This window comes from Halichoerus grypus, chromosome 4, assembly GCF_964656455.1.
Source record: "Halichoerus grypus chromosome 4, mHalGry1.hap1.1, whole genome shotgun sequence".
In the NCBI taxonomy this organism is placed as follows: domain Eukaryota; kingdom Metazoa; phylum Chordata; class Mammalia; order Carnivora; family Phocidae; genus Halichoerus; species Halichoerus grypus.
This window is the reverse complement of record NC_135715.1, coordinates 29,335,019-29,407,107: the sequence shown is the minus strand read 5'-3', so window position 1 is coordinate 29,407,107 and position 72,089 is coordinate 29,335,019. Positions and strand designations below refer to the sequence as shown.

At 39.1% G+C, this 72,089-nt stretch overlaps 1 protein-coding gene across 1 annotated transcript; it reads right to left on the bottom strand.

Moving 5' to 3' along the window:
- Positions 1–32,584: 32,584 nt before the first annotated feature.
- On the bottom strand, positions 32,585–54,904 carry EDNRB (endothelin receptor type B). Its single transcript, XM_036066933.2, has 8 exons — positions 54,435–54,904; positions 53,100–53,635; positions 37,965–38,077; positions 37,626–37,830; positions 36,097–36,246; positions 35,596–35,729; positions 34,954–35,062; positions 32,585–33,472 (listed from the first exon to the last, which is right to left on the bottom strand). Exons 2-8 carry the CDS (start codon positions 53,583–53,585, stop codon positions 33,338–33,340), a joined length of 1,332 nt encoding a protein of 443 aa, XP_035922826.2. The 5' UTR covers positions 53,586–53,635; positions 54,435–54,904; the 3' UTR covers positions 32,585–33,337.
- Positions 54,905–72,089: the final 17,185 nt, after the last annotated feature.

Below are 72,089 nucleotides of genomic sequence, written 5' to 3'. Positions count from 1 at the left end.
AGTAATCTATGATAGGTGCTAGAGACAAAGTGGTTCCTATCCCTATAGAGCTGACATTCTAGGTGGGAAGGCATATGAAACTGATGTAGTAGGTCTGATACAGTTGCATGACTAATAATGCAGAACATGAAAAAAATTAAGCAAGGAATACTGTAGTTGAACTATTGACTGCCAGTTTTATGACTTGTGAAAATCTCAAATTATTTCTTACGTTTCTTTGTGACAAGGAAAATATAAATTTTTGGTCATATAGCTATAATGAGAACAGATACTAATTCTCCTGTGGGAAGGATAGAAAAATGTACTTACTTTTGGCTTCACAAAGGCCATTTCTCTTCACATTCTTGGTATTATAGTATCAAAGTATTGGGGATTTTCAGGCAGGTCTAAGAAACTTCATGGAAGAAAAAGGGTCAGGAACCTCAGCCTTTCTCTTCTGAGAATCACTCCAGAACCTCTCTAATGAATCAAGATGGTCCTAGAGGGAATTGTGTCCAGAATGTCAGTATGAGGAACTTCATAGGCTTGTTCCCTGGGATACAACTATAACTGGTGAAACTTACTAGAAAACAAATTTTTAAAAGAAAAAAAGAAAGGAAGTCTGGACATCATCTTAAAATCATACAGAAAATGAAGAAAGGTTTATTTAAGAAACTGCTATCTCAGGAAAAACAGTGAAAGTCTGTGTCACTTAAGCTATGACTTGTTCCCTCTCTCCCTTCCCCTTTAGCTCACAATGACAGGAGCTCCACTCTGGTTGGGTGTGGCCAGAAAGACAGGGCTTCTTCACTCCCCATAGCTTCTAGTCAAGGGCTAAAATATCTCCCTCAAGAGAGGGAGGTCTTAGCCTTTTCCATTACCCCCAGCTTTGGGCTACAGGTAGGTGTGGCTGAGAGGCTGGAGGCTCACCTTCCTCCACCCAGCGTCCTCTGGGGCTGGAGGCTCTGCACTGGGCATGACAACCTGAGAGCGCAGGGTCTCTCATCACCCTGGCCTCAGCTTGCTCATAGGGTGGAGGACTCACACCTGGAATGAGAAGCTGAGAAGACCAGAGACTACGGTCATCTTTGCCTGTTGTGCTGGTCATAAAACAGAACTGTCACTCTGAGAGTAGCAGGACTCTTCTGACTCCCAGATCTGGGGCAGTGGCTCAAGGATTTTGCCTAGGATGAAGAAGCAGGATGGCAAACAGGGCACTGACAATCTCCTTGAAAGAACTGATTTATTTGTAACAGAATATGGGGAGTGTAGCTACCTTATCAGAGAGAGAAAGAGAAAGATAAAAAGGGCTCTCTTGAGGCCGGAACAAACCTCAAAGACTAGACTCAAAAACTACCTTTGCAAAGGGGCCTTAATTTAATTGGAGCAGGCTATGGGGAATATATAGTTATGCCCCAAGGCAGAGTCTAAACAATAGCGCGATCAGTCAGCAATTAGTGGAGCGAACAGATAGTTGTGATACTCCCAGAGGCAGACAGTTTAACAAAGAGATCGGGAAAAAGACAGTAAAAAAGAGCCGCGCTAAAACTACTGTCATCCCGGGGTGGCTATGCCATGCCCAGGGCCTTGCCCTCTGAGGGGCAACATCGGAGGCTTCAGACTGTGGGGGAAAGAGACTTCACTTAAGTAGTACAGCCACATCATTAAACAAATAAATAAGCAAAAAACAACAATAGTACTTCCTGGGGGAGATCAGTGCCTACCTTTGTTATAATTGTTATTATTATGCAATTATGATTATCTAAAATGCCCACAGTATATTATCTAAAATGTCCATACACAGGGAAAAAGGCAGGCAACAGACATAGCCAGTGAGAGGCTCAGATATTGGACTTAAGAGACAAAAACTTCGAGGCAGCCATTATATAAATGGCCCAAGAACAAAAGGAAACCATGCTTAAAGATGTGAAGAAAGATATGATGACTGTGGCTCATATTCAAACAGAGAACACATAGAAAGAGATAGAAATTATTACTTAAAAGAAGGACCAAATGGAAATTTTGGAGTTGAAAAGTATAACTGAAACAAAAACTTCATTATAGTGGCTCAACAGTAGATTTGAAGTTGGTTTTTTGAAGAAAAACCAGTAGAGATTATGCAAGCTGAACAACACAGATTTTAAAAATGAAGAAAGATGATTGGGGTCTCAGAGAAATGTGAGACACTGTTAAGCATATGAACATGTAATGGAAGTACCAAAAGGAGAGGAGAGGGAAAAAGGAGCAGGGGGAATAAATATATACACATAAATATATATATATATATATATATATATATATATATATATATATATATAAACTAATGACTGAGCTATGAGGACTAGAATTTATTTTGAGGGAGTCATAGGTCTTCATTGACATTCTGGACCCCACACCAGGCTCTTTGTTGTCTTGAGAAGGCTAGCTGTAGGCCCTGTGTAGTTAATGCTGGCAAACCTTCTGACTTAGTTACCCATGGTATGGGGAAATGACTCACTTCTTTGAGTAAATGACATTGGAAGGGAGATCTGAATCATAACATGATAACATGAGAGTCAGAGAGGGTAGTGCATTTGTGCTCCCATTTGGGACAGAGGGAACATGTGCAATGTCTTCGAGACAGAATGGTGTCTTCAAAGACATTGTATGCATTGTGAAGGAAAACAGTAGCCCAGGTGAGGCTGGGGGTAAGCTGGTATTAGTCAGTGAGATTTGTAAGCCATATGAATGACTTTTAAAAATTTTCGGTTTGAGATAATTATGGATTCACATGCATTTGTGGGAAATAATATGAAGAGAATTTATGTATCCTTTACCCAGTTTCCCCCAATGATAACATCTTGCAAAACTGCAGTACAACATTGCAATCAGATGTTGACATTGATAAAATCAAGGTACAGAACATTTCCGTCAACAAAGAAATCTCCTCCATTGCTCTTTAATAGACCTATCCACTTTTCTCTTGCTTCTACCACCTTCTTATTCCCAGGCAAACACTAATCTGTGCTCCATTTCTGTAAGATCCATGACAAATAACTGCATAGGGAGATGGTAGAGGTTGAAGAGCAATTAATTGTTCAAGACAGATGTTTTGCAGTGCTTAAAAATTTCAAAAAAATATTATGCAATTGGGTCAATACTAGTCTTGGAATGTCAAACAATATTGGTAATCTTAATATGAATTTGATATTCAGTTACAAATAAATTAGGAATTTTGAGTAAAGAAGTCAACAAATGAATTAAAAAGCAAAATTGATCAGCCAGTGAAAGCTCAGTTAGCTGGAAGACAGGTCCAAGAACCTCTCCCAAAATGTTTCAGGAAGGGTTACAATGGGGAAAAAATAAAAGGAAATTGAAAAGAAAGGGAAGATGGAATACTTTGTTGTTTTTTATTTGTTAGAAAATGCAGGGTTTCTCTGTATGTGGACATCCTTGCACTGAGCTAGTTGGATATTGACAGACTCAAGGCACAGTTTCTGTTTGGAACACACTCAATGAGAAAGAAGGAGATTCAGGGTGAGGTAAGCAAGTGTCCATGAGGAGCAGGCTTCAAGTGCATCAGGAAACAAGATGCAGGTGCTAGATGACTAGGAAAGAGGAAGGCCAAAAAAGCTGAGGTTGGAAACAAAACATAAACCTGATTTGTTTAATAATTTTGTCCACAAATGAAGCATGTTTTAAAACACAGATAAGCGTGAAGAGAGAGTATGAATCTAGTATCTTCAAACTTTATGCACAGTGGAATCACCTGAGGAGTTTTAAAAATGATCAGTGACTCAGTACCATAGTCAGAGATTATGTTTTTATTGGTTTGGGGTATGGTCTGGGCACCAGGATTTTTAGCAGCTTCCTAAGTGATACCAGTGGACAGCTAAGGTTGAGAGACTGGTAGTTGTAGACCTGTTCAGTATGGTAAAATTGATGGTTTATGTATTTATGTATGATGATTCTTTTCTTCCAAAAGAACTTGAGTTAGGGTAAATAAGTGAGTTACAAGCAAGACAATTGGAATTAAAACAACAATAGCCCCAACAAATTTAGAGCATCTGTAGAAATGGTCCTGAACGCTCCCTTCAACATGTGAATCATCTCAGAGCACATTCTGGTACTTGACCCCCACCCTTAGATCTGGGCTGGCCTCTGTCCTGAACATACAGTATTTTTGAAACAGAAGATCCTAATGTGCAGCAAGGCTTGAGAACGCTCAAGCAAACTGCAATATCAAATTAGATGCTACCAAGCACCTGAAATAAATGTTTTACCTCATTAAATCATTAAGTTGAGTTCAAAGTTCCTGGCAACTGATTCAAAGGGGAGACATGTTACAGAGCTTCCATTTTCTGGATGAATTATACAAAGCTCTTCTTTAAAGATGACATATTTTTGGAATAGAATTTAAAATAGATTTTTCCTGGATTGATCCTCATGTAAGGTCTTGAGTAGTGACTTAGGGCTCCAATCAAATCCCCACAAGAGACACTGGGATGTTGCTTAAACGAATACTTCTTGTAGAGAGCTGTTACGTACAGAAGATGTATCTTTAAAATGGGTCTGTGAAGAAAGTTTTGGTTAACTAAAGAAGCAAGGAAACCTGAGAGAAGGTCTTTTATTATTTACCTAATTTAGATATTATCCAGCTATCCCATTAGAATTAAGTTGCTTATCTAGCTTGGGGAATCATAGACTGCCCATGAATATCCCTGAGACCTGTTGTGTACAAGTACCTCAGTGTTCCATGAAGAGATAATATAAAGGTCTATCTCATGTTTGGCCAAGTTCCTTATCAAGTTCATCCATTGCCTTTGGGAGGTAGGGAGAGTGGGCTGATGAAAGTAGATCAGGTACTTAAGGGGAAAATGTTACCTCTAGGACACAAAAGAGGTGGGATCTGATGGGACCTGAGTCCTGCCTTAGGACATAAGTAAGAGGGAGCTGAGGCTGAGTGGCCATCCAGAAGTGTGACACTAAAGCTTACCATCACATGTGCCTCAGAGCGTCTGGCTCTTATTGTAGCCACCATAGATTATCTACTCCACAGCTACCAGAAAGAGAATTCATTCATGAAATAACTTCCAATCATCACTTGATAAGGGTTCAAAATATGTGAGAGTTGAAAAAGAATCTAACAGACAATTTTATTTTGGCATTATTTAGTTCCTCGAGTTCTGTCCCTAAGTAGTCCTCTTTGTAATGTTGGTTGCCTCGTTACTGTTGGGTTGTCTCTGTTAAATGGTTTGAGTCCTCCTTGAATGTCTGGGTACCTGGCCCCACTGGGATTCATGGTAGTCAACTCTTAGTCCCTCTTCTTAGTGAAGAATAAGAAAAATAAATCAATAATTTTCACTACTGTGAGAGCTCATATTGTAAAACCTCAACTTTCTAGGTAAAAGTTTGTTAAGTGGCTAGTTAACTCCTTTGTGCCTTGTCTGACTTATTTACAAAATGAGGATAATAATTGTACTAACTGGTAAAGTTGTAAGAATTAAATGAGATAATTCTGGCCAAGGCACTCCACAATTCCTGACACACAGTGATCTCTCAGTAAAAACTAGCTATTTCTGTGGTCATCATAGATGTCTTCATCCTCATCATCATCATCAACATCCCTGGAGTGGAATGCAAAGTTTTCCCAAGGTAGGCAAGACGATAAAATAGGATGCTTATTTCTGGAGTATCAGTTTTCCTAGAAGAATGAGGAAAGGGTGAGAAACACTTTTCATTAAAAGAAACATAAATGTATTATGAAGTAAGTTTCAAAAATCCCATGGATTTTTAGGCTAGAATGAGACATCAAAGAAATTTATACTCGCAAAATTTCATAAATCTGTGCAACTTCATATTAAGCCTCAAAACCTCAGAGGTCACACATCCTCTCTCTTCTGCCGTCAGTGGAATTTTTCTGGAAATTTTGGGAAATGATGGCTAAAAGAACTCTAGGATTAGCACATCTGAAAGAGTTCCTTTCTCGAGAAGAGATGTGTGCCACTGAAATTCCCACTGGAATGGATGCTGCACTCTGAGTTCCCAGTAATTGTGGTATTGACATGGTACTTGAGGAATCAACTCAAGACAGCTGAACAAGCGAGGCACACACACAAAACCTGTGTGCTGGGGAGAACTGCTGCAGGGAGACAGCTGCTGAAACTCTGTCTTCCTATGAACAGCTGGGAGGAGGAAGAAATCACCAAGCCCTGGTGCTCACTTCGAGGGCAGCAGCTGTGGACCTGTTGACCAGAACGGCCACGGGAAGCAGTAGATGGAGTTAATCCTGAGAGATGGTCCTTCCAGGATTCCCCCAAACTCTCCATTACCTCAGTATGAATCACTTGAAGGGAAAAGTGTGTGTGTGTGTATGTGTGCGTGTGCATGCACACGTGCAAGGGAGAGGACTGGGGAAAAGTTAAAATTAGATTGAGATTTGTGGGAACTAATGTTTTTTCTTAATTATCATTGAGGAGAGGGACTAACAGTTTCTGTGGTGCATTCCAATGGGACTGGCTGCCTGGGAATTCAGAGGGGACCCTTGAACCAAATGAAAGCAAGCCAGTAGTGAGTAGGCAACCAGAGCGTTGGTGTCCAAGGCAACAGAGCTTAAGGAAGAACTTGAAGGAGCTAAGCGATGCCAGAATTAGCTGTCTCTTGGATTCTTGCTCAACTCTCAGATATATGGAACATTTTTCGGACACTTGATAAAATTGAATTCTCTTTTTGATTTTTAGAGCAGGTGTTGTGTGGACTTAAAAGAGTGCCACATTGGGTGGGTGCCAAATTTAATCCTGTAGTTGTAACCCATAGGAGAATCTCTCATTTCTGCTGTATTTGGGTGGAAGTAGAACCTACCAGTGGAGCAGAGGTTTGTACTTCTTGAGTACTTGAACTCATGCGTAACGTGGTCTACTAAGAATACTGACATAGCTGGAGACTGCCCTCAGGATTTGTGCACTTCTTTTGAGCCCTGTGATTCTAACCAATTTACCTGTTAGTTGCCTAAGGCCATCAGTATATGAATTATACAAACATCTGTTATAAGCACATAATGTACATATATAACACACATATATGTATAAGTACACATATTGAATATACATTGAATATACACACATATATTTATAAGTATTCAAGTTACATTTTCTACTTATATTTGCAATAAAGAGTCTAGTAACAAAGAGGTTAAAAACATGTTTTTCTTAAATGAAAATAAACTGGATTAAAGTTTTATAATTTTTCTAAAATTGAATAGAAAGGAAATTGAAGTCCACAAAATACCGTGGAAATGAATTCTGATTTTCATTGAGCTTTTCTGTTTTGGCTCAAAATAATCTGAATAATATCCTGTTATAAGAGGGGATTGAAATGAATGTCTAAAATGAAACAGGTAAATGATTTTGGCTCAAGTGCACTTATGGTGGCTAGACAAAATATGAACTTCTATAGCCTAAAGGTTTTATAAAGCGTGGTCCTCTCAATACTAAACATATAACTCTATTAATTTCATCCAAAATCAGAATATAGTAAAACTTGACAGGAAAAAGATAAAAATCATTTAATAGTGAAGGGGAAATCATAAGGAAACTTGCTTTTTACCTCATTTTCAGCAACGTTGCTCACAGTCACTGCCGTGAGCAGATTGTTGATGAGTTTTTCTGACATCATTCTTCTTTTTAGATTTTATTTTGATAGAGATGAGTCAAAGAGATTGCAGTTTTATTTCTTTGAATGAGGCTGCTATGACAGCATAATAGCACTAAGTAATAGAGTATGAATCCTTAAACCAATGACATGATACTTCTCATTGCATATGACAAATTTCCATTCTTTACTGGGTGAAGGATGGACTTAAAGTCATGATGCTGTAAAAGCAACTCATGTAAAATTTGTATGTAGTCAAAATACTTAAAACATTTTTTGAAAATAGGATTTGAAGACATTTCCATGTGAGTTTACATATTTCTTCTCTTTTTTTAGGGGGGCTATATGTGATAGTTACCCTGTTTGTCTTTTTATTCAGAATAGTATAGTTCTTTGTGGGAATTGTTCTTTTACAAATATTGGAGAGTCATAATCTTTTTTTTGTTATGTATGTATGTATGTATGTATGTTATGTTAGTCACCATATAGTACATCATTAGTTTTTGATGTAGTGTTCCATGATTCATTGTTTGTGTATAACACCCAGTGCTCATGCAATACGTGCCCTCCTTAATACCCATCACCAGGCTAACCCATACCCCCACCCCTTCCCCTCTAGAAGCCTCAGTTTGTTTCCCAGTGTCCATAGTCTCTCATGGTTCGTCTCCCCCTCCGATTCCCCCCCCTTCATTTTTCCCTTCCGTCTCCTAACGTCCTCCATGCTAGTCCTTATGTTCCACAAATAAGTGAAACCGTATGATAATAGACTTTCTCTGCTTGACTTATTTCACTTAGCATAATCTCCTCCAGTCCCATCCATGTTGATGCAAAAGTTGGGTATTCATCCTTTCTGATGGCTGAGTAATATTCCATTGTATATATCTTAAAGATCCACACATGAAATTTATTTATGAGCCCCCATTATGCCCTTACTTTTAGATTATTTGTCCCCTATGTTAATCAATGTCTCCTGAATACGTGCCGTATGAAAAATTGCCTGTAATTTAGGATCCATGAAGACTTTCTTCCCTGATAAAACCTTTTGCTCCCTGATATTGAAAAATGATAGATCAGCATTTTAACTAGTGTTTAACCAATTACACCCATTTACTGAAAAGATAAAAATCTAGATTTATTTTTTGTTCATACTTTATAGATTTTTTTTCTTTGATATATTCTTACTTCTAAATTATCACCTTTTTAAACTTACTTTCTTTGTTGTGGACTGACTTAAATCTCATGCAGAAATGAAGTTGGTGTAAGTAGAATATCCATGACTTTTTCAGGATCTATGCCAAGGCATAGCTGGGTCATCCCAAATTTTTGATTTAGCTGGCCAAGTCATAGTAAAGCTCTAAGGTTTGTACAAATAAATGAGTATAAGCACCAACAAGGCCTTTTAATGTTTGCTGTCCTCAAAGAAGTTTTTAGGATAACAAGGCTGGCTGGGGCCTTGGTCTTTCAAAACTTGGTCTCTGTCGCAAAGAAATTCAATTAATCCATGTATGCTAATTATTATATTCTTTCCATCCGACTGCAGTGTCTTATTTCAAGGAATTTGTGGAGACAATATTATACCCAAAGTATGATGCCAGCATAAAAATCTCTAGCAATTTGCAGATTAATAAGGGGGGTATTTTAGGATTCAGGGACTTTGTTTTACTTCTCAAGTTATCTCCATAGGTAGTTTTCTCACAGATCCTTTATTTAATGACTTAATTAAATGGGTCTTCAGAAGTCCATAACAATGCATATGATTCTTGTTTGTGGCAACACAAGTGAATTTTGTGTGGTGGAGGAAATAAATCTAAGTCTAATTCTCATCGGAATGGGTTTTAATGTCTTTAACTTCTACTGCTTCCTCTTTGCTATTTGAAAGGCCTTCTATCCAATCTCAGCCCACAACTCCTGGAATCAATGTGAATGTTTGGATAGCTAGTCTGAAAGTGGGTAAGAACAGCTCCAACTCCACTGGGGGAGATTGGAAGGCATGATCAGTGGAGGAAGAGACAAACTTCTGAGACACATCTTATTGCCTATATGCTGCATCTGTTCAGTCTCCTGCGACAGTGAGCACTCTGAAGAGCTAGCTTCTGAAAAAGGAGGGTGATGTTATCTCCCAGGCAAACTTGAAAAGAGAATAAACAATGCATTCCTCTCTGTTGATGTACGTCACACTGCTGATTTCTTGCATGTAAGAGTTTACCAAAGAAAATCTGGAACCACTAAATGCTACTTGCTCAACCAGTATCCTGTAACCATAACATTCAGCTCCTTGAAAGAAAGAAAGAAGCAAGATGAGGAATATTTTAAATTATCCGAAGTCCCTCTAAATAGCAGATGCACCAGTCAGTCATGAAGGAAGTCAATGATGTTTGTCAGTCCTTGTCTATAACTCAGTTTTAAATTTTATAAGCATGATAATGCTGTTTTTCCAGTTGTAGGAGAGAGGAGTTAAACTGGACTGCCTTAATATCATGATATTTTATCAAAGTCTCCTAGGATATAACAAAAACCCTGGGAAAGTGGGGATTATATTAAAAAAAAAATCAATGCATTGTTAGGCTTTTCGTCAAAATCTGTTTAGTGATTACATTTCTGTTTTAGAATAAGAAAACAATTAAAAAAATAAAATAAAACAATCAAAAAATACTTTTGAGAGAACTGTTAGATACATAACCTTCAAGATTTCCAGGAAAATCAAAGGTAGATATTTCCAGGCTAGTTAGTTTGACCTCATGAAGTGTTTAGCAAATAAGAAGTTTTAGGGAAAGTGTACTCAAAAGTCCTGCTGATACATGGTTCCATGTGGATATCTTCTTCCCCAGTAAATCATCAAGCATTTGCTCTGTTGTTTCAGGATTTTAAAGATCCTTTTGATGGCAGGACACAACACACTGACACTTAAAAGAAAGGCAGAATTCCGTTGCTTACAGTTCCAAAGAACAGGCTGCTAGGCAGGACTGTACAAGGGGTTACACCTGGGGACGGAGTACCAGCTAGCTGGAACTGTAGAGGGGAGCTAATTGTGGCAATGGGGGGGGGGTTATCTAGGTTTCTGGGCTCCCTGTGGATTGGCTAATTGGAATGGTTTCAGGTCCAGGATTATAGGGATTGTTCCTAGTTGGTGAGTACCTACCTGGCCTTGGGGTAATTAGGGCTTATAGGAGCCCAGAGTCTGAGAGCTCAACAAGGGGAATAGTTAGGGTATGAACTTAATCAGCTGTTCAAGAAGGGGAACTGATTGGCCTCTAACTAGTTAGAACCTCAAAACTAGGTCAAGACAGCATCTAAAAAATAAAGAAACTATATGACATCTGTGTCCAGCATTGTATACAGGATAGAGCAGGTGTGTGAGAAGATGTGCTATTATTAAAGAAACTGATTTCTGGCAGGACCAAATGCCCATTTATACACAAGTGTTCTGCAAGGTGCACAATAAAGAGAAAATAAGGTATCGAAATTACTTCAGATTCTGGTTCAAAAAGTCTGCGTGCCTTCCTGCAGGCTGAATCTCTCTGTAGACTTTACTAATTCCCTGAGAATGTCTACTTCTTTCTTTAAAAACAACTGTATTGAGATATAATTATGTAGCACAATTTTTATCTGATTTAAGTGTATGATTTAATGATTTTTTAATAAATTTTTTTTTTTTTTAAAGATTTTATTTATTTATTTTAGAGAGAGAGAATGAGAGACAGAGAGCATGAGAGGGAGGAGGGTCAGAGGGAGAAGCAGACTCCCTGCTGAGCAGGGAGCCCGATGCGGGACTCGATCCCGGGACTCCAGGATCATGACCTGAGCCGAAGGCAGTTGCTTAACCAACTGAGCCACCCAGGTGCCCGATTTTTTAATAAATTTACAGAATTTTGTAACTGTTGCCACAATCCATTTTTAGAACATTCCCATGATCCCAGAGAGATTCCTGAGGCCACTTGTGATCAGTTTTCTTCTCCAACCCCCATCCTAGACCACCATTAATCTCTTTTTGTCTGTATAGATTTGCCTTTTCTGGACATTTAATATAAATGAAATAATACAATAAGTGGATTTTACATCTGGATTTTGTGTGTAGCTTTGATTTAGCATAATGTTTTTGAGGTTCATCCATGGTGTAGCGTGTATCAGTACTTTCTTCCCTTTTCATTGATGAGTAGAATTCCATTGTATGGATATACCACATTTTGTTTATTCATTCATCAGTTGGTGGACTTTTGGGTTATTTCCAGTGAGAAGATATTGTGAACAAGACAGCTATGAACATTTGTATAGAAATCTTTATGTGAACATATGTGTTCATTTCTTTTGGATATGTACTTAGGGGTGGAATTACTTGGTCATATAACACTTTTTTTTATAACAAGCAAATTTTTTAAATTAAAATGTGATTAAAGTGCAAAATACAGAAATGTATAAAGAAAGTAAAAATGTTACATAATCCCTACACCTTGAGATAATTATAGCTTGCATTTTGGAGTATATATAATTTTAGTCATTTCTCTTGTGTTATATGTACAGCTATATTTATATATCAATTTGGAATCATAAAGTAAATGCAATTTTGTAACATCATTTTTTAAATTTAAATTCAATTAACCAACATTATATATATATTATATATGTGTATGTGTATATATATAATTAGTTTCAGATGTAGTGTTCAATGATTCATCAGTTGCATATAACACCCAGTGCTCATCACATCCTGTGCCCTCCTTAATGCCCATCACCCAGTTACCCCATTCCCCAACCCACCTCCCCTTCTGCAACCTTCAGTTTGTTTCCCAGAGTCAAGAGTCTCTCATGGTTTGTCTCTGATTTCTTCCCATTCAGTTTTCCCTCCCTTCCCCTATGATCCTCTGCATTATTTCTTATATTCCACATATGAGTGAAACCATATGATAATTGTCTTTTTCTGATTGACTTATTTCACTTAACATAATACCCTCCAGTTCCATCCACCTCAATGTAAATGATAGGTATTCATCCTTTCTGATGGCTGAGTGATATTCCATTGTATATGTAAACCACATCTTCTTTACCCATTCATCTGTTGAAGGACATCTCAGCTCCTTCCACAGTTAGGCTATTGTGGACGTTGCTGCTATGAACACTGGGGTGCGGGTGTCCCTTTGTTTCACTACATCTGTATCTTTGGGGTAAATACCCAGTAGTGCAATTTTTGGGTTGTAGGGTAGCTCTATTTTTAACTTCTTGAGGAAACTCCATAGTGTTTTCCAGAGTATCTGTACTGCTTGCATTCCCACCAACAGTGTAAGAGTTCCCCTTTCTCCACATCTTTACCAACATTGGTTGTTTCCTGTCTTGTTAATTTTAGCCATTCTAACTGGTGTAAGGTGGTATCTCATTGTGGTTTTGATTCATATCTCCCTGATGACAAGTCACTTGTCATCAGGGAAATACAAATATAATACATTTATGTACAACTTTTTGAGAAATTGTTGAAGTATTTTCCAAAGTGGCTGCACCATTTTACACTCCCAGCAGCAGTGTATGAGAGTTCTAATTTTTCCACATCTTTGCCAACACTTGTTATTGTTTATCTTTTGGATTATATCCATTCTAGTGCTGTGTGTGAACATTTACTTCTTAGTATTGATTTGATAGTGTGTTTGTAATATATCTTTACTCTAGAAGTCAATTCTATTCCCTGAGATAAGAATATTACCTTCTGTCTTGGAGCTTGTTCACCAACCTCAAGGAAAGCCATTTTGTTCTGGGAAATGGGATTGCACTTGTACACTATCCTGGCAGGGCCCCAGAACATGTGAAGGACATTTCCCTATTGATTCCCTGCATCTAACCAGAAGGTCATGAAAAGGTCATATGAAAGAGGGAAAAATAAGTGCTTATTTCAAGCTTCATCTTTGACAAATGATGCAATGGTGGTAAATACCTCAGAATTAATTACTTTTGCCTTCTTGTCCTTAGTTAATTGGCTGCATGTAGCAGAAGTACTTGGGAGTGATAGATGGTAGACTTAGACGAGATTATTTGTGTTTCAAAATGGATTTGTTAATGGGGAAAGAAGTTGGTGTAATGACATTGAAATTAGGAGTCAGAATGCAGATCTCTATTCATTTTGGATCACTATTTACTGGACCCTTGAGTATGTTCTGGGCTTTAATTGCCTTATTTGTACAATGCGAATGGTAAAATAATCAGAGGATTTCATACTTGTGTTGCTGAAGAACTTTCTTACCTAGGCGCCAAATATGTTAGAAATAAGAACACTCGCTCTGTTAGAAATGAGGTGAGAAGCCAAACTCCTACTAAAGTTTTGCTTTCTCTTGGTACAGTGACATTAGAGATCTGTAGAAATCTGCAGTAAGGAAATCATTGACCGTATCATCTGTAAAATCCCCACTAAGCAACTAGGAATCTATCAGTATACAGCTTTCCAATTTCAGGAAAAGTTTTCTTCTGTTACGTTGTGTGGACTTTACCACTTTAAGTAAACAGTTGGCATTAGGACAGTTCAAAACAACTCATTCAAATTAAACAAAATATTCATAAGCTCAAAATAACTTATTAATAATATTTTGCATAAAATTCAAATTATATAATGCTACTAATAATCCAGAGTATTTTGTAAGGCAGAAACTGTTCCATAAAAGGTTGAGAGATTTTTATCCAACTTAACTCAAAGGGTTAAAACAGAAGTGCTTACAGTTTTTGTAATAAAATCTCTTGGGAAGAACTACTCTTAACACATCATTCTCATAATGAGTGGACTCTCATAAAGTCACCAAACTAGTTTTGACAGCTAGTGCACACACATTACTGAGCCAGGTATTGGGGAGTCTATTTAATTGATATGTGATTTCTTTTATGTAGGGAAAATTGTCTTGGAAGAATACTGTAGTGGGATTTATTGGAAAAGGTCTAGCCTTTATTAACAATAAATTCAGATTTTTAGAATTGTGATGATTCTCCTTTATTTATGTGATGTTGACACTCAGCTATCCTGGGAACATTCTTTGGGAACCCAGAGCACCTGATAATATCACAGCTAAAGTAGGAATAAGAGGTGATTTGTGCTCCCTTGTGGGCAAATGGGTATGATTAAATGAAAAGACGTTGAGATCAGGAAAAAAAAGTAAACAAACAGAAAACATGATTAAACAGAGGATTTTACATGTGCTGGAAATTATCTTAAGTAAATTTTTTAGTTTCAGGAGAGAATTTAACTGTCCTTTCCGTTAGTGCAGTTTGATTATCCATGGTGTACTAAAGTCCAAAAAATGTTAGAATGGCATTTTTACCCAAATTACATTTCTATTTTCTTTGTAAGAGAATGGGGGACTTAGCTAAATTCTAGAGAAGGGATCTGAATTCTCTTTACTGTCTTCTGTATTCTCACCCTCATCTCTTGTGCCTCAAACTTTGCCAGGTACCTAGGAGTAGGGAATTCAAATAGTATTTTGAGGGTTCAATAAAATGTATATTTTTATTTATCCAATAAAATATATATAAAATGTGTGTGTCCCTGTTTCTTATAAATCTGGAATAATAAACTCTTCTTATCTCACCTACCTCATAAAGATGTCATTAGTTTTTTTTTTTTAAATTACTCACAGAAAAGACTGATTTGGGTAGAGCTTATCATTATTATTACCTTTAAGTTATGTCGCACATTACTAAGGTAACTAACTTCTTGGATCTGAAGTTACCCCATGGCTTAGAGTAGCCATAAAAAGATATCTATGTTTTTTGCAGTAGGCAGTTTTGAAGTTGAAATTATGGAATGTTAAGGAGGTAAACATACACATGTTTCCTTGTTCAACTGAAAAACACTACCAGGAAAAAAAAATACCGTTTCCTGTCTCTGAGTTGTTGCTATCTTATACCTTTCGAAGGGACCTGGTCAATTATCATAATCCAATGTCTAAAATGCAAACAGTGAAGTTCACTTTAATCATTTTGCACTTCTTTGATGCACTTTAAAATGTAGAATTGTTTTCACTATATAGTTTTTGGTTTCTTGGTTTTTAATTTAAAGAATCTAGAAGAATATGACATACAGTGCAGATGTTACCTCATGTCCTTTTAGGTACACAGGTTGTAGGAAATATGTTCATTCATCTAAGTAATTACCAGGAACAGCAGTCCCGAAGCAGGGGAGACCTTATACCTATTGGAGAGAGCACAGGACAAGGACTCGAGAGTCCTGAGCTCTCATTCTCGCTCTATGGCCAACCAGTCGCAGTTGATCCTGGGCAACAACACTCAGCGATTGGCCTGGAACACAAAGGTACACCATAAATACTTGGAGAGGGGATGGGTTAACTCAGCCAATACTTATTACATGTCCACCATATTCCAGACACTGCTGTAGGTGTTAGGGTTACAGTGGTAAAGCTAAAATTCATAGTCCCTACTCTTATAGAGCAGAGATTCTAGTTGAAGAAAATAGACAACAACAAAAAAATAAGACTATAGTGTGGCAGATCTGATAAGCATTGCTATGGAGAAAAGTAAAGCAGAGAAAGGAAGTGACACAGATTGAATGTTTGTGTTCCCAAATTCATAGGTTGAAACAATCTCTAAAGTGATGGGATTTGGAGGTGAGGTCTTTCGGAGGCCCAAACACAGTCTACAGCCCAAACTAAAACAGGGGAATCAGAAATACCAGGCAAGGAGCAGTTACTATATCATATAGGGTGGTCTGGAAAAGTTAACATTTGAGTAGATGCCTCAAGGATGTGAGAGAGAATACTGAGTCAGAGTGAACAGGTACACAGGCCCTGGGCAGGAGTATTAAGGGCATGTTCAAAGAAGAGTAAGGAAGGAAGAGTAAGGAAGAGTAAGGAAGTAAGGAAGTCAGTGTGGCTACTGTACAATGAGTGAGAGGAGGGAGGAAGGAAGTGAGAATGTTTCGGTAGCAAGACATAGTGCCTGTAGAACAGAAAATTGACCTTCAGATTTTACAAGATGGTGTCATGTGACCTTAATGAAAGTTGTCTTAGTGAGGTCCTGGAGAGTAAAAATTATAGTTTGGCTTTATTATGAACTAGATAGAAAGTTTTTGGGGTTGGGGGCAAAGATCTAAGCAGAGAAGAATGATCTGATTTATCCCAAGAAATAGTTCTAGGGAAATAAGGAAAGAAGCAGACAGGTTATTGCAGTGATGCAGTAGGGCGGGCTGTGGCGGGGGGCGGGGGGATGATAATGGTTTAGACCATGACACTAGCATTGGATATGGAGAGAAATGGTCAGATTCTAGATGTATCTTGAAGGTAATTTCAATAGGGTTTGCTAATGGGTTAGAAGTTGATTATGCAAGATAGAGAGAGAGAGAGAGAGAACTCAACAATGGCTTCAAGATTTTTGTTGTGAGAAACTAAAAGAATGGAGTTGTCATCAACCGAAATGGGGAAGCTGTGGGAAGGGGAGATTTTGGAGGGGAGCTGGCAATATCGGGACTTTAGTTTTGTTCATACTGATATGAAGGAACCCACTAAACATCCAAGTGGATTTATCGAGTAAGCAGTTGGCTATTCAAATCGAAAATTCATACAGGAAGTTGAGACAAGCAATGTAACTTTGGAGTCATCAGCACATAGAGAAAATGTAAAGCCAGGAGACAAGGAGACGAGGTGGGATTACTTAAGAAGTGAGTATAGAGAGAGGAGAGAAGAAGTCCGAGCACTGAGCCCTGGAATACTCCAATGTTTAGAATTTAGAAGATGAAGAATATCCAACAAAAGGAACCGAAGAGGGAGGAAGGGAATAATAGCTCAAAAACCAAGGGAAGACGGTGTTTCAGGAAAGAGTGATCATCTGTGTCAAATACTGCTGATAGATTTAGAAAGGGCAGAACATTGACCATGAGATTTAGCAACATGGTAGCCACAGGTGACCTTGATAAGAGTGTATTTAGTGTAGTTCTGGGGTGAAAAATTCCAACTAACTGCGGCACACTGTACAAATGACATCCTCCACAGGGCAATGGTTCTTTACCTTCTTTCAGCAACACAGTAATGAGTGCAACATGGTATTTCCATGTCAGGAGCTCATTATTTAATCAGGAACCACAAACATAGGCAATTATGTGGTGATATAATAGAAATACATATAAAGTGCAATAGAACCATTGATGTTTTTGTTTTTATTGTATTATTTTGAACATATTGGTTTTTAATATATTTGATGTGCTGTGACCGACTGTAGTCATTATTTTCTTTATTGTTCAAATGGCACTTCTTTGGTTAGAGGGAACCCCTTCAAGCTGGCTCTTAAGTCTTTGACAATTTCCTTGCCCTCTGGTATTACAAGAAATACCAGACTCACCTTGTACATATCCTGCTTCAGAGCTGGGAGTCATCCATTTCTCCAGGAAGCCCTCATTCTTCCCAGTAGCTAATATTATTTAGAAATTATAATCTGGGCACTTGAGATACATCTTGCCACCATGTTTGGTCATTTTTTCTAGGCCTTTTTAGTAGAAAAAAATAGAAAATACATGTTTTAAGAGAAAATACATTGTGGGTTCATAAGTATATTTCCAATTCAATATAGGATTGCAGAGTTTCTACTTAATTTCTTTGCTTTAATATTTTTACCTGTTCTTTAACCAAAAAATCATGGTTTCCAGTGACTTTGACATTAGGGAACAAGGTATTCAAGTTGCAAAGTGAAGCTTTGGGCCTTCTTTCTACAGATCACCGTGGGGCTTAAGTGATTTGAGGACTCTGGGGCACACAGCACTGTGTGGCATGTCAGATGAGTTGCCTGTTGGAGGGGGGCCAATCGGAATTTTAAATGACACCAATCTAGGTTAGTGTGGGGTTGGTGGTAGGATTTGGAGCTAAATAAGTTCTTATGCAAGTTTAATTTTGAAATTCATGGATTATATCAGAAGGAAAGGCCTTACTTTGAATGAATGGAAAGAACAGAAAATTTGCCCCTTATCAAACACTGATGGCTTTATAGGATTTTCAAGGGTTTTTCTTCCCCAGAAAGATCAGATTTATGAACGTGTTGCAGCCTGCAGGATAAAGCGTGAGGCAGCTACTGAGGGGAGCAGTGTTTCCTCATCCAGGGCTGGGTTTTAAAAATTCTTTGAGGAGTTGGAGGTGGGGAGTCTGATTGTATGTGAATGTGTGTGCATGTGCGTGTTTGTGTGTGTGTGTGTGTGTGTGTGTGTGTGTGTATGTAGGGAGGCAGAAGCAGGATGGGAGAGGTGGTTAAAAATGTTCCTCTCAGTGCTCAGTTTATAAGCACCACAGTTTAAAAGGCATGATTATGTGCATACCCTGGCTGGAGGTGGTAGTTAATAGCTTTATGAGTCCAACTTATTAATATTTGCACATAGGATGGAAGGGACATATTTCTCACACCGACTTTTTTTTTTTTTAAGATTTTATTTATATATTTGAGAGAGAGAGAGCAAGCAAGCACAAGCTGGAGGGGGGCAGGGCAGAGGGAGAGGGATGAGCAGACTCCCCACTGAGCAGGGAGCCCGATCCTGGACTCAATCCCGGGATCCTGGGATCATGACCTGAGCCGAAGGCAGATGCTTAACCGACTGAGCCACCCAGGTGTCCCTCTTCACATTCACTTTTTATCGCCTCCCTTTTAACACCACATATTTATTACCAGTCTCTAAAGAGGAAGAAAAAACATGCAGTATCCTGATTTTGTTTTCCCCTTTTGGTTTGATATTACATGTGGTCTTACTGCTCACCCCTATTTCTGGCACAGTTGATTTCTTAGGAATCACAGTATTTGTAAAAAGATAAACTCAAAATCCTTTTGATTAATTCATAACTCTTCTAAGTAATAGAGTTGAAGGTTGTGGCTAGATAATTTCATGGAAGTGTTTTTGAAGAGATTCTGCAGTTTGGGGTGAACATTAAGGATAAGAAAAGCAGGCTATTTTACTTGTTGTCCTTAAGTGGGCAATGTGTTAGAGGGAAGTTATCATAACACACAGTGATGGGTTCTTTGGATTGACAATAGATTGATTTATTTGTTCCCAACTGCTGTTGTGAGCTGAATAGCCTATGATTTGTTTCGGATGTATTGGGGCTTATCTGAATCTATTATTCTATTTGCTATGCCTTGACCTATTGACACTGGTTTACATCAGATTGAAAATTTAAAGTTGACATTCAAACAATAATTTCTCAAGCAATAGTCTTGGAAACAAACAATCTAATGCTTTTCTCTAAAGTGATCTCTTGGCTCACACTCTTCTTGGTAAAGGCAAATTTAAAATGTTTTGTTAGAGCACATGCCTATTACACAAGGTATCTGTCTGGGTAGTAGGCAAACAATGTTTTACAGAAGAAAATAGAAATATCTTGTTTCATTATAAAATCAGTCACTTTCCTTTTTCATAAAAGAAAGGCCATTTATTCATGCAGGTGATCCGAGTTCAGGTCATGTTGCTCTATTTATGACAAGTAAGATGTGGCGTTTCCCTATACCACTGAGTTCAGAATAGACTCCAGGCTTGAGGAAAGATGAAAAGGTACACTACTGGAATGTATCTTTTCATTGCTCTCACTGACTATAGTCTATGGATAAAAGAAAAGAAATCAATTAAGGAAAGAATTATAAGACCAAGCAATTTGTTAGAGGAAAAAAAAAATTGAAAAGTTTCAGGAAATTGGATTAGTTGTCCAGAACAAGAGAAAATTTAAGGCTGAATAAACAAGTGCCTTAAAATTATTTTAGAGAGTATTTCTTACAGATGTTTCACTCATTCAATATATATTACTTGGCCACACACGCCAAGTATACACTGGTGAATAAGGTAGGCCCTTAAATGTTTTGCTTGGGAGAGCCTGCCACCCCCAGATCAAGTAAGCAAACAATAAAGAAATTACAAATTGTGATAAAGGCTGTGAAGGAAGCATGCAAAGGGCTCAGAGAGAAAATAGGAAAACGAGTCTAATAGGAGAGTCCTTTCTTTCTAGTCTCAGTTTAAATGTCCCCTTTAGACCAGACATCTCCTTTAGAGGAGGTAACATTTAAACTGAGACCTGAAAGCAAAAGAAGGAGCTAGCCTTGCAAAAAGTGGCAGGCAGTGGTGAGGAGGAAATGTTCTAATCTCTTCGCATGTGCAAAGGCCCTGAGGCAGGAAAGTGACTGGCTTTGAGGACCCATAGGAAGACTACTGTGCCTAGATGATGCAAAGCAAAAGGAAAAGTGACTCAAGATGTGGTTGGAATGGGGTGCCTGGGTGGCTCAGTCGTTAAGCGTCTGCCTTTGGCTCAGGTCATGATCCCAGGGTCCTGGGATCGAGCCCCGCATCGGGCTCCCTGCTCAGCGGGAAGCCTGCCTCTCCCACTCCCTCTGCTTGTGTTTCCTCTCTCGCTGTGTCTCTCTCGGTCAAATAAATAAATAAAATCTTTTTTTTTTTCAAGTTAAAATCTAAAAAAAAAAGATGTGGTTGGAAAGATAGGAGAAGTCTATATCATGTAGACATCATAGCTCATGTTAAAGACTTTGGATTTCATTTCAAGTATAATGAGAGTTTATTGAGGGGTTAAATTAAGGTAGTGACATGATTCAATATACATATAAAGTACTACAATTTTACAAATATGGAACTGGGGAGACCAATAGACAGATCCAATATCCAGATGACAACAGTTCCCCCCGCCCCCCAAGGCAGAAGCTAGGGAAAGGGAAAAGTACATGGATTTGAGAGACATGTTGGGGTAGAACCCAGAGATAGAACTATTGCATTGGATGTGAGAAGTGAGGAAAAGGAAGGAATCAATGTTCTTTGAATGACTGGGTAGCTGGTAGTACCCTTTGCATAATGGAGCATACTGAGAGTGGTAGGGGGAAAGCAGGTGTGATGAGAAAATGAAGAGTTTTATTTTAGATATGTCAGGGTTCCTATGTTCATGGGACACCCACGCAGAGATGTCAAAGAGGCTGTGGTAAAGAGAAATGTGGCAGGGGGAGGGGAGGCGAGGTTAATGATATAAACGTGGAAGTCAGCAGCTGCTTCAGTGCTGTGGGAATGGATTTAATCAGCTACAAAGAGAAGGAGGGAGAGAAAAGAACATGCCAGGGACTGAGGCTCCACAAGCATGATAGAGCCTGGGTCAGGAGCCAGAGGAACCTAAGAATGGATGGTCAATGAAGCAGGATGAAAACGGGGACATGGGGCACAGGGGTCCCTGGCAGAGTGTTTAAAGGAGGGGAAGATGGTCAGTCATGTTGATGCTTGTTAGAAGTCTCAAGGACAGAGTAATGCCTATTGAATTTAACAACACTGAGCTTTGGGTGGTCTTGACACAAATGTTTCAGAGGAATGGTAGGGCTGGAAGACCATTTGCATTAAGTTGAAGAATTAAATGGGAAAGAAGGTCATGGAAGATACCCTTCTGTCCTACTTTCTTAAGACCAACATGTTTGATACATGGAATAATTTTAGGACAGTCAAAATCAATTTCCTCTTTAAAAGAAATGTAGACTCTCCCTCTTCAAAAGCATTTTAAAGCTACTCAGCTCCTGATATATCTGGAATGCTTAATGGAAAACCCAGTTACTAATATTTATTATGGTATGGGACCTAGAATTTAAAATTTGTCATCAGTCACTACTTATTGAGTTTGCCTGCTTATCCAAGTCATCTAATAAAAAAATTTAAATCTACATTTAATGACTACAAGCTGGTGAGGTTACAAAAGAGGCAAAGGCCTAATCACAAACTTCCAAGGAATTTACAATTTAAACTCAAGCTGCTACCCAATATTTATAGAAAGCAATTAGGTAATTCTTTCTAATGATAATCTCAGCAAACTCCTTGTAGTCCCTAACATGGTTTATTATGTATGAGGAAATGATTCTGCATAACTAACAAATTAAATATAATGTATTTCAGCACTCCAAAGTATACTTTGTAAATATATTATTATATGTGTTTTAATAACAACTTTTTTTTTTAAGATTTTATTTATTTATTTGACAGAGAGAGACACAGCGAGAGAGGGAACACAAGCAGGGGGAGTGGGAGAGGGAGAAGCAGGCTTCCTGCTGAGCAGGGAGCCCGATGCGGGGCTCGATCCCCGGACCCTGGGATCATGACCTGAGCCAAAGGCAGACACTTAACGACTGAGCCACCCAGGCACCCCTTAATAACAACTTTTGAAAGCAACAAGATGAGAAAACAGAAACTCGAACCAAAATTCATCAAGAGTTGTCTCTTTCCTCCTCCTCCTCGTCTGTCTCTCTCCCCTCCTGCCTAAACCCAAACTCTCCTTCCATGATTCCATCTCTTCACACTTTCTCAGAAGTTTCTGCTCTCAAACTATCTCCCTTCTTCTGTATCTCTGACCTCTCCCTCTGCAGCCTCTCTAGTTTGCTTCCATCATTAATGTAAACTCTCTCAAGACTCTCGTGTATCAAAAAAAAAAAAGAAAAAAAGATGAATATTTTATAAGCCCCTCAAGTCTAAGAAGTGCCAAGTCAAATTCATGTAAATACTTCTTCTCTCTTCATTTCTGGCACACATGCACACGCCCATGTGCACATCCTTTAAAGTAATTACAGGCTGCCCTCCAGTACCCCTCAATTTGTGCTCTATAGTTAAGAGTCTAGAGGGGAGGTAGGTGGGGGATGGGTTAAATGGGTGATGGGTATTAAGGAGGGCACTTTGGATGAACACTGGGAGTTGTATGTAAGTGATGAACTAGTAAATTCTACACCTGAACTAATATTACGCCATATGTCAACTAACTGGAATTTAAATAAAAATTTGGAGAAAGAAAAAAATAATTAAATAATTACAGGCTGGGTTTTCCTTGTGAATGGCATTACCCATGCTGAAAACCTAGGATGTATCACTGACTCTCTCCTCTCCCTTTGGTTCCTCACTAGGTCCAGTTTATTTACCTTCTATATATTTCTGTAGTCCAGCTACATCTTTCCAGGACAATTACCCCAGTCTAGGGTAGAATATCTCTTACTTAAATCACTTATGGCCTTTTAAGTGGTTTCTGGAACTTCACCTATGCTGTCCTCCATTGTCCACAACATATCCACGGTGATCTTTCTAAATGCACATCCCTGGATTTAAAGCCCTTAGTGTTTCCCCAGCGCTACCCAGGTTTTACTTCACTGTATAAACCCCTTTCTGAACCGGCTTTTTTTTTCTCACCTTACATTTTCTCCTTGCCTCTCTGATGCTGTACACACACACACACACACACACACACACACACACACACACACACACATCTTTGGAGGTCATGTCCTCTTTCATCTCTAGGCTATGTGCATGCTGTCTTCTCTCCTGGAAGAATTTCCCTGTTCTTGTCGTCTTCTGGCGAACTCCTACTCACCCTCAGACTTCAGCTTACTTACATATCACTCGCCCTAGGAAGCCGTCCCTAAGTACCATTGATTCTGGGTTCCTCTGTGCTTTCCTATCAGCGTTCCTAACCAAACTCCATGTTGTGTGATTGATTTTTGGTTTGTTGACAGAAATAAATGAACAGCAGTGCTTATTTCAGATTTATTACTTGGCTTTCTCCACAATCTTTTAAAGAAGTACTGAGACAATGAATTTCCATACTGGACTACAGTGTCAGTCTAAGCAATTGAATTAAAGCTTTCCTGGTCTGAAAGTGCACCAGGATTATGCTCATCCATAAATTGTTGGTTATACTATGTTTCAACCTCTTGAAAAAATAGTTTTTGTAGTACCACCTATAATGTATTGAAATGAAATTCACTTTCAACTACCCACCATGCTTTCCTTCTACCATGTTTTCTTTGGTTTGCTAAAAAGTTTAAACTTGCAAGAATTAATTTAGGAAGGCGTTTAAATTTGCCTGCTTATTATATTGAATGTATTATAGTTTTAAAATCTGCTTTGGGATTTATTTGTTTAATAGATCTTTAGTCAACATAAATGCTTCTATATTGCCTGTTTAGTAAAATAACCTGTTTATACTTCTGCCAACCCCAAAGAATCCAGATATTCAGCGTATAGTAACCACCATTGTGATTAATAAGAAGCATAAAAAATCTAGCCAGCATGGCTACCAAGCTTGTGGTCCAGAAATGTGTCCACCTGTTTCACTGTACTGCTATTCAGTTTTTAAAATTAATTTTTATATTTATTAAACTAATACATGCACCTAGTTTACTGTAAAAATGCTTATAATGAATAATAGTAGCCTCCTGCCCCTACCTCAACTCCTTTGCTCTCGTGAATTCCACACCCCTAAAATAATAACTTCTTTCCCATTTTTTCTTAGCTTTTTCATTCTTTTCATATATTTTCATAGTTTTCCCTTTATATTTCTAAAGAACATAATTTTACTGATGTTTCTTGATTTTTTAAAGTTGAGTTTATTTTTATTTATTTATTTTTTTTTATTTTTATTTTTTATTAACATATAATATATTATTAGTTTCAGAGGTACAGGTCTGTGATTCATCAGTCTTAAATAATACCCAGTGCTCATTACATCACATGCTCTCCTTAATGTCCATCACCCAGCCACTCCATACCCCCCACTCACCCCAGCAATCCTGTTTGTTTCCTATGATTAAGAGTCTCTTATGGTTTGTCTCCCTCTCTGGTTTCATCTTGTTTTATTTTTCCTCTCTTCTCTTATCATCTTCTGTTTTGTTTCTTAAATTCTACATATCAGTGAGATCATATGATAATTGTCTGTGATTGACTTATTTCACTTAGCATAATACCCTCTTGTTCCATCTACATTGCTGCAAATGGCAAGATTTCATTCTTTTTTATGACTGAGTAATATTCCACTATATATACATATACATATATATATATATATATATGTATATATATATATATATATCTCACATCTTCTTTATCCATTCATCTGTTGATGGACATCTGGGCTCTTTGGCTGTTGTGGACATTGCTGCTATAAACATTAGGGTGCACGTGCCCTTTTGGATCACTACATTTGTATCTTTGAGGTAAATACCCAGCTGTTTCTTGATTTTTCAATTGGATGTTATCTATAAGCTTCCTGTTTATCTTTGCTTTTTAAATTGTGAAATATAACACATATACAGAAAAGGGCATAAACCATGTATACTTAAAGAAATAATTATAATAAAGACCTTTCTGGCCTGAAGTGTCAAAAGCACTGAAGGTGAGAAGCCCGTTGTAGAGCATGCCATTGTATGGATATATCCCCAAATTTGGCTCTTTAAATGATCACTGGTGGAGTTTGGGTTTTTCTATTTTTTGTGGAAACAAACAATACTTCTATGAATATTCTGGTATCTATTTACTGGTCATATAGCAGTTTCTCTACAGGCAGAAATTTTGGCCCTACCCTAGCATATCTTCAGCTTTCCTAGATGGTTCCCAGTTGTTTTCCAAAGTGGGGATTAGATTTTTATCATAGAAAACTGAGACTTAGCTTTCTTGTATCATAGACATAATGTATTATTTTCCTTTCCCCTTTTCTTCCAATTTATTTATATCACAATCTTGGTTAAAAGAAACTTGCATGTTTATTTTGGCAAAGAAAATTCACTTACATCCAAGTCACATTTCTATGATTTTATATATTTTTTTCTCTGAAAGAAAAAATTGGGGGGGATTAATAATTGCCTAATTATTTTTTGTTAGCTTCCTTTCTATGGAACTATCATTCATTTATCCTTAGATGCTTTCATGAAACTACAAACTCCTATGCATGTGGTGAAATATAACAGTCAATCTCTTCTATTTTTTTCTTGGAGATATCCTTTCTTAGGTCTTCAGCTCCTAACTAGATTGAGTGCATTGTAGAAGGGTGGGTTGAACATAATCCACCCCTCCCCCTGCATCATTTTTGAGTTTTTCCTGTTCTGGATTCACCTGTTTCCTGGATTTCTTAATTTCCTCCCTTAGTTTGCATAAGCATACTTTGGTAGAGTAGCTTTACATTCTACTTTCCTCAACTTCACTTTGAAATTCTTTTATTGTATTTTATGTCTGCAAACATATTTTCAATTTCCAAGAGCACTTTCTGGATCTTTGAATGCTTCTTTTGTTCATATAGCATTCCATTTTTGCTTCATTTCTTATTGCTCTGGGAAAATTAATTTTTGTTTTCTTGAGTTTTATTTGGGCTCCCTGCACTTTTTCTGTTTCCTCAGTCCCCCCACCTTTTTGTTTGTTTGTTTGTTCCAGGTCTGTCTTTCACTTCAGAAGTTTTCCTAAAATGTCTACTGGCCTTAGCTTGCTCATTCATATTTAAAAGTGTGGCACTAAGAGGGAAATTGGAAATTCTATTTACTTGGGTGGAACGCAGCAGGTGTACAATCCATGTGGATGAGAACCTTCTTCACCCCAATGTTGATATTTATAGGTATCTTCTTCTTGACCTGGTTATTTGCTTCAAACAGAATCTTCAACCTCTGGCTGGGACATCTAAGGATGCTTGTTGCTCTTCTGGGTGCCTGGTGTGGGATGAGGGCCAAGCTCTCAGTGTCTATGAGGCAGATCTTTGCTTAATCCTTTTGATTCCACTAAGGGGCCTCATTTCCACCTTCAGCCTGTCCTTGTTGTGACCAAGTCCATGGAAAATCCGGCACAACTCTCCAGAGAATAAGCTGTATGTCTTTTACCTGACTAGGGAATAATCACCCATTGTACAGGCTAGAGATGGATGCTGGAGTCTGATCTTTTAGACTTTTAATTAATTCTTTTGTTTTTGCCCTCACTTCAGTCTCTAGCTTTCAAGGGTAACTGCCACCTGCAATTCCTGAGTCGCTTCTGAGCTATGATCCAATCACTCCTGCTTCCCTGGCAGACATTTAGTAAAGAAAACTGAAATCTGAATAAGTTGCTCTTTATCATCTGGTGTTTATCTTACACAAATTTGTTAACATTTCTAGTCAGCAGATGTCTGCCCTTTCATCTCTGTCCTCATGGGTTTACACCTTTTTATTTTTGTTTTTTTGTAATTTTAATGGTGTTTGGAAGGAGGATGAGGAAAAAAGCTTATATGTTTAAAACACTGTCTTTCTTTTCTTTCTTTCTTTTTTTTTTTTTTTTAAGATTTTGTTTATTTATTTGACAGAGAGAGACACAGTGAGAGAGAGAACACAAGCAGGGGGAGTGGGAGAGGGAGAAGCAGGCTTCCCGCAGAGCGGGGAGCCCAATGCGGGGCTTGATGCCAGGACCCTGGGATCATGACCTGAGCCGAAAGCAGACGCTTAACGACTGAGCCACCCAGGCGCCACCGAGCTTTAGCCTTCTCTACTGCTATGGTGACATGATCTATGATCTATCTAGAAAATAGTACCAAGTGAATGGGGAGCTGAGGAGCTAGAGATACATCATCACCTTACATCACGCACATGTGCCCTGGCTGTTAGGGAGGTGGTCTCCCATGTGTCTGGAATTGCCAATTTCAAAAGTCGCTTTTCATTCTCCTGTTGCTCTGATTCATAACCCATCCATGTTTCTGCTTGGCCTCCCCCTGACTTCCGTGGCCCTGATCACCCTTGCTCCCTGCAGCCTCTTCTGAATTTCTCGTCTCCGCCCACTCCTCCTGTCTTTGTGACCCCTGTTGTTTTATTCTCCATCCCTTCTTTTCTTTTTCCCTTACTTTTTCTGATTCTTCTTGAATATTTCATTCATCCTCTTCTTTAATATCTTTAGTGTCTTGAAACCACTCTCAGCACATTTTTCTCTTTAACCCAGAGAGACCCCCTACGTGTCTCCGTGGACGTTCCAGGAGAACTTTAAGCTCATTATATCCTAAACGGAATTCATTCCATCCTCAGAACTCTTTCCTTCTCTCCAGTTCAGTTGCTGCCTCTCTTTTCCCTTATTATTATTTATCTAAGTCAAGGGTCAACACATTTTTTCTGTAAAGTCCAGATAGTAAATATTTTAGCCTTTGTGGGCCACAGGGTTTCAGAACTCTTTCCTTCTCTCCAGTTCAATTGCTGCCTCTCTTTTCCCTTATTATTATTTATCTAAGTCAAGGGTTAGCACATTTTTTTCTGTAAAGTTCAGATAGTAAATATTTTAGCCTTTGTGGACCACAGGGTTTCTGCTACAACTACTCAGCTGTGCTGTTGTGAAAGGCACCTCTAGTCTATATGTAAACAAATGGGTGTGACTGTGTTCCAATAAAACTTTATTTACAAAAACAGGCCATGAGGCTGGATTTGGCCCTCGGGCCATAGTTTGCGGATCTCTGATCTAAGTTAATGGGTTTCAGCCAGAAACTTCTAAACTGAGCTTTACTTCCACATCAGTCGGTTAGTGTGTCATGATGGCTATCTTTTCAGCTGACTGGCCCTGTTTCTACTATCCCTACATACTTTCCTCTCTCAGACCCTCCGCCCTGATCAGTCAGTGCAGGAGCTGTTTATCTTGTCTCACTGCTTTCTGCCTGTTTGCCCTCTGATCCATGCTCTACATTGCTTCCAAAGTAGTCTTATGAAAACAGAACTCATCTTGTTACTCCTTGTTTAAAATACTCAGTGCTTTGCAAATATCTACGCTGCAGGGCTTCCCCAGTTTTAGATCCATAAGAGCTACTTGAAATCTATGTTCAAGTAAATACTTCTGGGTCCCATCCCAGAGGTTTTGATGATATGAATCAGAGTTGGAGGCCAGGAGTCTGTGTTGTAAACAGACATTCCAGATGGGCCTGAGGTGTGCAGTCCTCAGACATTTGAGAAACACTGGCCACGGGGAAGGGCGAACCCTACTGCATGGAACACAAGGCCCCCCTGGCTTGCCTATCTCTCCAGCCCCACTTCTCACAGCCCTCCCTCAGCATGCTGGGGTCAAGCCCTCTCCCTGAACTGGCCATGCTTGTCCACCCCTCTCAGTTCTCCCACACTATAGTCATTTAGCCACCTGTGCCATGGACCTTTTGCTTGGCAAATTTCCTTTAAGGCTCAACTCATGTACCAACTCCTCTGGTGAATTTCCTTAAACTCCCTAATTCTTACCATGTATGTATCTATATACCAGTTCCTATAACATATTAGCTGCTTGATTTATTTGTCTCTCTCTCCCATCAGACTGTAAATTTCTAGAAAGCGGGGATTGTCTTCTTCATTTGTATATGCCTATATTTTAGAGGGTACCCTGATAAGTATACTAGAAATTTGTTGATTTGATTTAAGAATTAGGCCGGGGATATTAATATCTATATTTTATAATATTATAATTATAATATTAACCTGACATAATTAAATTGAGGCTCTGAGATGTTCACTGACTTGAGGTCAATTATATTTTCTCCCTCCCTCCCTCTTTCTTTCTTTCTTTCTTTCTTTTCTTTCTTTCTTTCTTTCTTTCTTCCTTTCTCTCCTTCTTTCCTCTCTCTCTCTCTTTTTCTTTTTCTTTTGGTGCTTTTTCCATTATACATGCTGCCTTCCTAACATGATGGGGTTATTCCTTGTGCTCACATGAACCTTGAATCCTGGAAGTGTCCATTGGGATTTTTCAATTGGGGTATACTCATTCAATCTTTTGATTATTTCATGTTGTCACTTCTGAGGCCAATGACTGAAAGTAAGTCATCCAGAATTCTCTTCACAAGCTTGGCCTCTATGGTATTTGGATTTCTGGACATTTCCTTCTTAGGACTGCCACATCTTTTGGTGTTCTTCCAAGAATCTAAACTATATTTATTCTGTCTACTTTTACTATAACGAAATGCACATGCATTATTATTATTAATATAACTTGACAACTAACTGTTCAAGAGAAGGGAGGCTCTTGTCAGTGACCGCATAGGGTACTGCCTATGCTTGCCCTTCCTTTACTTCTCACAGAGCACAGGAATTCCAAACTCCTCTATCTCTAATGCTCAGCTGAGATTAGGCAGCTGAAATCCAGCAAAGGTCAGGCGGCACTCATAGAAACCTCTGGAACACTAGGCTGGGTTTTGTCAGACAAAGAAAAGGATTATGTGCTAAGAGACACAACACATGAACCTCAAGAGCAGTCAGTAGATGGTTATTTAATGCTCGTTTCCTTTTGCATTGTATTAAAATTTTTTTATTACTTTGTCTCTTATCAAATAGGAAACTTGCATTTTATTAATCTCATCCTACCTCACACATAGCAAACACTCAAAAGAAACTTGTGAAATGAAGTGAGTAATCCCAAAAGCTCATTTCAACCTTTCACCTTTGACCTTTGGTACAATAATGATTAAGCAGTGAAATGCTCCAAAGGCAGGCAACCAGAGATTGGTAGATAGGAGGGGCCATTGGAAACTATCATCCAGATAATCAACCTCGGAAAACTGAATGTCTGTGTGTATGTCTGGTTACTCACAACAATAAAACACAACAACGAGGACGACAACTGGCCCGGAGACCAGAAACCTGACATTTTAATTTAACAACTTTTATACTTCCTTGATTATTGTATGCTTAACATAAATAATGTCTATTTGTAACATTTGTATTACCTTTAAACACTTAATCAATTAGTATTTAAGAAATCATTCCTGTGCAGTAAAAAATAAGCTGGTCTTTTTTTTAAACAATTTAAATTTTTATTGATTTTGTTTACATAATAAGGAATCAGCAACCACAGCAGTTGCCACTTTAAGTGACCACAGGAAAACAAAATATATAATTCTTTTACATGCTTATATTACAATTTTATAAAGTTCCCTACAGCATACCCATGTTTTGCTATAAGCTGTATTCCTTTGGCCATATGGGTTTTATGTCAAGAGATCATGTTTGTTTCTTACCAGCTTTTATCAGTCTGCTAAAATTTTGAAATCAAAAATTTTTAGAAAAGTTACTGAATGCAATTTCATTATAAATAGTACATGTATATACTCTTTGTGTGCAGTTTCAAAATTTGGCAAGATGATTACAGACCATAGTCTGATATGGAGAAGGAAAGGGTGCTGGGATGTCAATGAGGAAGAAGAACCAAAACTCAGCACAAGGTAATAAAAAGGAGCTAAAACTTAAGGAGGACAAAAAATATATTAATGAACTGTGAAGATATTAGCCACCCAAAGTGAATTTAAAATCCAAAGTTTGAAATGTCTTTTGTGTTGACAAGCATCTGAGAAAATGATTGGGGAGGAAATAATCAACAAGACCGTGAGTGATCTGTAAATAGAATCCATGTGGCATGTGAATTAATTATTGTCCTTTCTTTTTGGCCACATTGTTGGGTTTTGGTTTACTGTATTATCACATTAGATGCTGACAGAGAACCACACTGCAAGCTCATTTCCGACATGTGGCCCAGGGTTACTAAAAGAAAAAAAAAGTAGAAACTCTGTTATATTTTAAGACGGAGCTAAAGCTCTTGGGCCCAATTTATTCCTGAAGTCACCCTGAGAACATTGCGCTGTGTTTTGCTGGAACAGAATCAGGACCTTTTGCATTGATGTGACGGGGCAATGACGAACGTCAGGCTAAGAATGGGAATCTATCCCCATGGGTTTCCTCCCACCCCACCTCATTTCCTCTCCCTTCCGTTCTCTCTTGGACATATTTTCACACACATATCATCCCAAGTTAACCTAAGGCACTTTGCTGGGGAGATGAAAGAATGAGGCAATAATACACAAAGAGCTCTTACAGTCCCAAAAAGCAGTTTTGCCTGTATGTGACTAAAAAGCACCACGTCGAGAACTGTTTTCTAGTAGTTATTTACAAAAATAAGACAAAAATTAGTAATAAGTTTTACAGGTAGCTGTTAAATGGATTAATCTCTGTGATTTTAAAAAATAGTATTGTCATTATCATATTAGACCTATGCCAGAGACCATTTTAACCCCTGCCTGTGGGAGAGGATGCTGCTTTCTCTGGGGCCGTGTGGACCCGGCTCCAGGCGCCGCGCATCCTGTCCATGATGACGTTGCAGGCATTTCTCCCCCGTAAAGGTATGAACGCTGGGGCCAGCCCTTTGTTTAATCATCTGCATGTCGTATATCGTAGCTAAGTATTTACAGATGACAAAACTAAACAAATAGTGTTTGAACTACAATAGTGAAAGAACAAGAATGTTTTAATAATCCCCCCCAAATTGTAGGTAACATTTTCTCTGCAGAGTACATGAATGGGAGATTTCAAACAGTCTTTCGGGATAGCATTCCAAAGCTCCTCTCTCTTTCCCTTTGTGACATCTGATCTTCTCTGAATGTCGAAAGGTTAATGATTTTCAAAAACCTCAATCTCTCTTTCTGATACTACCTCCTGATCCTCCAAATAGGTGTCTAATGTCACCAAAATACACCAGCTAAACTGCTTTTACATTGTCCAACCAATGGTGTGACACCATGAATAAAAAAGGTCTTTCGAAGGATTTTATTTTTAAATTTTAAATTGAGTCATTTAAGCTTTATTTAAAAATTCCATTTTACAGTGACACCATTTTCCTTTATATCAGATTCACATTAATTTAAAAAATAAACTTCTTTAATAGGAATTCAGAGTGAGCTCAGCTTAAACGTAAGTGGGGCACGAGAATACTGGAAGCTATCAGGAGCTACGCTGAAGTGCTGATTGTAAAAAATTAAGTGCTTTCACGATGAGGCTTTCTTAATTCTCACTGCTTTTCTTCTCCGGCTGTAAACAGCTCACAGAATGCCATGTGTCACTGTGAGTGTTAAGAGAAGAATTACTCTTACATTCTTACATTGTTTTGTGCAAGCACACAGTTGTTTTGTTTGGCAAATGCCTCATTGTTTTAATGACTTCTGTCCAGAATAGAGAACATGGCATTAAGTGAATATGCCTTCTTTTAAGATGAGCTGTATTTATTACTGGAACGGAAGTTGTCATATCCGTGATCATTAGCTTTGAACTTCAAGCACGACTGCTTTTCCTCCAAGGACTGTTTTTCTTCAAATGACTGGCACCAGCAGCATAAGCACGACTGTCAAAGCAAAAGAACTCGTTATACATTCACGCCAGTGACACAGGGGTGGCTCTTCCTACTTTCTAGGGTTCTGACTTTCTTGGCATGATCAGGAGTTCTCGGCCTCTTTCTTTCCAGGCTCTCTTATTTTTCCCTTTAACAACATATAATCACGTAAGTCGTGTCTGGTAACTTTTTAAACTAGAAAATACAGAGAAAAAATGTCTATCGTGAAAACTCATCTTTTCATTAAGTTTAAAGGGGAAAGCCACTCAAGGCTTGATATTTACTCTTGATTACTTGAGGAATTCTCGTAATATTTGATAAATACATACGTCAAGACGTTTTCCGGTGCAAATAGAAATATTACACACATCAATAAGCACGACTGTATATGTGCATGTTTGTAGAAGGTTGTGTACGATTTATTTTAATAAAACTGTGCTGTGTGTACTATTCCATAGCCTGCTTTTTCTCACCTGATGGTGTCATAAACATCTTCCCACGTCAATGAACTTAGCATCACATTGCCGGTTTTTGTCAGCCGCACGTTACGCTCACGTGCCTTTTCAATATTGTCACACAATAAACTTATAGAGTATATAAATGTCTCAGTTTCGTTCATCCAAATTTCTTTTCTTGGATTTTTTTTAATCCAAAACTTTGTTCCTACTGTTTGCTTTCTGAGAATCTCTCTGTCTAAGAAAGTGGGAGGTCCATTGTTTTCTGTTCTATTAAATGAGAGAGTTGAACTTGATGAATGTTCTATTCTAGCTCTGCGATCCATGAGTCTATGAGTGGGCAAAGAATTTAAGACTGACTTAGTTTTACAAGGAAACTAAGTTCTTTCCAGGAATGAACTACCAGGGATAAATGGATCATGTCCATATCAGGGAAGGGGACCATTTCATTCATGTTAGATTGTTGAAGGAGTGAAGGAATGGATGGATGGATGGTACAATGCAAGCAGCCAAATCAAGAATAATGACACATATTCCACATCAAGTAGCGCATCTCTGTTATATGAGCAAGGTGGAAAAGAGGAGGTAAAACCTGAATTAAATGTCTTCATTTGACTTGCTATTCTCACGTCCAGATGAATATTATAACTAACTGAGTTATAATCCAAACCATGCTGCACAGTCCAAAACCTACCAAAAAAATGGTAACAGTGCATTTAATTCATGTTTAGCTCTTATTTTATCATATGATATCTGTCAGACATTAATGCATGTACTTTTTGCTAATTTTCTGAGCATTTCTATGAGTACCACTGATCGGTTGAGGCAGTAGGGAGTAGATGACGAGGATTTACAGGCAAAAATCAAGTACAGTGATTTAAATAGAACTCATATTTTTAAAAAAATCATCTGTGATGTAATGCAAGGGAAAACTGTGAAACAATTCACTAAATCTCTTTAGATAGAGGTATGAATAGTTTGGAAAAGTTATATTTGATGCTAGGTCAAAAAGAGGTTTTTATTTGGAAATACTCCTACCTTAAAGCAGTTTTTGAATCTTTTGCTCACCAAATACAGAGCTATAGGATTAATGCAGGAATTCAGGGAAGCCATGTTGATGCCGATGTAGTCCAAAACCAACAAAAAGCTGCAAAGAACGACCGAAAACATGTCTGTGAATAATACACTGCTTTATGCATGTATTCCTGACAAACTTGGGAAGAAAACTTCACAAACTTTTGTGAAGAAAAGAAATTATCCATATCCATAATTTTTGGCTTTATCACTGGTCTTTGCTAAGGATGACTCCTCTCTCTGTCTCTCTCTGCCATCCTGCCCCTCCGCCCATGCCCAGTTCTCTCTTTTACAATAAAATCTCATTTGGAAGTGCTGAGCTGGCTGCGAAGAAGGCTTTGCAAAGTGCAAAGGAGAATCGGAGCTGGTATTTCCAACTGTGGCGCCAGCTCATCATTTTAACAGCTCTGCCTCTCCATTCCCAGTGTTCTCACAAGTCCCCTTGATTCTTTCCTCTATAATAGGTGTGAAGATAAAAAATGTGAATCTTAATTGCTCCCTGAGGGCTAGCAAAATGGTACTCTCTCTGCCTACGGAAGGGATCGATGAAAAAAACCTTCTGTATGGCATTTACTTACAAAACTCTGTCTATTTTACCTTTCTTACCTCAAAAGTTCACATCTATTAGGATCATTCTGATCATAAAGCGTGAGCTTCAAAATCCTGCTGAGGTGAAGGGGGAGCCAGCATAGAGCGAAGACAAGGACCAGGCAAAAGACTGTTTTGGCCACTTCCCGTCTCTGGAATAAAGCCATAGCAAGAGACTAAATAGATGGTTCAGATAATCACAGCGGTCTCTCTTCCCAAACAGAACCTTTAATATTGTTTACAAAAAGTCACTGGTATTTGTAAAAATCCTGAACACTGAGCTTTAAGTTGAATAGTTAATATGAATTAGAACCAAAATGACTATAGATTCATGTATAAAAAGTAATGGCTCTTTCTAGATTCTTTTAGATTATGTAGAATAGAGTATCTCTAGATAGATATTCAAAAAATACCAGAAGCAAGAAAAAGGAAATATGCTCTAGTGTATAATAATTTTGGTTTTTCTTATTCATAATCATCATTGTAATCGTGAGTCAGCACATATTTCTGTTCTCTTACCTGCTTTAAGTGGTCATTTAGAGCAATCTGCATGCCACTTTTCTTTCTCAACATTTCACAGGTCATCAGGGTATAAAAAAAGGCAGTGATGGCCAATGGCAAGCAGAAATAGAAACTAAATAGCCACCAATCTTTATGTGTCTTGTAAAACTATGGAGAAAAGAGAATTGTATGATTAACATTCCTCTGTAAAAAAAAAATCTTATATGCCAAATGCTAAATTAAAAAAAAAAAACAGCCAACATACTCATCAAGGAATAATTATTCTAGAGTAGATCCATTTCATAAAGGCTATATAGAATCTTTCAGGCCACATCTACTGAACAAATAATTAAATACTTATACTAAATGAAACAAACTTTCCCTAAAGAGCATTTTAACTCTCTAAGGCAGTGTGCTGTAATTATGCATAAAAATTTAAGCAATTGAGGAGATTAAAATATACGGTATTCCAAATATGTTTGCCTTCACATAAGCAAATTATCCTTAATGCATTTGTGCAAAATACCACATCTGAATATGTGAAGACATCCTTGTGTTTAAGGGAAGCTTTCACTCTTTAACAAGTCTGTTTTCTGGAAAAAAATCGATGTGGAAAGGTCTATACAAACCATTTTGCTAAGAAGTGTATAAATCTAACTTACCAATTGGAAAATCAAAGCTGCTTATGACTTATGCCTTTTCTCTTATTCTATTTCTGCTCTTTTTTCTTTGTTTTTAAACTGTTGCTCCAGATATATCTTGTTGGAGCAGAATTTATGTAATCCATGCAGTACTTTTCCCTTTTAACTGATAAGAAACAAGAAGTCCGCAATCTCATTCTCAATTTCACATTAATGTCCCTCTTAATTCTTTTCATTACCATGATATATGCAATCCCTAAAGTTGTGTATGGTCTTCTTATACGTAAAATAGAAAATAATCCTGGGTGACACCTGGACCAAGTACATGAACTCCTCTTGACCCATTCTGGTGGGAAGAGTCTTTTACACTTAAATTAAGATCTGCCTACAAATACCAGCATTGCCATTTTCCCCCTATTTCCTGATTCAACATTCTTGAATAAGTGGCCAAGATGAAAAATTCTTTGCAATGGCGGCTCTCCCTTTAGAGAGAGGACAGGCTTGCCTTTCAGAATCCATCCACATCAGGGCATCTTCTACTTGATAATTCACTGAAACATCCAGTCCCTCTGATGACCGCTATGTTGTCTTATGCAGAACATGCAGTACTTGTCAGTCCTTCTGGGGGAGTTGAGTAGAGAAGCTATAAATCCAGATCGATTCTCTCACGTGAACTTGGTTTATCTGCATCCCTGGGCACTGGGGAATTCTTGCACAAGTAGTGACCTAGCTTCCTGCAGCATGGGTCATTAGTCACCCTTCGCCCCACAGTCCTGGGGCTTACACTCTTAATTCATGCCAAGGACAGTCATCAATCAATAGCTTCCCAAGAAGGGAGGATCAGGGGGGAACGTAGCTAAATATTTATAAGGCAAGAACAGAAAGGAAAGAAAAGGTAAAATTCACCTGCATGAAGGCTGTTTTCTGAGTAGGAGGAAGCAAGCAGATTCGCAGGTAACGTCCTTTGTAGTCAAAGGTTATCATATCAAAACCCACAGCTTCAGGGACAGCCAGAACCACGGAGACCACCCAAATTAAAACAATTTCTACTGCTGTCCATTTCGGAACCCCGATTCCTTTAATTCGACTCCAAGAGGCAACGGCTCGATATCTGAAGAACAAAACAGAATTATCTGTCAAGCTGGCAGAGCCTGTTTTATTGAATTACATAGTTTATTTTCTAAGTAACACAGCAATCACTCGTATAGTGTTCAGGATATAACTGGCTTAAATATACGCTTTTACCTGTCAATACTTAGGGCACATAGACTCAACACAGTGATGCCCACGGAGGCCTTCTGTATGAAAGGCACCAGCTTACACATCTCAACTCCAAAGGGCCAGTCCTCAGCAAGCAGCTGCATTGAGAAGACATGAAGGTCTGTTAGGGAGATAGCCACATAGTGCCTTCTGAACCGCATTACTTAGTGGACCATAATTAACATACGGAGTAAGATAAGCAATTCCAGTTCTTCTTCTTTTCCTCATGGACTACCCCTTTGAAAAGCACCAGTGTTCGATATATGGATCAGGAGCATGGTTGGGAATAATGAAAACGCAGCCAGTTCATGAGAATTTGTTATGCATACACAGTAGCTCAGGCTCAGGATCGCTACCATGGGGCCAACTGGGGTCAGTCTTGTAAGTTCCCCTTAGAAAACGGAGCCTGCTGCCCTGCAAACCGCTCTTATACAGTCACGGGGTCTCTCACATGCTCAGGTCATGGCCAAACCAAAATACAGACGATAAACGGTAATAACAGATAATAAACGTTCCTCAGCTGGGGAGACTAGTCTGCTCCTACGGAGAACAGTGTGTGCATTTGTATACTTATTCTTTACTGTAGTCAACTTGACGGCCCAGTAACTCAGCGGGAATAGTTACTCACTGCTCCTTGAACGCCCCAGACACACTCCTGCCTTCGGGCTTTACTCTAGGTGTCTCCTTATTCTGGAAGGCTCTTTCCCCACAGATCCACTCGGCGAACTCCCCTGCCTCCTTCAGGTTTTGCTCAAAGCTAATCTTTTCAACATGAGCTACTTTAACCACATTATTAGTACAGTACCCGGCCAGGCTCCCATCTCTCTTACCCTACTCCACTTTCCTTTTTATGTATAGCACTTATCAACAATTATTGCATGTATTATAACGTTTACTTGTTTGTTTTATTTCATTTTTGCTCTCTGGAATCCCTGGAGTTTCAGACAGAATAAGGCCTATGCAACTGCCTAATGTAGTTCCTGTCACGTAGCGGATGCTTAATATTCAAACCCCTAAAATATATAGGCACCGGCTCTACAGTGAGCAAAAAGACAGAGTTCTTGCTATTATACATATATTTCTCTTCGTCTGACTTCAGACTCTGCAACCATCTATTGTTAAGCTCAGTTATTTTCTTCCCTGGGACAACTGGGTGTGCCCCACACTGGTTAATGAATCACTTTAGGTAAACATCTGGATTGAGTGTTCATGAGGTTTTGAAAATAAAGAAAAGTTTTTCAAATTGATGTTTTTAAAAAATGTTTTAAAGAATAATCTTCCCAAAGTGAAAACTATTTTGAAACACAATTGAGTCTTTCCGTCCTTTCACTAGTGAGGGTCCCTTGTGGAGTTTGTCAAGCTGGGGGATTGTTTTATAATGGCACCAAAGGCTGAACTGTGTCTAGTATGAATATGACTTGGAGCCCCAGCATGAGATCAATTTCATTTCTAAGTTACCCTGACATGTAGGCCAGATGGTGGCAAACTTACCACAGATACGCTTAATCTAGGGTCCTGGAAATCGACAGGGCCAGGCAGAGGGTGGAGGGGGCCAGGTGTAGGAAAGTCATTGGTATCAGTCAGTAATAGAGAGTGGCGGGGTATGGGGCAAATCCCATCTAAAAGGAGAAGCTGCTAAAAACCATGACATGATTTTTGCCAAGAAATAAAAAAACAAAACAAAACAAAACAAAAAACTTCTTGATTTTAGTCAAAAAAGTTGGAATTTTTATATAAAACCTCATAATTATAAAAGGTGTCAATTAACTCATATTTTTAAAAAAACACTGTCATATAACATTGTCTTTTTTTTATTTTTTTATTATTATTTTTTTAAAGATTTTATTTATTTATCTGACGGAGAGAGACACAGTGAGAGCAGGAACACAAGCAGGGGGAGTGGGAGAGGGGGAAGCAGACTCCCGCAGAGCAGGGAGCCCGATGCGGGGCTCCATTCCAGGACCCTGAGATCATGACCTGAGCCGAAGGCAGGCACCCAACAACTGAGCCACCCAGGCGCCCCACATATAACATTGTCTTAACAAAAATATATCTGTGGGTCCGACTAGTCTCTACTTGTGACTTCTGGATTAATCAATTGATTCAGAATTCTGCTCATTCATTCATTCATTCATTCAATAAGCACTTATTGAGCATTCAATATATGCCAGACACCATTCTGAGTACAGGATGCATATCAATAAACCAGGCAAACTTCCTGCTCTCATAAAGCTTATAATCTAATGAGGGAGGTAGATTAAAAAAAAACAAACAAATATTCAACATGGTGTCACACAGGTATTGTCATCATATGAAGAAAGTATGGTGGGATTTTAAGTAATTTCTTGATAGGCTTCTCAGCAAGGTCTTTCTGAAGAGGCACCATGTAAGGGACCGGACTAAAATAAGAAAGTAAGCCATGCAAAGAGCATTCTGGACAAAGGAAAGAGCAAGTGCAAAGGTCCTGGGGTAAAAATAAGTAAATAAGCCTAGTGGGCTGAAAGGACAGGAAGAAGGCTATCAAGGCTATAGTGGCTAGGAGATGAAGTTGTAGAAGGAGGAGTTGGAATAATTTTTTAAGGTAATACATTGCAAGCTTTTCAACAGGGAAATGGCACGGTCTTATTTATGTTTTTAAAAAGATCAGTGTGGCTGCTCAATGTGGAATAGAATGTGGGGTCAAGCCGGAGCTTGTGGTGACCGGGGGCTGAATAGAATGGGTTATAGACGAAATATATTTTGAAGGTAGAGCCAGCAGGACTTGTTATGGGTTGGATATAAGATATGCGGAGTCAGGAAATTTTAAGAGGTTTGTCATATGAATGGTGGGACCATTTACTGAAATGGGGGAAGACTCAGGATACCTCAGGTCTGAACCAGCTATGAACTGCCAATTGCCCTTGGAAACATAAGAATAAAAAGTTTCCAACCAGTTCCAAGGACTCCACCAGACCAGCTTGCTATAAATTAACCAGACAATATTCTTTCTAATAATTCTGATTATCCTTAGATGAATTGGGGGAAAAAAAAGGAAGAAAAAAAACTGACACTTATATGGCACTTGTGATGGGTTTTCTAAGCACTTTACACATACAGTATCACTGAAATCTCCAAAGGAATCCTGTAAGATAGTACTATTGGTGCACATTTTATAGATAAGAAAACTGAGGCACTTAGGGGTTTATTAACATGTTGTGTTGATTTTCAATATGTCCACAAATTCTCGGCTACTCCTCCCTTCAAAGGGTGAAGCCTCATTTCCCTTCCCTCAGAGATGTGGGTTGGCTTTAATAATTTGCTTTTAGTGAACAAAATGTGGCCAAAAGGATGAGGTGTGATGTCTGAGACTAGTTCACAAAAGGCCTGTGGCTTCTTCCTTGCAGTCTGGTGGATCCCTCATTCTCGGGGAGACCAGCTGCCATATCAGGAGGGCACTCAAGCCCCTTTATGGACAGGCCACCACGGTGAGGAACTGGGGCTTCCTGAAAATGACTGGCACCAATGTGTCAGGTGTATGAATGAGAGAATCCTCCAGCTTTAGGCAAATCTTCAGAAAACTGCAGCACTTGGGAAATATCTTAACTGCACCCTCATGAGAGAGAGACTCTGAGCCAGAACCACCCACTCTGGTTCCTGAATTCTAGACCCACAGACAAAGTGTGAGATAATAAATGTGTATTGTTTCAAGCCACTAAGTTTCGAGGTTATTTGCTTTATCTCATTAGACAAGTAATATACTTGGTTTACTTGGTTTATTACTCACATGGTTACTTGTCCTTGTAACTTGGTTTATTACTCACTTAAGTAACAGATGCACATGTGAACCCATACGGTCTGGTTCTAGAGTCTATATAGTGTTTTGCAGAAACTGACCATAGGAAAAAAAGATGGTTTAGACTTAAATCAAGATTAGTATTTGTAAACCCATAGTTATGTGTCAATGGTAAAATATCTAGACGCAGAATAAAATTTCTCCTAATCCTCTAGCTATTTTATTTCTTTAGAATATTTTTATATTTTTAAAATTAAAAAAATGTTTTAAAGATTTTACTTATTTATTTGACACAGAAAGAGAGAGAAAGAGAGTGAAAGAGCACAAGCAGGGAGAGTAGCAGAGGGAGAGGGAGAAGCAGGCTCCCCACTGAGCAGGGAGCCCAACGTGGGGCTCGGGCTCGATCCCAGGACCCTGGGATCATGACCGAAGCCAAAGGCAGACGCTTAACCGACTGAGCCATCCAGGCGCCCTCACCTAGCTATTTTATTCATATAATATCCAAAACTTAGGAAATTATCAAATATCTTATTGTTTCAAATCATATCCAAATATGCAAATATTAGTATCACATAGGATTCAGATGAATCAAGGTGAATGAGTGTTCAGGCCGCTGAAGGGAAAGAAGTCTGGCCAATGGAAATGAGCTCTGCACTGAATCCCGGCCCTGTTTTGAGGTTACTATTGTTTTTGGCTCAACCTAGAAATTAGATGATTGCTCTTCATACCACTGGGAGGCCTGCAGCCCAACCTCTGACCCAAGTTATCACAGGGCACAGGGAAACACAAACTGAAAATTGTAACTATTCTCTTCAAGTTCAACACAGAGATAGTCAGAAACCTAATCATAACTGAGGGATTACAATTTTCTAATCTACCCTTCCAAAGGGAAAGGAACTGCAAACTAGGGAGTATTAATTAACTTTCATCAGCTTTCAGTTTTTCAGACTTTCAATTCAGGCCTGAATGCTGCTGGTCCTGAGAGGCCACAAAAGATGAGAGACAAAGTGCAGGCTGTCACTTCTATTGTTTCATAATGAGAAGGGTGACTGTGGCAACCCCCGCCTCTCTCCAATCAGAAGGCGTTGTCGAGATGCTGAGGAGGCAGACACCCAGTCACAGAAACCAGGCCCACTACTGATGCTCATCTCGGTCTTAATGTCTTCCAGTAAGTCTTGGGCAATCTAGTGCTGGGAGCTTATTTAAAATGCAAAGACATCAACCTCTTGTTTAGAGGTAAACAAAACCCTGAGTGAAGGTGAGAGAAAAGCTACTTAAGTTTAAAAACAAAAATCACTCTCAACCAAAATGCCATCTTTACATTTTGGTGAAAGAATGTTCTTAGAGATTTTTATGATAACTGGAAATTAATTATTTCACTATTTGTTGACAAAAATCATGACATCCAACACCTAATTTGAAGTCCAACAACATAGCTTTCATTTTTGTAGGGGAAATTGATGCTCTTTATTGCAAGAGGAAGCAATTCGAACTCTAAACCCAGCAATAATACACTCTTATTCCTTATGCTTAGGTTTTTTTTTTTTGAGACTTTACCCCATTCAATTAGAAAACCTAAGGGCAAGATCTGAATACCAGACACAAATCAAGCACATAATCAAACAGGTCTCCCTAACTGCAAAGTCAATGTTAGAGTTCTGTATTGTTTCGAGGTCCCTGTCACATGAATTAAATTTTTAGCTCCTGCTTAAAATTAAGTTTGAATACATATTACCTACCATTTATTAAATGTGAGCCAGTTAGAAAATACTCCCATTAACTGTTACTGGTTTTCACATCATGATGGCTCATCGAAAGAAGAGCTTTTGTTACTGTTAGGTCCTATAGCAATGTGGTGTCCATTTGACAAATGAGAGACCACGCTTGTGCTGATCCCTTTCCCCTACAGCTTATACTGCTTCTCTAGAACATTTCTTTTGTATGAATAAAAACAAATAATCAACACTAGATTTAAAAAAAGACGTGATCATACTGATTATAAGGTTTCTACTCAAAGATGACCATGAGTTCATTACTTTATGTTGGAAGAGCTGTTTGAGAAAGATAAAAGGCCATAGCATCCAAATACATTATTTTTATATTACATTTAAAAGTTATTTTTATATTATGGAGTTTTTTTCTTAATTTCTAAAAGGATAGATTGCTTGAACAGGAAATAAATATCCTTTCTTTATAAGTATTGTTGAGTCCTACAAAGTCTCTCCAACTGGGGGATTTACATTTTTCATTTCTCTTTTTAATTAAAAATTACATTCTTGAGAAGTTAAATGGAAAAAAACCCTGTTAATACATACCAATGTTAATGCCCAAAGGAATCAAGCCCCATAAAGTCAGGAAATTCGGAAGTTAACCGTCTCGCACTAATAAATGTTCAATCGCCTCATTAACCATATATATACACTATTTTCTTTTTCTATTTTTTTTTACTTAAGACTATATACTGAGCTTTAACTGTTTATTTGTTTCAGAATATTCTGTAACATTTATAATGTCCAGCATAGTGCCTGGCACCCACAGTGGTCACTCATTAAAAGCTTGTTAATTAGCAGTGAATGAGCACGTGGAGGGATGAAAAGAATGAATGCGATCGTAAGGCAGAAATCTTGTGATTAAAATTTTTGTCATGAACTTTCAGTTCTCACATTTGAAGCAAATTCTTTAGAGAACGGAGATGGCTATGCATTTATTTTTTTGTATCGTCTAGTTCAGGCCCTTCCTTCCTCCTTCCAGATCAGGTCTTCCTGACACATGAAGCCAGGGTCCTGAGGGATAGAGGGTGACGGCTGGCTCTTCTCTTTTTGGAGTTCTGCCTTCCAAGCAGGCTAGAAAAGGTGAAAAGCAAAAATTCCTCTCTGTCCTCTCCTACTCAAAGCTGCCAGGGAAATGACTGACATAAAACAAACCTACTGTTTCTCACCATCTCATGGGACCCTATGAGGAGCGTGAGTTGTAAATTTGGTGGAGATGGATGCCCTAAGCATGGAGATGCTGTAGGAGATGATCGTTTCAGAGGCTGGGTGAGCCACGTATTAACACCAACCAGGGTTACTTGGCCAGATTGCTGTGATGAGCTGTGAACATTTCCTTCAAATGGCTGGTATTATAGAAATGTTTTTACAATAAGAGTCAAGAGAGGTAAAGAATGGAGCAGTTGTGTTTCACAACTTTGGGAAAGGGTGTATTTTTCTGTTTTATCTCTGTTTCCTGGAGCAGATAAGAGTTTTTCCTGCATTCGAACTGGCTTTTTAAAGATAGAGCACCCTCATTCAAGGATTTCCATTTCTTTTTAAAAATCACATATAGGGACAGAATTTAAAGTAAGCTGATGGTCAAGTACATAGAAAATATTATTTTGACATACGGTGTACCCATGCCCTTGGGGACAAATATCAATTACAAGTTCCATCCTGCATCCATTAAAACACACTTAATCACTTAAGGATTAGGTCGTGTGAATTAGAAATATGTGGTCAGCAATAATGCCAGCTTATCCCCCAGGGGTGACACTGAAACAGACCACAATGTGAACAGTGCCCCCTGGAGTTGTGTGAGACAGAGACTCTGTCTCCGGGAATCTGTTGCAGGCACACCCCAAAACAGGGGGTGTTTCCTGCTCTGGAAACACTCCTATGACTTGCTGAAATGGAATGATGACTCCATGAAGATGAATTAAGTTTCTTGAAACAAAATCTCCAGGAGAAGCAAAGAGATAGAGAAAAAGATCAAAAATAAATGTCTTAGGAGAAATTTAAGTTCACTTTAAATATATTTTCCTACTAGTGTTACAATGAAATCTATTTCGAAGTCTATAACAGGCCAATGAAATCTATTTCCAAGTCTATAACAGTCTATAACAACTCTCCTATTATCTGAACTTAAAAGCATATCCATATTTTGTGCTTAAAAACTCCCTGACACATTACACATTCTGAAGAATTCAACAAAGAGCATTAAGAAATGCTCTTTCCAAACCGAGCATATTAGTAGATTCACTTATCTGAACTGTATCCTCTAAGATCACTATGACACTTGAAGAAGCACGAATTACAACTTGATGGTCTCATGGCTCAGAAAGAGACTTGCAAACTTTGTGAAGTCCACAAACCTTATTAAATCATTTCACATCTTAAACCGAATTCTGTCCAGACACTATCTTAGGGGACACTGGTAAGCTACGATGAGAAGACATTTGATTACTATGGAATCTAAAAGCCCTTTAAAATAATTTGAAAACACTGAGCGAGGGGGGAAGAAGATATGTACAATGTAAACATCCAGAAAATAGTTTTCTTCCTTTCTGGAAACTACAATGGAGCTAAAGAGGAAAGAAGTAGAGAGAGGACACAAGTCAGGGGGCACAGGTATGGCTGAGAGTCTTGGGGACAGAGAACGGCAGAGAATTGTGTCAGTCCACTTTGCTAATACATTTCTGACTCAAGCATGAGCCTCTTTCTCTCTCTGGTACCACCACACTTTGGCTGTTTTCTTATTCGTTTACATTTTCACCAGAGAGTCTACAGGAAAAGAGCAATAATCAATCTCTAAGATAAAAGCACTGGGAAGAACAGAAGTCTAAAATGAGAGAACTTGTTGGCTAAGGTATACCCAACACACCACACTCAGCTATTTCCAAAACATAATCAACCTCGTCTTAACTCTGTAAAGTCTTGAAAGAGAATGTTTCACATCATAAATTATATCTTGAATCTTATTTCAACTCAGGCTCTATCTGTCAACACCCTTTAAAGCACTTAATCATTTATTAGCATTTGGCATGTTTCTCTAAAACTAATCAACTATAAAACATATTAGCCACACAGAGATAACCTTATATGGTTTTTCTTTGAGAAATGAAGAACATGGCTCCCCAGCCTTGAAACAACAGGGTTTTGGCTCTGTCATCCTCTTGTATAGCTATGGAAATATCTTCAATCTTGACCAACTCATTTAAAGTCAGTAAAGAAAAGATGTAAAGCCTTTGATAGATAAGTCTTCGTGTATTAAAAGAAACATTGCCTTGATATTTTAAGAGGCTTGGATTTATGGAGTGACCAAGTGGCAGATCAAAGGTAAATACAAGAAGTACCATAAAGTTAACCTAGGGAACTTTCATTGCCCAAGGCCACGAGTTTGCCAATCATTTTGTCACAGGAATCCACGTGTGGAGCAATGGATTGGGAATATGAAATCTTGAGGTCCTGGGTTATTTGAATTATGCTATTGACCTATTATTTAATTATGACTAATGTCCTCATATAAGAACAGGAGCAAACTTCCTCCTTTTTTCATCTGAGCAGTTATAAAAAATATGATTAGAAAAGTCCACTGTCCTTACATTTTATGTATAACATCTTTTGTCAACAAGCATCTGCCTGGTATTGAGAGTTGCAGGCACTATGCTAGGTGGGTGTTGGGCTATTAGTTTTATTTGTCAGTTGATTCTAGGTCATTCAGAGCTAATAGTCTAACTCTTGATTAGTACTTTTAAAAAACTTATACTTTAAATGTGTTTAATTGGTGCTCCTTAAATTTTCTTTGCGTTAGGTAAATGAATCTCAAGGTATCTAGGTTCTGCTTTGGGTTCAAAGAACTTCTGCTACTAGAGCATCTCTAAATATTACTAAGGGCGCCTGGGTGGCTCAGTCGTTAAGAGTCTGCCTTCGGCTCAGGTCGTGATCCCAGATTCCTGGGATCGAGCCCCGCATCGGGCTCCCTGCTCGGCGGGAAGCCTGCTTCTCCCTCTCCCACTCCCCCTGCTTGTGTTCCCCTCTCTCACTGTGTCTCTCTCTGTCAAATAAATAAATAAAATCTTTAAAAAAAAAATATTACTAAAATTTCAGTAAAATATCTCAGTTACTTAGCTGGGGATGGGAAGAGTGTTATTATCTTGGAAGAAATCAGACTCCCTATCCAATGATACTTTTACTTCATGTATTGTTCTATGTGCATAAACCCCCACTTATTGACCAGAAAATTATAATTTCAAAAGTTAAATTTGATGGTGTTCAATTGACTTTGACTTCTAACTGTGAAACTAGTCAATTACACACAAACTTGTTAAGTACTAGAAGTAGTCTAAGACTGGAAGTGAGAAAGGTAAGTTTGTTCAGAAAGATAGTGTCACAAGCAGGAAATGTCTGTTTACCTGTCAAGGTCACTTCACTCAAAACTCATTTGTGGATTCAGTGAAGCAATTCCACATTTTTACATGCCAGCATTTAAATGTTCGGTGTACCCTACTTTAACTAGTTAAACATTAAAGATCAGCAATTTTGCCTCTCAGAGTTACGAAGGCAGGCCCTTTGCTTCTAATAGTAGCCTACAAAATCTTAACAGCAAAGCCATCCAATGGCACTCCACCACCACTGGACAGCTGATTAAATGTGGATCTTTATCAAACTAATGTTCTTATCGGTTACTGTCTTACAGTTCACAAGCAGATTTGTTTGCAAATGCAGTTTGCTTACACATAAAGGAAGTTATATTTGAGAATTAACTGTATTAACTCAGTTACCCATGCAAATATAGCACAGACTGAAATTGTTAAGTAAAATCCAGAGATAACTTAAAAACTTATTATTTGCCCAAGAATTTTTAATTGCTTGAGAAGTTCAAAGAAGTTAAATAAATTTTAGCTTCAACTTGCAACCAAGCTTTGTTAAATATCACCGCTAAACCAAACCAAGCCAAACCAACCAACCAACCACCAACTAACCAAGCAACCAACCAACATAAAACCTTCACAGCATCCAGAAGTACGCCTAGCTCTTTTGCTTTTTACACAGCTTTGACAACTTTGACATCAGTGCTACTACCACTTAGTAGTTAGACAGATTCTCACAGGCAACAGACATTTAGGTTACCGCATTCTTTGCAGTCTATGCAGGAAGGACACGATTAGCTTGTGAATAAGGAGAGATTCATCCTCCCATCAGATACTTATAAGTCCTGGCTTTTAGTTCAAGTATAGATATAGACCATGCACATGTTGGCATGGTGATCCATGTATATATTAGAGATAGACATTAATACATGTATATCTGTATGGAGAAGTTACATAAAATAGTGATTCAAACTAAGAGGACCATAATAACTTTGGGGCACAATATACAAATATCTATCAAAATCACAAATGCATATATCCTTTGATTCAGGAATTCTAGTTTAGAAATTTATCCTGCAGATATAGTCACACATGCGTGCAAAGCCATTTATATGAATATATTATTTGCAGTCACGTTTATAATGGCAAAAGCTGAAAAAAAAACCTCAAAATGTTCATTCTTATTCATACACACACACATTCTAGTAACATTTATTCTTTGCTTACTATGTGCCAGGCACTGTGCCAAATGATATTCACCTGTCCATTTGTATATGTATATATGTGTTAAATATACATATATACTTTTAAATGTCCTCTTTGAACGACTGCATTTTTCATTTTCATCTGGACGGCCTGACGTATCATAGCGTGTTAGAGCCCTACCATGTGCTGCCGAGAAGGGTAAGCCAGGCTCTTCTTTTCAGCATATTTAGGTGAATATGTGAAGCACTTCAACAGCTTCTCTCTGCTGGGTGTCTTAAGACACCTCTCTGGACTTTGTCAGAGGATTTCCTCTCTGACACAAGAGACCTGGTGAGAGGACTGACTCTACCAGGGAGTTTCCATAGACCCAGTGCCTTGAGGGAGTCAAGGCAGAACAGATCTATAGCCTGAGGTTTGTCAGCATCTCACAGCAGCCCCTCCCTGTGAAGTTCTGTCTCAATTTCCAGCAGTAGCAAAGACTATAACATTTTGGGGTTTGCCAACTTTTTTGAACACTGGATTTACTGAATTCCAGATTAATGTAATAGATTCACACGGACGTTTCTGGTCCCTTGGGTGTGCCAACAGATGGGATGGGTGGGTTCTATGAACCCCTCAGAGTTTTGTGAATGTTGTGTGTGTGTGTTTATGATAAGAATGAAAATTTGTTTATGTTTTATATATAGATATATAAAATTAATATGCCATATTAATTATAATATATATATATAAATTTTATATAGTATATACAACAAACTGGATTCTGAAAGAGAATTGTAAAACCCCACAGAAACAAAATGAGAAATCACTGGTTTAGAGATTCAAGTCTCCCACTTTAGGATAAATTGAAATGGCCCTCATAATTCACTTAAGTTACTTTGTGTTAAGTATCATGCCTGACTATGCTGAAATTCTAAATGCATTTTTAAAAACTTACTTATATGTTATCACAGTTATTTAGGGGAATAAATGGCTTTTAACTAGTCTGAATTGGGTGTTTGGTAAATAAATCTTCTGGAATAACAAACAGCGATATTATCCATATTATATATTGCAGAACATCTGAAAAGGATTTCAGGAGCTAGAAATCTTCAAATGGGGTCGCCTGCGTGGCTCAGACGGTTAAGAGTCTGCCTTCGGCTTAGGTCATGATCCCAGGGTTCTGGGATGGAGCCCCGCATTGGGCTCCCTGCCCAGTGGGGAGTCTGCTTCTCTCTGCCTCTCTGCCCCTCTCCCACTGCCCTTCTCCCCACTCATGCTCTCTCTCAAATAAATAAATAAATCTTGAAAAAAAAGAAATCTTCAAATGACTCAGATTAGAATTGAAAACATTTGCCACGTATCTTATTGTGTGTTAGTGTATCATATAATTCCACCAGTGCACTCAAATGAGGTTCTAACAATACTCCATGCAGGAGAAGGGCATGCTGGGTCTGAGTTCACTCAGTGCAGAGGGACAGGGAGGACCACAGTTTCTAGGACCAGATGGATGCATTGGAGCTCTAGTTTCATCACTATCCAGTGGTGTGACATTGGGCAAGTTACTTCTTCACCTCTCTAACACGTAGTTTTCCCATAAAACGGGGATGACATAGGATTTCTTGCAGTGATTTAGTGAAATAAACCAAGAACCTGTGCATAATAGATGGCATCCATTATTATTATATTATGCTTCAAGTGACACAGGTTTATGCCACTATAAAAATAAACCAACGGCTCCCATGTAAGATTCCATGTTGGCAAACCTGGCAATGGGACTTTATCCCTTGTGATGGATTTGTTTATGACCAACATAGATGACTAGATGGCCAGATTTGTAATGACTCATTAGTCTGTTTACTTCAGAAGTAAAAACACAGCTTTAGCAGACTGAATGGCTTCAGGCAAAATGATGTAATTTCCTAGGCAAATCATAAAGAAAATTGAAATGGAAGTAAAAGCTATGTGCCCCCCTGGGAGTCAGATATCCTCAGGTTGATCGAGTGTAATCATTTGACCAGATAGACAAAGTAAGATGGTCCTGGAAGAGCTGATTTCAACCGGCCTAGAAGCAACCCATCTACAAGAAAATGTCCTCAACCCCATCTTCCATACAGCACTTCAGCTGCTGGCTGACTTAAGGTCTCAGACTGAGTTGGACATGTGGGGTTTTCTGAGACCTCCCCAGAGAGAACTTTCACAAAATTCTCTGCAAGCCTAGCAAACCTAGATGGCAATCTCCCTTTTCAGAGGGCTCTTCTTGTGCTTATTTAAAAATTTCTCAATACCTTGTACTCTATAGTTTCTCAAGTTAGTTTTGATGAATTGAATTGGAATCCTTTGCCAAATTGGAATGGTAAGACTTGGTCTGTGGGACTCCCTAAAGAAGTAAGTGCATCACTTCTGGCTCTAATAGAACTGTCACTGCATTTAAGGGACCCATTTCAGACTGTGCCTCTCCCAGGAAACACTCAGACTTCAGAAGAACCAGTTACCATGCAGATTTTAGGATTTCTTCTATTTATCTACCATTTGTGGGAGTGTTTCCTTCTAGAGCCTGGCTCTTAATTCGAATTCTATTTCTAAACTTCAGAAATTGCTAAAATTCCCTTAAAGAATGGTTATTTGGATTAGGACTTAAAGGCATGCCTTATGGTGACTCCTTCTCAACAAAGATCTTGAGTTCTCCTCCCGCCCCCGCTGCCACCAATGATGCTTTTCTAGCCCTCCATGCCATATTTTCCCCTTGTACTGAGCCCTGGACTACCTTCAGGCAAATTCGCAAAGCACATTCCCATTCCTTTACACTTTGGTTCTGTTCTTCTGTGTGATATTCCTATTACTGAGCATGATGGGTAAGCAGTTTTACATACTTGCATGGGCCTTTAAAATCTTCTGTTGGGCCTTTAAAATATTCTGGTTCTTTCACTTAGGCTATTTTTCTTAGCACCACAAAACCCCAGTAAGTGGGCACTAACAGCCTCATTGCAGGATTGAGGAACCTGAGACCCAGCGACGTTGGGATGTGTCTAGAGTTCTAAAGCAACCTGGAGTCAAATAGTGTGGGGGTTTAGGTCCTGCCCTAGCTCTCCCTGCTGTTTCCTCCGATGCCCGTGGTAATCGCAGTAATGTTAGCTACTGAAATCCTTAGAGATTTTGCGTTGAGCCCCCTTTGGTTTGTTCACAAGGTAATCGATGAGGGTACAACTTGCACTCTGGACTTGATAGATTTGGGCTTGATTCCCACCTCCATCTCTTACTAACTGTGAGACCTTGAACATCTTATCAGTCATCTGTAAAATGGTGAAATACCTACTTCTGGGTTGTCAAAAGTAGTAAAGGGAAGTAACCTATCCATTTCAGTGGGCCCACTGTAGACCTGCAATCAAGAGACGGTACACTACAGTCATTCACAGCAGGGGGACTGTGTTGGTGTACTCACTTGTCTGGCTCTCTTGCTTCTAGCCCATTTGTTTCCTAAAAACCCATTCCATCCCCTCTACTTTCAGGGCCCTCCCCAAAAATGCTTCCCAAGGTTAATGTGCATATGAATCACCTAGATATCTTAAGATGCAGATTCTGCTTTTCTAAGTCTGGACTGCACTTGCAGTTGTAACAGGCTCTCTGGTGATATCAATCCTGCCAATCCACGGACCACACCTTTGCAGAGAGAATGGACCCGGTGAGCTGGGCTTAGGGACTAGGTACTTCAGGACCAGTGGTTCTCAAGCTTTACAGTTCATCATCATCACATGAAGAGCTTGTTAAAATACAGACTACTGCACTCCATCCCAGAGTTTCTGAATCAGCAGGTCGGAGGTGGGGCCATAAAATATCATTTCTAACAAGTTCCCCAGTGATGCTGATCCTGCTGCTCTGAGGACTACACTTGATCGAGGCTTAGCCTAAGGTTACTAAAGACCAGTAGGGAATTTATTTCCCGTGATAACTGACTTTAGGAGGCGATGGATCTTCTTGAGTAAGCGTTGCATCTCCCTCCTCCTAACTAGGCACCCTCCCGTCGATATTAACCCTTTACCTTGTAGACAGTGATGGGGATGTCAATGATGATGTGCAGCAGGTCTCCCAGAGCCAGGCTGGCTATCAAGATATTAGGGCCGTTTCGCATGCACTTGTTCTTGTAAATGATTCTCAGCAGTGTGGAGTTTCCGATGATGCCCAGCACGAACACCAGACAGGACACCACCGTGTTGATATACTTGAAAGTCTCCTTGATCTCGGTGGATTTTTCGCAGGGGGGAGGGGAGAAGGTGCGTGGCGGGGCTCCAGGTGTTCTCCCTGCTTTAGGCATCTGCGGCGGTGCAGAAGACCATTGCACACTGGCGTTGGAACCCCTGGGCCAGGAAACCTCAGTGGGGGGCGTCGTTATGTCTCCGGACCCCAGAAGTGGCAGAGTGGCCCCGGCCGGCGGGAATCCCCTCTCTTCTCCCTGGACCCCCGCCACGCCGCAGGCGAGGATCAACGCCACCAGGGCGCGTCCGCGCCAACTTAGCAGAGGCTGCATGCTGCTGCCTGCTCCAGTGGGCGTCGGGTGGCTGCTCTGCAGCTTGGAGTCTGGAGACCAGCAAGAGAAGAAAGGCAGGACGCTTGGGTCAGCTACCCCAGCCACGCCCCTGCAAACCCGCTCCGGCAGAGCGCAGCCGCGCGGCTACTACCCGCGAGCAAATGTAACTCAAGTTTGCGCGCCAGTGCTGCACTGGTGCGCGTGACCCTCCTGCGCCCGTCCACTGCCCTTCCCGATCCAGCTTCCCCCGTGTTTTTTTTCTCCCTGGCGTTCCCCGGGGGGATAAGTGACTCGCAGTGGGGCGGGGCATTCTGGAAGGGGTGTGCCAGGGCGAGAAGGATGGGTGCCCAAGGCAGAGCTCTGAGTTCCTTGGTGTGCCCCGAGGAAACACGTACGTTCTGACTAGACACGCGTGGGAATTGGGAAATCAAGGCAGCTAGAGGCCAAGGGCATATGCCAATCTCTGCATTTTGCTCCGCAGGGAACGCGGATACCCGGTGTCTGAACGCCAAGACTCCTCCGGGCGGATGAAAGCCGCTACTTCCCAGCTGCCTGCGCTCGGAATGCCCCGGAGCCCCCCGGAGAGCACCGGCTGACTGGCACTTCGCAACTCGTCCGACTTGGGGGAGTCTCAGCATTAAGTCGGAAGCCTCTGTCCCCTTTAAGTGGCTTCTGACTCTCATGCGCTCTCCTTTACTCCAACAACACAATTCATTGTATTTTATACATCTTTTCTTTTTTATTAGATTAAAAAATATATATATATATCCGCAACTACTAACCCGACCTGAGGCCCCAGGACAAGGTTCAATCACTGATTTTAATTCCACACCAAGCCGGAGTGTTTACCTCGCGAACCGGGAGCACCAGGCGCAGAGCGACGAGCGGGGACCTCCTTCCCGGGAAGCTCTGCTCGCAGCTCGCCTCCAGCCGGCTCCGGGGGCCAGCACGCCTCCCTTCAGCCGCGGGCGGGTCTGGCTCTGACGAAACGCTGAGGGAATGCCAGAGCAAGTAGCCTCCGCAGCTTGCTCGGTCGGGGTCTTTGCTGTCCCTAGACAAGTACTTTTATTCATTCGTCCCTTCGCCATCAATCACCGCCAGACTCCTCCCGCGCCTTCCGACCGCTCTGCAACCTTTCCCCCTGGGCGATGCCTGGACAGCATCCGCAGGAGCTGCCCGCTGGAGAGGGCAGTCCCCGGCCAGGGACGCGTCCCGAGGGCCTGTTGGTTGTCGGAGTTCTGAGTTCTTCAAACGACCTGCCTAAACCAAGGGCAAGTTTTCACGCAGCCGGAGAGACGCGCGGGGCCTCCAGACCCGAACAGGGTTCTGTATTTAAGTTAACCTGGACTCTTCATGAGGAGTGTGACTTTGCTTTCCATTAAGTACCCCGCGGGGATATATCGGCCTGGTTGATTTGGGGGGCCCTGCTCTTTGCTGTTTTTGATTTGCCCGCAAATTTCAAGTCCACGTTGCTCCCAGCACAGAAGAGCACGATTCTTTCTTCTCCAGCTCTATCACTGCCCTAGGAGAGGACTAAAATCCCTCCTTCATTTCTTCTAGCTGCTGCAATTCTCCTTTCTTCCTGCTAGTCCTCAAGTGTTTTGTCAGGCCATCTCTGGGTTTTTTTATACTGTCCAGGGATTTGATACCCATAGGGGACATATAAATAATCAGAAAGCTGCCGTTCACATTCAAGGTGGTATTTCAGCAATAAAATAAATTCTTCCTATCCATTCTTGAACTCAGTTTTTATGGGGTAGAGAGAAACAATGGTGACTGGCAGTTTTACCCAAAGATTGTCTAAAACAGGTCAGATTCAGGCTGTGCAGTGCACACTGGATATTACTCTGCTGTCCTCCACTCCACTAAATCCCTATTCTGTCTGTAAAATTTCATGCTCAGGAGGAACCATCCCATGTGGTAATTCACCTAGAGACTAGGGGGCTCATTCTTGGCTTCATGGCCAATTAATAGCATAGATGGGACAAGAGTCTGAGAGTTTTGTCTCCTATGCAATGTTTCCTGGGAAAGTGGAAGTAGAATGTTAATTTCTATTTAAAAAGGTGAACTTTAAGTGTGAAATATGGTCTAAAGAACATAATGAAAGCGTAAGGCTAAAGGAATGAGAAATGTGGTCTAGGGCTGTGAGTGCTAATTCCAAATCAGGCTATTTTGGGTGTAGTACTCATCCTCCCTGTCTGGGAATAAACAAGGTCAGCATTCAATTGCTTCATAGCTAAGTAAAAATATAAAGTGTTATGTGAATAAGGAATCATATAGATGCATTTGGAGTATGACTATTTTGCTGCTTGGGATTTGCCCTTCTTACACAGGACTCTCCTCATACATCATGCATGGAGCCCCTGCTGATGAGGCCCCTTTCATTCTCCCATCTTCACCACCACCTTCATTCACATTTGGTGCACCCAGTCCTGGATGTCTAGGCACACCTCAGAGATCTTGCAGGTTCGGTTCCATACCGCTGCAATAAAGCAAATACCCCAATAATGTGAGCCAAATGAATTTTTTAGTTTTCCAGTGCATATAAAAGTTATGTTTATACTATAGTTTATGAAGTGTGTAATAGTGTTACGTAAAAAAACAAAACAAAACAGTGTATATACCCTAACTTAAAAATACCTTATTGCTAAAAATGCTAATCATCCCTGGAGCTTTTAGCAAATAGTAATCTTTTTACTGGTGGAGATGTTGATGGCTAATAGACTTATCAGGATGGCAGCTGATGAAGGCTGGGGCAGCCGAGGCAATTTTTTAAAATAAGATAACAGTGAATTTTGTCACATCACTTGGCTCTTCCTTTCACGAGCGATTTTTCAACAGCATGTGATGCTGTTTGATAACATTTTACCCACAGTAGAACTTCTTTCAAAATTGGAGTCAGTCCTCTCAAATCCTGTTGCTGCTTTGTCAACTAAGTTCATGTAATATTCTAAATCCTTTGTTGTCATTTCAACAATCTTCACAGCATCTTCACCAGGAGTTGTCTCCTTCTCAAGAAACCACTTTCTTGGCTCATCTCTGAGAAGCAACTCTTCACCTGATAAAATTTTATCATGTGATTGCAGCAATGCAAATGTAATAATAATGAAAAAGTTTGAAATATTGTGAGAATGGCCAAAATGTGACAGAGAGACAGGAAGTCAGCAAACACGGTTTGAAAAATGGCGTCAATAGACTGGCTTGGTGCAGGGTTGTCACGAACCTTCAATCTGTAAAAAACCGTAGCACCTGGGAAGGGCGATAAAGGGAAATGCAGTAAAACGAGGTATGTTGGTGTTCTGAGCCGCACTGGGATCTCTCTCTTTTCTTTTAAGACTGTTAAACACAACTGAGCACTTGATTACATTGAGACTTTTATGGGTCACTACTGGTTTCATGTGAACTGATTCCTTTTTCAGGACAGGAACAGAATGACAGGTTCTTTCTGTACCATCACAATACCTGCCACCGTTGAGCTCAAGAAATAATTTTTACAGGTCTGATAATTACATTTTAAGTTATTCAATTACGTTTTGGTACTTTAGTCATAAGGTCAGGAGCAGAGCCAAAAATTTTAAAGTAAACATACACATTCCTTATCTGGAATTTAAAACACAATATTGGCTACCTATTATGTATGGGTCCTACTACCTGTACTAGGCACCTCATTTTCATAGGATCTCACTTACCACCCTCCCCGCCAGCAGTCTTTGAGATGGATGTTTTTCTTGATTTTATGGGAAATGAAACAGAGTCTCAGAAATTCACTCAAGTCACATGGCTGGTTAGTTGTGGAACTAGGATTCGAACCCAAGACTATCTGGTTACACAGACCGTGCTTTTGATTAATTTAATTGCATTGAGTCTAAAGAGGTTTTTTTCTTATTTGGATAAAGCAGTGTTTTTTAGACATCAGTAATACTCAACTGAAGTTTAATCTTGAGTTGAGTGAAAATATAAAGATGCACCTTGTAAAAGTTTTATTATTTGATCCTCATGAAGGACCTTAATCAAATCACAGAAATTGAGTCTCAGTTTCTCCTTTTGTAAAATGGAGGGAAAGGATTAGGTGATGTCTCCAGTTACTTCTTCCTCTCATATGCCAGTCTGATGTCTGACGGACAAAGTGACCTTGGAAGAGCAGCCTGACGAGCAGCAAAGTGAGGTCCCGTGCTTTTTGTATTTCCTTCTTCTTTTTACTTTCTCTACTCATGCCTTGGGCCATACTACTACAGATAGGAATTTTTTTTCACCTTGTGACTTAAAATCTCTTATTGATAAACTATTTGTTAGTTTACCAGTAAAGCACAGTATAGATTTAATTTGTAAATATGAGCAAAAAATTGTATCGATTTTAAGAATCCTTTCCTGAAAATTTTTCAGTTTGAATTGATTTTGAATTTAGCATTTATGAAGGATTTCTGTCCTTGTTGTTTAATTAGTAAACGTGGAATCTTTTACAAAGTTGCTTTTACGAAGATACTTTTTCAAGTGTCCTAGGAAGTATATCAAAATCCCAGATTGGCTAAAATCACCCATCAAACACAGAAAGTGGGGAAGGACAATGTCCCACTATCCCCTTTAAATGCTTGAACTACAAGGTCATGAAGACATGGTTGAATGCACTTCAGAATTCACTCCTCAAAGAGGTTTGCCATGGGGAGCTTGCCCAAAGCAAACCTTTTCCCCTGGTAAGAGAACAAAGAAAAGCCCTTTTAGCCACAAAAAAAGTGAATACTTTCATGTAATCCCCTTGATATGAATGTACCCTTCGAAATCTACCTTGCATTCTGTAAATCATGAATGCTGAGGGACAAGGTGTGTGCTTCTCCACACGTTCCCTTAGGAACAGATCCAATGATCAAATAATGGTTGAAGTAAGGGCATAAAGGAGATTTAAAGTGACTGCACCAATCAATGGCAAACAGCCTGAGCATTTCTATCTCTTGGATTTTTCTCTAATTTTACGTGACCATAGCTCTTGGGGCTTTAGGGTTAAGGATACTTTTTAAATTAAGGTATACTTTAGGTGTAGTTAAATGCACAGGGCTTAAGTGCACAGTTTGAAGAGTTTTGACAAATGTGTACAACTCTGGGACCCATACTTAATGGGGCTTTTTGAAAATGCATTTACTCTTTGAAAGCAGCAAAATTTGAATAGTTTGGATTTGGTCACTGTTCCTATCAAAATTTTTATTAAGACTTTCTTTCTGCTTTATCAACCTGTTTTATATATATTATCAGCTTCTGTAACTGAAACATAATTCATAAATTAGAAGTGTGCTTATAAAAGAAAGAATCTAAGACTTGAAACTTTATCGATGGTTCCTCTACAGTGCCTAGTTCTAGTCCATGCCCCCATAGTCATGAAAATTTGATAGACTTAGAGTAATTAGAAATAAGACCTAATTAGTTCTTTTCTGCTTATAGAAAACATGAGAAACAGGAAGGTCACACTTCCTTTTTTTCTGTCTGAGGAAAGCAGCATAATTCAGCTACTTCATGCCATGGTCTACTTTAATTAAAGATTTAATTAAAGAATTTGCTTTCCTGCTTACAGCTTAAGTAAGTTTTGTATTTCCTCCTTTGATATATTTTTTAATACCGGCATCGACAAAAGAAAAAAAAATGAGTGTAACTTGGTCTGCAAACTCCTTCAACCTGTCACAAGCGCTCTTTGGCACAACTCTGAAAATGTGTTAGGAATTCCAATCTAAGCAGGCAGTCCGACCTGTGCTTTCTTGCTCTGTCAGCACACCCTTGACATTTATGTAAATTACTCTCAGGCCATTCAATCATGGACCAAACACTAGCAGTACTTTTTATTAGAACAATTCTATCATGTGTAAGGCACTCCTTTCGGGGGCTGTTATTTCATATGGGAAATGATTTATGATGAATTTATGGGTCATCTTTACCTCTAACTATTTCCTTTAATTTTCATCTTTCTTATTGCCACTCTTTTAATACCCTAATCGAATGTCTGAAAGGATGTGAAATAGTCATAGGAAATTAGAAATAGAGGAGAAAGAGAAACTTGGAGATGTAACAATCTGCTGTTGAATCAAGGGGAGTTGCTACTTCTTTAAAGAAAGGGAAAATTCGTTGCAGTACAACGTAGAATGTGCTAGAAGGCACAGAAAGGGAGAATTGAAAAATAAATAAAAAGAAATGGAGAATTGTCACAGCAAGTTTCTTTTTTTTTCTCCAAACGATTGTGTTTTATCAGTGATTTTTTTTTTTTAAAGATTTTGTTTATTTATTTGAGAGAGAGAGAGCGAACATGGGGGAGAGGGGCAGGGGGAAAGGGAGAAGAAGGCTCCCCACTGAGCAGGGAGCCTGACATGGAGCTTGATCCCAGGATCCTGGGATCATTACTTGAGCCGAAAGCAGACGCTTAACCGACTGAGCCACCCAGGTGCCCCATCAGTGAGTTATTTTTATGTCATTTCTGCCAATAGTTAAGCTTTGGATTTTAACGGAGTCTTTTTAGTCAAAATCTCCTGACATCTTTTAAAAGTTTCCTATTTTTAAGACCCAGTTTTAGGAAGATAGATCTACTTGAACCAAAATGTCAAGGGAAACAGTGATATTCCTGAAAGTTTCTCTACTTTACATTATACAAGTACTTTGATTTCCAGCTTCATCTAAAACAAATAGCTCAGAGTCATGGTGTCCTTTTATCAAGGTGAGGGATCATCAGGGGCTTTCAAAGCTGTGCCCAGTTTTTGTCGGATTGTTTCTAGGGATGCCTCTTAGAGATGAAAATACAGGAAAGTGCCTCTTCTCTTTCAGGCCTTCTAGGAAGAACATTTGTTGCTACCTGTGGATTCTGAAATGGCTTCATCAACTATGGATTATCCAAATGAAATTGGTCACATAATCTTACAGGAGATGCACAGGAGACACGCTTCCTCCACGGGCAGCCGGGGCTTGTGAGGCTGACATTTGAGGGACCACTGCAGAGGTACTGGGTACCAAGTAGCAGACAGGCATAGTAATGGGGAACCCAGATGAGTGGTTCATCTTTTGAATATCTACATTGTTTTTGTTTACTTGTTTTATTGTGTTCAGTAGTGTTAAGTATATCCATATTGTTGTGTAAGAGACCTCCATGACTTTCTCATCTTGCAAAGCTGAAACTCTGTACTCTTGAAATAACAATTCCCCTTTTGCCTCTCCCTGTGGGCCCTGGCAATCATCGTTCTACTTTGTTTCTATGAATTCGGCTACTTGAGATAGCTTCTGTAAGTGGAGCCATCAGTGTTTGTCTTTTTTGTGACTGGCTTATTTCACTCAACATCCTGTCCTCAGGGTTCATTCATATTTTAGAACGTGACAGGACTTCCTCCTTTTTATGGCTGAATAATATTTCGTATATTCTGTCTGTGTGTATACTACGTTTTGTGTATCCATTCATCTGTCTATGGCTATTTGGGATGCTTCCACCTCTTGGCTATTGTGAATAGTGTTAGAATGAATATATGTTATAGACTGGATGTTTGTGTGCCTCTAAAATTTACATGTTGAAACCGAATCCCCAACGTGATGGTATTTGTAGGTGGGGCCTTTGGGAGGTAGAATCCTCATGGATGGGATTAGTGTCCTTATAAAAGATTCCAGAGAGCTCCCTTGCCCCTTCTACCAAGTGAGGACACAATAGGACGGTGGTCTATGAATCAGGAAGTGAGTTCTTACCAGACACTGAATCTGTAAACTTTGATCTTAAACTTCACAGCCTCCAAGAACTGTGAGAAATAAATATCTATTGTTTAAAAGCTACCTAGTCTATGGTATTTTTGTTATAGCAGCTCCAACACGAGTGTGCAAACATCTCTTTGAGTACCTGCTTTTAATTCTTTTGGACATACACCCAGAGGTGGGATTACTTGATACTACGGTAGTTTTAGTGTTTTAAGGAACCGCTATACTCTTTTCCATAGCAGTGTACCATTTTACAATTACAATATTTCTATTTTAAAGTAAACTTCCTTTCAGAAAATAGTTTATAATATCATTGGATAGAAGAATGTGAATGGTTAAAATATAAAATGACATAAATCTATCTCTAAACGTATCAGGATTGAAACTGCTGTTTTCTTTTCCCCCTCTCATTTCCCACTCTGATACAGTGGGGAGGATTGATGCCAAATAAATGAACAAATCAATAAGTTAATTTCCAGTGTAAATTGCAACATCAGTTTTTGATGATCTTCCATAGCTTACGTGAGAAAAGAAAAATCTTTTGGTTGTGCAATGGGAAAGGATTTACCCTTGGGCAGTGTGGCCTGTGATGGACTTGATAATATGGTATGATAATTTCAGGACTTCTGAGAAGATTTACCACTTCTCCTCACTGCCGCCCAGAAGCATACATTTTCCTCTGGCTTTCTGATGTCTAGAATTCTACATTCAGGAACTAAGATACTTATGATCCTTTCTCGAGAGCAGGTTTTTCCTATTGAGAAAGTAAAGAGAATTGCCGGGTGGGGAGCAGGGTGGAAAATTAATTCCACTGGACAGCCAGACAGTGGCCGGCTGATGTGAAAATGGAGTTTGGGAAGAAAGCTCAAGATGCTAGGTGCCATATACCAGGCAGGCTGGAAGGATACAGTAGAGGCGAACTGGGGGATGGTCCATTACTGGCTCCAAGTCTGCCACCAGGCCACAATGAGGGGTTGCCTGAGACAATAGTCATCTCAAGATTTGACCGGAGGAAGATGCACTTCCAGCTCACTCAGGCAGCACCCCCCCACCCACTTCCAAGTCCATTCATGTGGCTGTTGGCAGGCCACAGGTCCTCAATGGTCAGACACATCAGTTTCTTGCCATGTGGGCTCCTCCATAGCATAGCTCACAGCCTGGCACCTGACTTTCCTCGGAGCAAGCGAGCCAGAGAATGAGAGTGTTCAATATGAAATTCACTGTCTTTTTGTAAGCTAATCTTGCAAGTGACATCTCATCACTTATTCCATATTCTATTTATTAAAGCAAGACACTAGGTCCAGCTCACACTCCAGGGGAAGAGATTGCACAAGGGTATGGACAGGAGGTGGGGGTGATTTAGAGCCATTTTCAAGGCTGCCTTCAACAACTACTAAGAGAACTCTAAAGAATACCCTAGGGCTGAGAGATAGCACCAAACATAGGTCAACATTTAGAAAGGAGGGCTCCTCCCCAAGGTGCAGGGTGTGACTGTGGCCCACCGGGTAGCAGAGAAGTTCACTGGGTCATCCTGGGCCATAGATGGTCCACAACCGCCGGCCAAGTTTGGTGAGCAGGAAGCATCCTGCTGGGGAGAGGATGGGTTGAGGCTGGCAAGCAGGAAAACACAGGTAGGGACTGGGGAGCAAAAAACCTTTGACCAAGAGTGATGAGCAGGAATTATTTGCTAGGGTTTCAGCAAAACTTTCCCTGGGGTGGGTGTGGGGGGAAAGCCACTGATGTTCTGTGCACATGCTGCTGGCACATGATTTGAAGTTGAGTTTCAGCCCATGTGGGAGCTCATTTACTTCTGACCCACCCTTACTCTTAAGAAAGAACACCTCTGAGTCACAACCCAAAATGATGCCATTTACTAGGGCTCCCACCCATAGAGTGTCTTGGGCTCCAACTTTTTGTCCCCCTGGTTCTGTAAGGCTGGAAAAAAGCCCGCCTCTTTTTAGGATTGAGTGCTTGGGACAACAAAAGCGATCTCAAAATGACAGGGTCATTTCTCTGGATTTCCCACCTCTCTGAGAACTTGGGAATTCATTGCTTTATTAACACTTTGATGGCTTCATTCTAATTAAAATATATTCACGCACATGTAAGATAAATATCAATCTATTATCTATCTGTCTCTCATCTTCAAAAGAAAGGTTGTTCTCCATTAACTAGTTCTCCATTCCTGGCGGTAGAAGTCTGAGAGTCAAGGATCACAGTGGGAGTGGTGAGGCCTCAGGTCCTTGATCTGGAAGCTGGAGTGACTTCAGAGATTTCTAAGTTGAGACAGGTTGAGGATTAGACTCTTGAACTATATCTTGCCTTGTTCTGGATTGGTGTGGTAACTGGACAGACCTGAAATTGCACAAGAAGGGTGTTAGCCGACCCATCTCGGGGGGAGGGGTGCGGATTGAGGAAGTCTGTGTCTAGGAACTAGGTCAAGGGCGGGTGGGTGGAGGGGGCGGAGGGTGCTCAAGGCAAATTTAAGACAAATTCTCCCTTTCGGATAATTTGATAAGAGACTGGTCCTGGCATTTAGTAAATTTGACCATCAGGAATTTCACATAAATGTTTTCATGATATTTTTCCAATTTCAAGGGAGTTGAAAAACTAGGTGAAGACAATCATCACTGGGATGCTTTGGATAAAATTTATCCTGAGTAAAAGCTATAATATCTTAAGACTGTCACGATTTCTTTTCTTCTAGTACCTTTATCCATCCATCCATCTAAATATTCACGATGAATAATCCATGTGTTGTGAGGAAGTCAAGTATTTATAAAAAAAAAACAAACCAATATTGTACTTAGATATATTTAATCTTTTATATGCAAGCAAGTAAATAAACAAATTAATCTTTCATAAAAATTTGGAGGATAAATATCATTTTTATTATATATACCCATATGTGTGGATTTAATATTGTTTATTGCTGTAATGCATCGTATTTTCAAAGATGTAATGTTAACCACCATCTTTTGTCAAGAACCAAGTGACCTGATCTTTCGTGGTCCTCATTTACCAACAAGAAATATCCTGAGGAAACGTTTCATCTCTTTTGTTCACCACAGGGTGGCTTCAGTATTGTTACCAAATATTTTATATGTATTTTTTCGTGACAGTGTTTTTGTTTTGTTTTGTTTTCTGGTGTAAAATTAGCTAGAGCACATGATATTTTAAGGAACTTTGTTGTCAAGGGGACTGTCTTTTCCTGAAAATGTTTACCACTGGAGGCATCAACAGTGTGTTTGGCTTAAAATTAGCTCTAAAAACACATATTTAAGTTATTTAATCTGAAGTATACAAATGCAAATGGATTTGCCTGAAAAACAAAAAGGCCCTCTTTCCTTTGGAATTCCAGACATAGCACAGCTTCTGGGAGGTCAAGAGAAAATCAAGTCTGAGAACAATGCTGTCCGTACCTTTGCTCCAGGGAAAAGCTGAATTTGCTGTAGGGATAAGAAGCAAAGGCAAAAATGTCATTGTCTTAGTAACATTTTCACCAAATTATGTAAATATAATTTCCTAAAGATTTCTTAAAATATTTCTAATGCCTAATTGAACAATAACAACCATTTTCCATCCCCCAACTTTTAAATTAATTTCTGTAAGTATCAATTTACTTAGAGCCTAGTCCATTAACAACGATGAAGTAGGATCCAAGGTAATAATGGTTGATTCAGCAACAAGCATTTTCAGTTGAAAAACTCAGTTGTACTTCAACATGTAACAGCTTTAAATTTTAGGTGCAGACACTGATGAAGGTCAAAAAGTTAGTGATTCATTTCCTGCCCTTGACATTATGCTGCTTCTTACAACAGATTTCTGGAAGTGACTGACAGGGAAAATAATAGCGCAAAGGTCTCGTTTGTGCCATGAGCAAATATAATGTGGGCCCAATACCATGAAATGTTTTGATTATTTGAAATTCTCATAGCATATGAGTGAGAGGACCAAAATATATAGGGCTTCATCTTCCCAGTCACAAATACGATGTCGGGGGATGGGGGTAAGATAAACATATAAAATCTGGAAGGGGATAAGATAAACATATAAAGTCTGGTCATGTACCTTTCCATCCATACATGTGTGTGAATATTCTTTGATATTTAGCATTATATTGGCTTCAGCTTGGTCTTATAATATAGCTTCTGTTCTCTTAAGTGACCCTTATTTTTTTAAAAGCACATTACAATAGACTTTCCCTTCTGTGGCTAGTATTTGCTATTAAGTTGTTGGATAAAGATCTATCTATCTTGGAGCAATGAGATATCAATGCTCCAAGATGTGGGCTCTATATTTATCAAGGCCCTGAAAACTGATTTGTACACAGCAGGTCAATTTTCCAATACCTTTCTGATAATAACCTCTGGACTAGAAACAGGAGAGAAGTATGTCCCTTTTCAAGGTATGTCGCCTGGAAAGGAGAAAAGAGTACCAACTTCGGCAACTCTGAATCCTGGTCATTTACCTAGCTGAGAAGCTTCCTGTGAACCATTTTACCTCCATACATCTCTTGGGTAAAAGGGAAAATAAGACCAGTGCCTCCTTTGGGGCACCTGGGTGGCTCAGTTGATTTAAGTGTCTAACTCTTGACTTTGGCTCAGGTCATGATCTCAGGCTCACGAGATCAATCCTCACCTCAGGCTCCACGCATAGTGGGTGGCATGGCGGGTCGCAAGGTGGGACACATAGCAGGCAGCCTACTTAAGATTCTCTCTCTCTCCCTCTGCTCCTCCCCCCACACCACGTGCGTGCACACATGCGGCTCTCTCTCTCTCTTAAAAAAAGAAGAAAAAGACCAGTGCCTCCATTGAAAAGTTTAAATTCTATGGTGCCTGGAATAAAATGACTGTCCAGGAAATACCAGAGATCATTCTTATTAATACATTTTCTAACACTTGTTAGCCTGCATGATGGAGTCTCTTTAGGAAGAGTTTGCTTGTAATTGACTTGATGTATTTGTGAATTTATTGATAGCTAAATAGGTGCAATCATTGGTATTGGCTGCTGTGCTGGCTTGTCTTCTTTAGGGGAACAACTATATGATAATCATGAAATGAGCAAGATTGACCACCTTGGTGATTTTCCACTGGCCTTCAAAGATGTGGTCAAGGTCTTTATGACCAACTCAACGATAACCAATTGAAAACCTATCAAGAAAAGAGAAAGCGGTGAAAAGTAGTTATATAGATAGCATATTTAGCATCAGTTACGAAGCTACATAGATTCAGATGCCTTGTTAATTTCAGCAAGTCCTTAAAATGTACCATCATACATGAAGTGTTCTCCCAATAAGCTACTTTTGTTTTGTTTTGTTTTGTTTTTAAAGATTTATTTATTTATTTGACAGAGAGAGACAAAGCGAGAGAAGGAACACAAGCAGGGGGAGTGGGAGAGGGAGAAGCAGGCTTCCCACGGAGCAGGGAGCCCGATGTGGGGCTCGATCCCAGGACCCTGGGATCATGACCTGAGCTGAAAGCAGATGCTTAACGACTGAGCCACCCAGGTGCCCCAATAAGCTACATTTGGAGAGGAATATATAAATAACTGGAGCACAATGGTATTAGTTCCAATTTTTACTTCAGAATACTTCTTTTTAATTTTATATTTAATATTATTAAACATCTGTAACATGGCACCACAAATTAGTATAAATGATTTCTTCATTCTTTGGATGTTTGTTCTCAGGAAGACAATAGTGTTGTGATGGAGAAATGGTTTCAGATAGATACTTCCACAATGGTGAGCACAGACCATCCACATTAGGGCATATCTGGGACCTAAATCATGTCAGAAATTTTAATAGTTTGTAACTTACTTACTTTTGAAAAGTACATACAAAAAGCTATTTTTAAAAATCCAGCATTTATTGATTCATCCGGAATGTGCCAAAACAGAGCTTTTAGCAATTCTGAGCTGTTCTCAGAAATAATGAGACCTTGCTAAATACATGCAGTGCCTAAAGTTTGAGGAGTTTAACATGCACAGCTGGGTCTTATTATTGGTGCCAGTCGAATTTGTAGCACTATCTATTTTATGACACTTCCACACCTCCTTTTACCTTATAAGGTAAAGATCCAAACTAAATGTGTATTATACATGGGCCTATATTTAGCAGCAAAATAATGATTTTTGTAAGCCAAAGAGAAACAGAAATTCTGTCTCCAGATGCTGTTTTTGACAAGCAGCATCTAAATAGTTGCTGCCCAATGTCATGATAGTTGTTGACTAATTCCAGTCTGTTTTCTTAAAGCCATTATATAAAGCCAGATTTCTATTTTTTAATGCGACATCTAAAATACTTACATGCACAATTGAGCCTAAAATAAAACGAAACTTTAAGTACTATAAGGACATTGATGGAGTGGCTAATTTTATTAGACTTTATAGTTAAAGTCTTGACCCCAAATCTGACTCTCCTCAGTGTTGAGGAATTTCTCAAAGTTTATATAGCGAGGCGTATTTTTAAAAACCCCGAAACTTTTAATCAACCTGATTATAATTGATATTCTTGGAGAAGCTTTCTGACCCATACATGTTTCTTCCTCTCTGGGAACTGTCTTGAACATACGGGGTTAGATCCTCCAAATGTCCATTTTGTACCATATGACCCTGCCTTGGTAGCCATCGGTGATTGATGGGGAGGTACCAGACCTAAGCTGTCCTACCAATGCCTTCTCAAGGTTTTGTTGTTGTTTTTGTTGTGGTGATTGTTGTTTTAAGTAGATCAGGGAAATAATTTTTCATAGGAGATCTTGGTGGCCTCCATTAAATGACAGGAGTGAGTGTACAATTAGGATAATGTAGCCAACTAGCCGAGGGGGGTAGGGAAGAGCTTTTTTAACTTTGAGTTTCTCCATCTGGCTTTTTTGAAGCCTAGCTATAGCCCTCCCTTTCCTTAGGGTTGGCATAGTGGAGTATTTTTACAAAATCAGTTTTGTACAAAGTTACAAAACTACAAAATTAGTTTCAGCATGGCATCTTTCAGCAAATATAGTAGTCAAAATAGTTATGACTGATACAAAAGCCATGAGTAAGAACTGTACTAGTGATCTATCTAAAATAAACCCTATTCTAATACTTGTCTCCTCTAACTCTGACCAATTATACTTTTCTATTTGACTGTCTATCTCACTCCACTAGAATATAAGCCTACAGAGATAAGAACTTTTTCTTTCTTGTTCATCATCATATTCATTGTGCCTTAGGCATATGGTAGGCTTTCAGGAATATTGGTTAAGTGAATAAATTGCCTAAATTTAAAGGTAGTAGCCATTAGTAGATCTCTTTTCTGGGGGTTAGGGGGAGGTGTTTATCTGTGAGAAATATTAGTGAATTACAAAATGAATGTGTGTGTTTGTTCTGATGCTGAGTTATCCTAATTGGGGGTTGGAGGAACATCAGCATGGATGGTGTTTGAATGATAGCTTGGTTACCAGTTTTTAAATTACATCTCATATCTGAGGGAGGAATGGTTTGCTACACTTTTTCTTTGTAATTTGTCCTCTATATAATAATTCTTTTCCTTAGATGCTTAAATTCCTAATAAAATTCTTGTTGAATTGACTCCAGCTCATATACTCATTTTGCTCATTCATTTATTTATTCTTTAGAGTGTCTTCTGAGACAATTTTGACTGTCAGGCCTATAATTATTTATGTTGCTGTTCCTAATTGGATACTACTTCTTTACCTGTTTCCTTTTGCATCTTTTTCTCTGTATCTACTCTAGGTTAGAGTCCATGCCCTGCCATTTGGGGTGATCATTTCTTATCTGGGAAAACCCAGCTTGCAAGTAGGTTCTACCTGGTCCTAAGTACTTGAGAGCTTCAGTCTAGCGCTCTCCCAACCGAGCTATCTCGGCTCCGCCTGGTCCTAAGTACTTTAGACAATCAAAAAAACCAAAAAAGCCAACATAACTAGTTATGAAGATCTCCAATTATTATAGCTACCAAAACCACACACAGATAGGAGTTTTTGTTTTCATTTATTTTTAAGATCATTCTGTTTTCTGAACTTGGACAATGGTGACTAGCTAATCAATGGATGCAGTCCTCTCAGACCCTTTTCCCCCATCTCCTTCTTTTAACCATGCATCCAGTACACAAGTGTTAACTATCCAAATGCATGGTAGGAATAAGAGGAAGAGGCAGGCATGGTCCAGGCTGCCCAGGAGTTCACACTACAGTCTTATTAATGTGTCCTTGGTTGTGTCTTCATGTCTTTGCTAACATTTTATGTTGGACCACTTCCCTCTTGGTTAGAAGTTTGCGGACTCCTACAGCCATTAAATCTTATTTATTTCTTAGGTTTGACAAGGATTTTTCTGTCTCTTATTGTTGACTATGGGATTTTGGCACATGTTAAGTTAGATGATGCTTAATTTCCTCATCTGTATTGCTTTATTAAAATCTTATTTCAAAAACACTGTGAGGTAGGTATTTCCCCAGCATTAAAGATGCAGATACTGATGCTCAGAGAAGGTAAGGGATGAAACCAGGATTTGGGGGACCAAAGATGCTCAAAAATGCAGATGACTCTGCAGAATTCTATGTTACCTCTGATCACTCACTAAAATGTGCTAATGAAAAAGTCAATCTATCTGCAAGATAATCAATTTACATAATGCTAATTATGTTCATATTTGGGAGCATCTTTGTTATATCTTATATTTTAAAATTTTCTTTGGGTTTTTTAGATTTCGAAGATTCTCTTTCTTTTTTACCTGTGGTGAAAAACTGTATCCAATCACACCTGTGATGCCTTTGATCAAGGTTCACCTTTAAGAGTGAGTGGCTATGTTTAGGGTATTATGAGGGGACAGAGACTTGACCTGCCACAACACTGTAGGACATAAATGGTATTTGGAAGATTCTGGCCTTTAAGATGTTAAGAATTCCATTGTGAAGGAACTCTTGTGAAAATTCTCACAAAGACTTGTATTAAGGAATTTTCAAATAGGAATTTCCCTTATCATTTTAGAATTTTATTTTGAATTCTCAGCTCACACACCAATAGGTTCTGTGACCCACAATACAAGTAGTTTTTTTTTTCCTGATACAACAGTATATTGTCCTCAGCTTATAAAAATTGAAAATAAAATTATTCAAACATCTGAGTGGAGAAAACACAAAATGGCATAGAATATCCTCTTATAAAACAAATATTTAAAGAAATAAGCATGTAGGAAATATTTAGAATCTGTTCACTAATTTCTGTCTTATTAATAACACTTAACCATGATCTTATTGCTGTCCATCAGCATGTTTGTTTATTAACTCACCCTGAAACATGTCTTTGTGCCAAAACTTTGACATGATTAGGATTTACCTTCCAAGTCTTTAGAGCAATTTAGCATCAAACTCCCTCTGATTGCTTCTCGGACTGTCTGAGTTATTTAAATGGATGACATTTGTTTGCACTTCTGCATATCTGATTTTTTGTACTTTCTCAGTATCGTCTCTGTCCCTACTTCTAAGAGCTGCTTTCTCAGTATTTAAGAGCTGAATGAAAAAAAAAATAAGAGAAAGAAACCATGTGCGGTTTCTTTATCCTGAAAATAGAGGATTATTAGTTGTGTCTCCATAAAATGAAGTAATTTCCACATTATTATTAAATAGGAGTTAAATATCCTATCATCATCTAAAATTAATCATCTCTAGTTAAATATAATGGTTAGGGTAGCTCGGATCACACAATAATAGCTCTCTCTAATAAGAGGTATTAGTTCACAAGCTAATTTTTATACAACTGTGTCCTGAAAGATTCAATTGTTTCTTTTATAAAATATAAGACAAAACAGTATCAGTGTCCAATTTTAAAATACAGACATAACTATCTCGGTGAATTAGATTATCAGAAAAATGTGAAGAGAGAGCCAGTTGAGAACAGGGTAGGAATAGAGCCAAAGTTAGGGACAGAAATGCTGAAGTTTAGATGTTGTCTGCCTCAGAAAAGGAAGGCTGAAGAGGGTACAAACATAAGGGATGAAACCAGGATTTGGGGGACCAAAGATGCTCAAAAATGCAGATGACTCTGCAGTAAAGTGGATATCAGAGACGGTTTGACCTCTTTTCCAATCTTTTCAGTGTCTCTCCCTCTACCCAATTTATCAGGACATACTTATGTACTAACGTATGAAAAAGATATGAGAAACCCCAATCTCTCTTGCTTATTTAATAAGGTTTATTATTTAAAATAATAATGATAGAAATAGTTTCCATTTATTGAGTGGCATCTCAATTATGTATCAGTCACTTAATTTCCTCATCTGTATTGCTTTATTAAAATCTTATTTCAAAAACACTGTGAGGTAGGTATTTCCCCAGCATTAAAGATGCAGATACTGATGCTCAGAGAAGGTAAGTCCGTGCCCGTGGCCATACGGCAAGTAAGTGACAGGTTGAGAATCTGAGACCAAATCCATCTGACTCCAATCCCATGCTCTTAACCAAATGTTTTGATCATACTCACATTGACACTACATGTCAACACCTATTCACAGCTTCCTTGTCTGTCTTCCACTGACATACTTATTGGGAAAGACAACGAATACAATCAAAACCGAAATTATTAAGTGAGCCTTTCTAATGATTGATTGTTTGCCAAAGTGGTTTTTCTTTCAATCCTTTGTTTAGACAGATCTCAACTTCAATGTTTTAATTACACAAATTTAGAGTTCAATTCAAATCTCCCTAAGATTAAAACAAATGAATAAATCAGGAAGCATAATGACTTTTGGAAAACATCCAGTTGTAATAAATCTGTCATGACCAACTAAAGGATACATCACATTAAA

Excerpts from the sequence above, each read along its gene's own strand:
- EDNRB (XM_036066933.2), bottom strand. The coding sequence starts at position 53,585 with ATGCAGCCTCTGCTAAGTTGGCGCGGACGCGCCCTGGTGGCGTTGATC. Across the intron at positions 36,247-37,625 it reads AGAAAACAGCCTTCATGCAG|TTTTACAAGACACATAAAGA; the intron begins GTGAATTTTACC and ends TTTTCTCCATAG. Across the intron at positions 35,063-35,595 it reads AATAGATGTGAACTTTTGAG|CTTTTTGTTGGTTTTGGACT; the intron begins GTAAGAAAGGTA and ends CGTTCTTTGCAG.